The sequence below is a fragment of the Euphorbia lathyris genome, chromosome 4 (genome assembly GCF_963576675.1).
Source record: "Euphorbia lathyris chromosome 4, ddEupLath1.1, whole genome shotgun sequence".
In the NCBI taxonomy this organism is placed as follows: domain Eukaryota; kingdom Viridiplantae; phylum Streptophyta; class Magnoliopsida; order Malpighiales; family Euphorbiaceae; genus Euphorbia; species Euphorbia lathyris.
Window position 1 is genome coordinate 96396494 of NC_088913.1, and position 72089 is coordinate 96468582.

General features: G+C 31.1%; 2 non-coding genes across 2 annotated transcripts; both read right to left on the reverse strand.

The window, feature by feature from the left end:
* Positions 1-33729: 33729 nt before the first annotated feature.
* Positions 33730-33801, reverse strand: TRNAN-GUU (transfer RNA asparagine (anticodon GUU)). The gene has a single exon. It is a non-coding gene; the product is annotated as a tRNA-Asn (tRNA).
* Positions 33802-36298: 2497 nt separating this feature from the next.
* Positions 36299-36370, reverse strand: TRNAN-GUU (transfer RNA asparagine (anticodon GUU)). Its single transcript has one exon. It is a non-coding gene; the product is annotated as a tRNA-Asn (tRNA).
* Positions 36371-72089: the final 35719 nt, after the last annotated feature.

Here is a 72089-nt window from a genome sequence, read left to right on the forward strand (position 1 = left end):
ATACTCTTGTTGATAATTCCCTCCCTCTATATATATACTTGTGCATATTGTTGTTGGTGTTTTGAAGAGAAACACAATATGGTGTTTGTTATAGAAAATGAACATGGTTCATATATGCATCCGGAAACAGTATTTGGGTGAGTCTTGTTTTACTAGCTAGCATTTTATAAAAGTTTTATACTATAATTTTCTTCTAAAAAGAAACATTCTTCTTCACTTTGAGTAGATATGTATAAATTATTATGTTCATTGAAACCACATAGGTTATATTTAAAATTAACCCAAAAAAGTAATATAGGTGGAGATTTATTTAATGTTTATTGATTAATGGATGTAGACAGCCCCAAACAAAATTGTTTCTGTTTTGTTTTGGTGGAAATAAATACTATGGAGACTAGGGTTGTATCTTCTTCTCTAGAGACAGCGGATAAAAGAAAAAAGAAAAAAGAAAGTACAAAATGTCAGACTAGCCCTTATTCTTTTTTTTTTTTTGAAAAGTCGGACTAGTCCTTATTATATATACTTGTGCATACTCTTGTTGATAATTCCCTTCGTCTATATATATATATATACTTGTGCATATTGTTGTTGGTGTTTTGAAGAGAAACACAATATGGTATTTGTTATACAAAATGAACATGGTTCATATATTCATCCGGAAACAATATTCAGGTGAGTCTTGTTTTACTAGCTAGCATTTTATAGAAGTTTTATACTATAATTTTCTTTTAAAAAGAAACATTCTTCTTCACTTTGAGTAGATATGTATAAATTATTCTGTTCATTAAAACCACATAGGTTATATTTAAAACTAACCCAAAAAAGTAATATAGGTGGAGATTTATTTAATGTTTATTGATTAATGGATATAGACAGCCCCAAACAAAATTGTTTCTATTTTGTTTTGGTGGAAATAAATACTAGGGAGAGATTAGGGTTGTATGTTCTTCTCTAGTTACAGCGGATAAAAGAAAAAAAAAAGTACAAAATGTCAGACTAGACCTTATTCTTTTTTTTTTTTTTGAAAAGTCAGACTAGTCCTTATTAAAGTAGGCATAAATGGTCATAAATTTTTAACTTAAAAACAAAACCAACACACAATTTCAAAATATCCTTCTCAACAAGATATTCCCTCCCTCTATATATATATACTTGTGCATACTCTTGTTGATAATTCTCTCCCTCTATATATATACTTCTGCATATTGTTGTTGGTGTTTTGAAGAGAAACACAATATGGTGTTTGTTATAGAAAATGAACATGGTTCATATATGCATCCGGAAACAATATTCAGGTGAGTCTTGTTTTACTAGCTAGTATTTTATAGAAGTTTTATACTATAATTTTCTTCTAAAAAGAAACATTGTTCTTCACTTTGAGTAGATATGTATAAATTATACTGTTCATTGAAACCACATAGGTTATATTTAAAATTAACCCAAAAAAGTAATATAGGTGGAGATTTATTTAATGTTTATTGATTAATGGATGTAGACAGTCCCAAACAAAATTGTTTCTGTTTTGTTTTGGTGGAAATAAATACTATGGAGAGATTAGGGTTGTATCTTCTTCTCTAGTTACAGCGGATAAAAGAAAAAAAAAGTACAAAATGTCAGACTAGCCCTTATTCTTTTTTTTTTTTTTTTTGAAAAGTGAGACTAGTCCTTATTAAAGTAGGCATAAAGGGTCATAAATTTTTAACTTAAAAACAAAACTAACACACAGTTTCGAGATATCCTTCTCAACAAGATATTCCCTCCCTCTATATATATATATACTTGTGCATACTCTTGTTGATAATTCCCTCCCTCTATATATATACTTGTACATATTGTTGTTGGTGTTTTGAAAAGAAACACAATATGGTGTTTGTTATAGAAAATGAACATGGTTCATATATGCATCCGGAAATAATATTCAGGTGAGTCTTGTTTTACTAGCTAATATTTTATAGAAGTTTTATACTATAATTTTCTTTTAAAAAGAAACATTCTTCTTCACTTTGAGTAGATATGTATAAATTATTCTGTTCATTAAAACCACATAGGTTATATTTAAAACTAACCCAAAAAAGTAATATAGGTGGAGATTTATTTAATGTTTATTGATTAATAGATATAGACAGCCCCAAACAAAATTGTTTCTGTTTTGTTTTGGTGGAAATAAATACTAGGGAGAGATTAGGGTTGTATCTTCTTCTCTAGTTACAGCGGATAAAAGAAAAAAAAAAGTACAAAATGTCAGACTAGCCCTTATTCTTTTTTTTTTTTTTGAAAAGTCAGACTAGTCCTTATTAAAGTAGGCATAAATGGTCATAAATTTTTAACTTAAAAACAAAACCAACACACAGTTTCGAGATATCCTTCTCAACAAGATATTCCCTCCCTCTATATATATATACTTGTGCATACACTTGTTGATAATTCTCTCCCTCTATATATATACTTCTGCATATTGTTGTTGTTGTTTTGAAGAGAAACACAATATGGTGTTTGTTATAGAAAATGAACATGGTTCATATATGCATCCCGAAACAATATTCAGGTGAGTCTTGTTTTACTAGCTAGTATTTTATAGAAGTTTTATACTATAATTTTCTTCTAAAAAGAAACATTCTTCTTCACTTTGAGTAGATATGTATAAATTATACTGTTCATTGAAACCACATAGGTTATATTTAAAATTAATCCAAAAAAGTAATATAGGTGGAGATTTATTTAATGTTTATTGATTAATGGATGTAGACAGCCCCAAACAAAATTGTTTCTGTTTTGTTTTGGTGGAAATAAATACTAGGGAGAGATTAGGGTTGTATCTTCTTCTCTAGTTACAGCGGATAAAAGAAAAAAAAAAGTACAAAATGTCAGACTAGCCCTTATTCTTTTTTTTTTTTGAAAAGTGAGACTAGTCCTTATTAAAGTAGGCATAAAGGGTCATAAATTTTTAACTTAAAAACAAAACTAACACACAGTTTCGAGATATCCTTCTCAACAAGATATTCCCTCCCTCTATATATATATATATATATACTTGTGCATACTCTTGTTGATAATTCTCTCCCTCTATATATATACTTGTACATATTGTTGTTGGTGTTTTGAAGAGAAACACAATATGGTGTTTGTTATAGAAAATGAACATGGTTCATATATGCATCCGGAAACAATATTCAGGTGAGTCTTGTTTTACTAGCTAGTATTTTATAGAAGTTTTATACTATAATTTTCTTTTAAAAAGAAACATTCTTCTTCACTTTGAGTAGATATGTATAAATTATTCTGTTCATTAAAACCACATAGGTTATATTTAAAATTAACCCAAAAAAGTAATATAGGTGGAGATTTATTTAATGTTTATTGATTAATGGATGTAGACAGCCCCAAACAAAATTGTTTCTGTTTTGTTTTGGTGGAAATAAATACTAGGGAGAGATTAGGGTTGTATCTTCTTCTCTAGTTACAGCGGATAAAAGAAAAAAAAAGTACAAAATGTCAGACTAGCCCTTATTCTTTTTTTTTTTTGAAAAGTGAGACTAGTCCTTATTAAAGTAGGCATAAAGGGTCATAAATTTTTAACTTAAAAATAAAACTAACACACAGTTTCGAGATATCCTTCTCAACAAGATATTCCCTCCCTCTATATATATATATATATATACTTGTGCATACTCTTGTTGATAATTCCCTCCCTCTATATATATACTTGTGCATATTGTTGTTGGTGTTTTGAAGAGAAACACAATATGGTGTTTGTTATAGAAAATGAACATGGTTCATATATGCATCCGGAAACAATATTCAGGTGAGTCTTGTTTTACTAGCTAGTATTTTATAGAAGTTTTATACTATAATTTTCTTCTAAAAAGAAACATTTATCTTCACTTTGAGTAGATATGTATAAATTATACTGTTCATTGAAACCAAATAGGTTATATTTAAAATTAACCCAAAAAAGTAATATAGGTGGAGATTTATTTAATGTTTATTGATTAATGGATGTAGACAGTCCCAAACAAAATTGTTTCTGTTTTGTTTTGGTGGAAATAAATACTATGGAGAGATTAGGGTTGTATCTTCTTCTCTAGTTACAGCGGATAAAAGAAAAAAAAAGTACAAAATGTCAGACTAGCCCTTATTTTATTATTTTTTTTTTTTTGAAAAGTGAGACTAGTCCTTATTAAAGTAGGCATAAAGGGTCATAAATTTTTAACTTAAAAACAAAACTAACACACAGTTTCGAGATATCCTTCTCAACAAGATATTCCCTCCCTCTATATATATATATACTTGTGCATACTCTTGTTGATAATTCCCTCCCTCTATATATATACTTGTACATATTGTTGTTGGTGTTTTGAAGAGAAACACAATATGGTGTTTGTTATAGAAAATGAACATGGTTCATATATGCATCCGGAAATAATATTCAGGTGAGTCTTGTTTTACTAGCTAATATTTTATAGAAGTTTTATACTATAATTTTCTTTTAAAAAGAAACATTCTTCTTCACTTTGAGTAGATATGTATAAATTATTCTGTTCATTAAAACCACATAGGTTATATTTAAAACTAACCCAAAAAAGTAATATAGGTGGAGATTTATTTAATGTTTATTGATTAATGGATATAGACAGCCCCAAACAAAATTGTTTCTGTTTTGTTTTGGTGGAAATAAATCCTAAGGAGAGATTAGGGTTGTATCTTCTTCTCTAGTTACAGCGGATAAAAGAAAAAAAAAGTACTAAATGTCAGACTAGCCCTTATTCTTTTTTTTTTTTTTTTAAAGTGAGACTAGTCCTTATTAAAGTAGGCATAAAGGGTCATAAATTTTTAACTTAAAAACAAAACTAACACACAGTTTCGAGATATCCTTCTCAACAAGATATTCCCTCCCTCTATATATATATATATACTTGTGCATACTCTTGTTGATAATTCCCTCCCTCTATATATATACTTGTACATATTGTTGTTGGTGTTTTGAAGAGAAACACAATATGGTGTTTGTTATAGAAAATGAACATGGTTCATATATGCATCCGGAAACAATATTCAGGTGAGTCTTGTTTTACTAGCTAGCATTTTATAGAAGTTTTATACTATAATTTTCTTTTAAAAAGAAAGATTCTTCTTCACTTTGAGTAGATATGTATAAATTATTCTGTTCATTAAAACCACATAGGTTATATTTAAAACTAACCCAAAAAAGTAATATATGTGGAGATTTATTTAATGTTTATTGATTAATGGATATAGACAGCCCCAAACAAAATTGTTTCTGTTTTGTTTTGGTGGAAATAAATACTAGGGAGAGATTAGGGTTGTATCTTCTTCTCTAGTTACAGCGGATAAAAGAAAAAAAAGTACAAAATGTCAGACTAGCCCTTATTCTTTTTTTTTTTGTTGAAAAGTCAGACTAGTCCTTATTAAAGTAGGCATAAATGGTCATAAATTTTTAACTTAAAAACAAAACCAACACACAGTTTCGAGATATCCTTCTCAACAAGATATTCCCTCCCTCTATATATATATACTTGTGCATACTCTTGTTGATAATTCTCTCCCTCTATATATATACTTCTGCATATTGTTGTTGGTGTTTTGAAGAGAAACACAATATGGTGTTTGTTATAGAAAATGAACATGGTTCATATATGCATCAGGAAACAATATTCAGGTGAGTCTTGTTTTACTAGCTAGTATTTTATAGAAGTTTTATACTATAATTTTCTTCTAAAAAGAAACATTCTTCTTCACTTTGAGTAGATATGTATAAATTATACTGTTCATTGAAACCACATAGGTTATATTTAAAATTAACCCAAAAAAGTAATATAGGTGGAGATTTATTTAATGTTTATTGATTAATGGATGTAGACAGCCCCAAACAAAATTGTTTCTGTTTTGTTTTGGTTGAAATAAATACTAGGGAGAGATTAGGGTTGTATCTTCTTCTCTAGTTACAGCGGATAAAAGAAAAAAAAAGTACAAAATGTCAGACTAGCCCTTATTCTTTTTTTTTTTTTGAAAAGTGAGACTAGTCCTTATTAAAGTAGGCATAAAGGGTCATAAATTTTTAACTTAAAAACAAAACTAACACACAGTTTCGAGATATCCTTCTCAACAAGATATTCCCTCTCTCCATATATATATATATACTTGTGCATACTCTTGTTGATAATTCCCGCCCTCTATATATATACTTGTACATATTGTTGTTGGTGTTTTGAAGAGAAACACAATATGGTGTTTGTTATAGAAAATGAACATGGTTCATATATGCATCCGCAAACAATATTCAGGTGAGTCTTGTTTTACTAGCTAATATTTTATAGAAGTTTTATACTATAATTTTCTTTTAAAAAGAAACATTCTTCTTCACTTTGAGTAGATATGTATAAATTATTCTGTTCATTAAAACCACACAGGTTATATTTAAAATTAACCCAAAAAAGTAATATAGGTGGAGATTTATTTAATGTTTATTGATTAATGGATGTAGACAGCCCCAAACAAAATTGTTTCTGTTTTGTTTTGGTGGAAATAAATACTAGGGAGAGATTAGGGTTGTATCTTCTTCTCTAGTTACAGCGGATAAAAGAAAAAAAAAGTAAAAAATGTCAGACTAGCCCTTATTCTTTTTTTTTTTTTTTGAAAAGTCAGACTAGTCCTTATTAAAGTAGGCATAAATGGTCATAAATTTTTAACTTAAAAACAAAACCAACACACAATTTCAAGATATCCTTCTCAACAAGATATTCCCTCCCTCTATATATATATACTTGTGCATACTCTTGTTGATAATTCTCTCCCTCTATATATATACTTCTGCATATTGTTGTTGGTGTTTTGAAGAGAAACACAATATGGTGTTTGTTATAGAAAATGAACATGGTTCATATATGCATCCGGAAACAATATTCAGGTGAGTCTTGTTTTACTAGCTAGTATTTTATAGAAGTTTTATACTATAATTTTCTTCTAAAAAGAAACATTCTTCTTCACTTTGAGTAGATATGTATAAATTATACTGTTCATTGAAACCACATAGGTTATATTTAAAATTAACCCAAAAAAGTAATATAGGTGGAGATTTATTTAATGTTTATTGATTAATGGATGTAGACAGCCCCAAACAAAATTGTTTCTGTTTTGTTTTGGTGGAAATAAATACTATGGAGAGATTAGGGTTGTATCTTCTTCTCTAGTTACAGCGGATAAAAGAAAAAAAAAGTACAAAATGTCAGACTAGCCCTTATTCTTTTTTTTTTTTTTTTGAAAAGTGAGACTAGTCCTTATTAAAGTAGGCATAAAGGGTCATAAATTTTTAACTTAAAAACAAAACTAACACTCAGTTTCGAGATATCCTTCTCAACAAGATATTCCATCCCTCTATATATATATATACTTGTGCATACTCTTGTTAATAACTCCCTCCCTCTAGGTATATACTTGTACATATTGTTGTTGGTGTTTTGAAGAGAAACACAATATAGTGTTTGTTATAGAAAATGAACATGGTTCATATATGCATCCGGAAACAATATTCAGGTGAGTCTTGTTTTACTAGCTAATATTTTATACAAGTTTTATACTATAATTTTCTTTTAAAAAGAAACATTCTTCTTCACTTTGAGTAGATATGTATAAATTATTCTGTTCATTAAAACCACATAGGTTATATTTAAAATTAACCCAAAAAAGTAATATAGGTGGAGATTTATTTAATGTTTATTGATTAATGGATGTAGACAGCCCCAAACAAAATTGTTTCTGTTTTGTTTTGGTGGAAATAAATACTAGGGAGAGATTAGGGTTGTATCTTCTTCTCTAGTTACAGCGGATAAAAGAAAAAAAAAGTACAAAATGTCAGACTAGCCCTTATTCTTTTTTTTTTTTTTTTGAAAAGTCAGACTAGTCCTTATTAAAGTAGGCATAAATGGTCATAAATTTTTAACTGAAAAACAAAACCAACACACAATTTCGAGATATCCTTCTCAACAAGATATTCACTCCCTCTATATATATATATACTTGTGCATACTCTTGTTGATAATTCTCTCCCTCTATATATATACTTCTGCATATTGTTGTTGGTGTTTTGAAGAGAAACACAATATGGTGTTTATTATAGAAAATGAACATGGTTCATATATGCATCCGGAAACAATATTCAGGTGAGTTTTGTTTTACTAGCTAGTATTTTTATAGAAGTTTTATACTATAATTTTCTTCTAAAAAGAAACATTGTTCTTCACTTTGAGTAGATATGTATAAATTATACTGTTCATTGAAACCACATAGGTTATATTTAAAATTAACCCAAAAAAGTAATATAGGTGGAGATTTATTTAATGTTTATTGATTAATGGATGTAGACAGCCCCAAACAAAATTGTTTCTGTTTTGTTTTGGTGGAAATAAATACTAGGGAGAGATTAGGGTTGTATCTTCTTCTCTAGTTACAGCGGATAAAAGAAAAAAAAAGTACAAAATGTCAGACTAGCCCTTATTCTTTTATTTTTTTTTTGAAAAGTGAGACTAGTCCTTATTAAAGTAGGCATAAAGGGTCATAAATTTTTAACTTAAAAACAAAACTAACACACAGTTTCGAGATATCATTCTCAACAAGATATTCCCTCCTTCTATATATATATATATACTTGTGCATACTCTTGTTGATAATTCTCTCCCTCTATATATATACTTCTGCATATTGTTGTTGGTGTTTTGAAGAGAAACACAATATGGTGTTTGTTATAGAAAATGAACATGGTTCATATATGCATCAGGAAACAATATTCAGGTGAGTCTTGTTTTACTAGCTAGTATTTTATAGAAGTTTTATACTATAATTTTCTTCTAAAAAGAAACATTCTTCTTCACTTTGAGTAGATATGTATAAATTATACTGTTCATTGAAACCACATAGGTTATATTTAAAAGTAACCCAAAAAAGTAATATAGGTGGAGATTTATTTAATGTTTATTGATTAATGGATGTAGACAGCCCCAAACAAAATTGTTTCTGTTTTGTTTTGGTGGAAATAAATACTACGGAGAGATTAGGGTTGTATCTTCTTCTCTAGTTACAGCGGATAAAAGAAAAAAAAAGTACAAAATGTCAGACTAGCCCTTATTCTTTTTTTTTTTTTTTGAAAAGTGAAACTAGTCCTTATTAAAGTAGGCATAAAGGGTCATAAATTTTTAACTTAAAAACAAAACTAACACACAGTTTCGAGATATCCTTCTCAACAAGATATTCCCTCCCTCCATATATATATATATACTTGTGCATACTCTTGTTGATAATTCCCTCCCTCTATATATATACTTGTACATATTGTTGTTGGTGTTTTGAAGAGAAACACAATATAGTGTTTGTTATAGAAAATGAAAATGGTTCATATATGCATTCGGAAACAATATTCAGGTGAGTCTTGTTTTACTAGCTAAAATTTTATAGAAGTTTTATACTATAATTTTCTTTTAAAAAGAAAGATTCTTCTTCACTTTGAGTAGATATGTATAAATTATTCTGTTCATTAAAACCACACAGGTTATATTTAAAATTAACCCAAAAAAGTAATATAGGTGGAGATTTATTTAATGTTTATTGATTAATGGATGTAGACAGCCCCAAACAAAATTGTTTCTGTTTTGTTTTGGTGGAAATAAATACTAGGGAGAGATTAGGGTTGTATCTTCTTCTCTAGTTACAGCGGATAAAAGAAAAAAAAAGTACAAAATGTCAGACTAGCCCTTATTCTTTTTTTTTTTTTTTGAAAAGTCAGACTAGTCCTTATTAAAGTAGGCATAAATGGTCATAAATTTTTAACTTAAAAACAAAACGAACACACAATTTCAAGATATCCTTCTCAACAAGATATTCCCTCCCTCTATATATATATACTTGTGCATACTCTTGTTGATAATTCTCTCCCTCTATATATATACTTCTGCATATTGTTGTTGGTGTTTTGAAGAGAAACACAATATGGTGTTTGTTATAGAAAATGAACATGGTTCATATATGCATCCGGAAACAATATTCAGATGAGTCTTGTTTTACTAGCTAGTATTTTATAGAAGTTTTATACTATAATTTTCTTCTAAAAAGAAACATTCTTCTTCACTTTGAGTAGATATGTATAAATTATACTGTTCATTGAAACCACATAGGTTATATTTAAAATTAACCCAAAAAAGTAATATAGGTGGAGATTTATTTAATGTTTATTGATTAATGGATGTAGACAGCCCCAAACAAAATTGTTTCTGTTTTGTTTTGGTGGAAATAAATACTATGGAGAGATTAGGGTTGTATCTTCTTCTCTAGTTACAGCGGATAAAAGAAAAAAAAAGTACAAAATGTCAGACTAGCCCTTATTCTTTTTTTTTTTGAAAAGTGAGACTAGTCCTTATTAAAGTAGGCATAAAGGGTCATAAATTTTTAACTTAAAAACAAAACTAACACACAGTTTCGAGATATCCTTCTCAACAAGATATTCCCTCCCTCTATATATATATATATACTTGTGCATACTCTTGTTGATAATTCCCTCCCTCTATATATATACTTGTACATATTGTTGTTGGTGTTTTGAAGAGAAACACGATATGGTGTTTGTTATAGAAAATGAACATGGTTCATATATGCATCCGGAAACAATATTCAGGTGAGTCTTGTTTTACTAGCTAATATTTTATAGAAGTTTTATACTATAATTTTCTTTTAAAAAGAAACATTCTTCTTCACTTTGAGTAGATATGTATAAATTATTCTGTTCATTAAAACCACATAGGTTATATTTAAAATTAACCCAAAAAAGTAATATAGGTGGAGATTTATTTAATGTTTATTGATTAATAGATGTAGACAGCCCCAAACAAAATTGTTTCTGTTTTGTTTTGGTGGAAATAAATACTAGGGAGAGATTAGTGTTGTATCTTCTTCTCTAGTTACAGCGGATAAAAGAAAAAAAAAGTACAAAATGTCAGACTAGCCCTTATTCTTTTATTTTTTTTTTTTGAAAAGTTAGACTAGTCCTTATTAAAGTAGGCATAAAGGGTCATAAATTTTTAACTTAAAAACAAAACTAACACACAGTTTCGAGATATCCTTCTCAACAAGATATTCCCTCCTTCTATATATATATATATACTTGTGCATACTCTTGTTGATAATTCTCTCCCTCTATATATATACTTCTGCATATTGTTGTTGGTGTTTTGAAGAGAAACACAATATGGTATTTGTTATACAAAATGAACATGGTTCATATATTCATCCGGAAACAATATTCAGGTGAGTCTTGTTTTACTAGCTAGCATTTTATAGAAGTTTTATACTATAATTTTCTTTTAAAAAGAAACATTCTTCTTCACTTTAAGTAGATATGTATAAATTATTCTGTTCATTAAAACCACATAGGTTATATTTAAAACTAACCCAAAAAAGTAATATACGTGGAGATTTATTTAATGTTTATTGATTAATGGATATAGACAGCCCCAAACAAAATTGTTTCTGTTTTGTTTTGGTGGAAATAAATACGAGGGAGAGATTAGGGTTGTATCTTCTTCTCTAGTTACAGCAGATAAAAGAAAAAAAAAGTACAAAATGTCAGACTAGCCCTTATTCTTTTTTTTTTTTTTTGAAAAGTGAGACTAGTCCTTATTAAAGTAGGCATAAAGGGTCATAAATTTTTAACTTAAAAACAAAACTAACACACAGTTTCGAGATATCCTTCTCAACAAGATATTCCCTCCTTCTATATATATATATATACTTGTGCATACTCTTGTTGATAATTCTCTCCCTCTATATATATACTTCTGCATATTGTTGTTGGTGTTTTGAAGAGAAACACAATATGGTGTTTGTTATAGAAAATGAACATGGTTCATATATGCATCAGGAAACAATATTCAGGTGAGTCTTGTTTTACTAGCTAGTATTTTATAGAAGTTTTATACTATAATTTTCTTCTAAAAAGAAACATTCTTCTTCACTTTGAGTAGATATGTATAAATTATACTGTTCATTGAAACCACATAGGTTATATTTAAAATTAACCCAAAAAAGTAATATAGGTGGAGATTTATTTAATGTTTATTGATTAATGGATGTAGACAGCCCCAAACAAAATTGTTTCTGTTTTGTTTTGGTGGAAATAAATACTAGGGAGAGATTAGGGTTGTATCTTCTTCTCTAGTTACAGCGGATAAAAGAAAAAAAAAGTACAAAATGTCAGACTAGCCCTTATTCTTTTTTTTTTTTTTGAAAAGTGAGACTAGTCCTTATTAAAGTAGGCATGAAGGGTCATAAATTTTTAACTTAAAAACAAAACTAACACACAGTTTCGAGATATCCTTCTCAACAAGATATTCCCTCCCTCCATATATATATATATACTTGTGCATACTCTTGTTGATAATTCCCTCCCTCTATATATATACTTGTACATATTGTTGTTGGTGTTTTGAAGAGAAACACAATATGGTGTTTGTTATAGAAAATGAACATGGTTCATATATGCATCCTGAAACAATATTCAGGTGAGTCTTGTTTTACTAGCTAATATTTTATAGAAGTTTTATACTATAATTTTCTTTTAGAAAGAAACATTCTTCTTCACTTTGAGTAGATATGTATAAATTATTCTGTTCATTAAAACCACACAGGTTATATTTAAAATTAATCCAAAAAAGTAATATAGGTGGAGATTTATTTAATGTTTATTGATTAATGGATGTAGACAGCCCCAAACAAAATTGTTTCTGTTTTGTTTTGGTGGAAATAAATACTAGGGAGAGATTAGGGTTGTATCTTCTTCTCTAGTTACAGCGGATAAAAGAAAAAAAAGTACAAAATGTCAGACTAGCCCTTATTCTTTTTTTTTTGAAAAGTCAAACTAGTCCTTATTAAAGTAGGCATAAAGGGTCATAAATTTTTAACTTAAAAACAAAACTAACACACAGTTTCGAGATATCCTTCTCAACAAGATATTCCCTCCCTATATATATATATATATATATATATATATATATATATACTTGTGCATACTCTTGTTGATAATTCCCTCCCTCTATATATATACTTGTGTATATTGTTGTTGGTGTTTTGAAGAGAAACACAATATGGTGTTTGTTATAGAAAATGAACATGGTTCATATATGCATCCGGAAACAGTATTTGGGTGAGTCTTGTTTTACTAGCTAGCATTTTATAAAAGTTTTATACTATAATTTTCTTCTAAAAATAAACATTCTTCTTCACTTTGAGTAGATATGTATAAATTATTATGTTCATTGAAACCACATAGGTTATATTTAAAATTAACCCAAAAAAGTAATATAGGTGGAGATTTATTTAATGTTTATTGATTAATGGATGTAGACAGCCCCAAACAAAATTGTTTCTGATTTGTTTTGGTGGAAATAAATACTATGGAGACTAGGGTTGTATCTTCTTCTCTAGAGACAGCGGATAAAAGAAAAAAGAAAAAAGAAAGTACAAAATGTCAGACTAGCCCTTATTATATATACTTGTGCATACTCTTGTTGATAATTCCCTTCGTCTATATATATATATATACTTGTGCATATTGTTGTTGGTGTTTTGAAGAGAAACACAATATGGTATTTGTTATACAAAATGAACATGGTTCATATATTCATCCAGAAACAATATTCAGGTGAGTCTTGTTTTACTAGCTAGCATTTTATAGAAGTTTTATACTATAATTTTCTTTTAAAAAGAAACATTATTCTTCACTTTGAGTAGATATGTATAAATTATTCTGTTCATTAAAACCACATAGGTTATATTTAAAACTAACCCAAAAAAGTAATATAGGTGGAGATTTATTTAATGTTTATTGATTAATGGATATAGACAGCCCCAAACAAAATTGTTTCTGTTTTTTTTTGGTGGAAATAAATACTAGGGAGAGATTAGGGTTGTATCTTCTTCTCTAGTTACAGCGGATAAAAGAAAAAAAAAGTACAAAATGTCAGACTAGCCCTTATTCTTTTTTTTTTTTTTTGAAAAGTCAGACTAGTCCTTATTAAAGTAGGCATAAATGGTCATAAATTTTTAACTTAAAAACAAAACCAACACACAATTTCAAGATATCCTTCTCAACAAGATATTCCCTCCCTCTATATATATATACTTGTGCATACTCTTGTTGATAATTCTCTCCCTCTATATATATACTTCTGCATATTGTTGTTGGTGTTTTGAAGAGAAACACAATATGGTGTTTGTTATAGAAAATGAACATGGTTCATATATGCATCCGGAAACAATATTCAGGTGAGTCTTGTTTTACTAGCTAGTATTTTATAGAAGTTTTATACTATAATTTTCTTCTAAAAAGAAACATTCTTTTTCACTTTGAGTAGATATGTATAAATTATACTGTTCATTGAAACCACATAGGTTATATTTAAAATTAACCCAAAAAAGTAATATAGGTGGAGATTTATTTAATGTTTATTGATTAATGGATGTAGACAGCCCCAAACAAAATTGTTTCTGTTTTGTTTTGGTGGAAATAAATACTATGGAGAGATTAGGGTTGTATCTTCTTCTCTAGTTACAGCGGATAAAAGAAAAAAAAAGTACAAAATGTCAGACTAGCCCTTATTCTTTTTTTTTTTTTTAAAAAGTGAGACTAGTCCTTATTAAAGTAGGCATAAAGGGTCATAAATTTTTAACTTAAAAACAAAACTAACACACAGTTTCGAGATATCCTTCTCAACAAGATATTCCCTCCCTCTATATATATATATATACTTGTGCATACTCTTGTTGATAATTCCCTCCCTCTATATATATACTTGTACATATTGTTGTTGGTGTTTTGAAGAGAAACACGATATGGTGTTTGTTATAGAAAATGAACATGGTTCATATATGCATCCAGAAACAATATTCAGGTGAGTCTTGTTTTACTAGCTAATATTTTATAGAAGTTTTATACTATCATTTTCTTTTAAAAAGAAACATTCTTCTTCACTTTGAGTAGATATGTATAAATTATTCTGTTCATTAAAACCACATAGGTTATATTTAAAATTAACCCAAAAAAGTAATATAGGTGGAGATTTATTTAATGTTTATTGATTAATGGATGTAGACAGCCCCAAACAAAATTGTTTCTGTTTTGTTTTGGTGGAAATAAATACTAGGGAGAGATTAGGGTTGTATCTTCTTCTCTAGTTACAGCGGATAAAAGAAAAAAAAAGTACAAAATGTCAGACTAGCCCTTATTCTTTTATTTTTTTTTTTGAAAAGTGAGACTAGTCCTTATTAAAGTAGGCATAAAGGGTCATAAATTTTTAACTTAAAAACAAAACTAACACACAGTTTCGAGTTATCCTTCTCAACAAGATATTCCCTCCCTCTATATATATATATATACTTGTGCATACTCTTGTTGATAATTCCCTCCCTCTATATATATACTTGTACATATTGTTGTTGGTGTTTTGAAGAGAAACACGATATGGTGTTTGTTATAGAAAATGAACATGGTTCATATATGCATCCAGAAACAATATTCAGGTGAGTCTTGTTTTACTAGCTAATATTTTATAGAAGTTTTATACTATAATTTTCTTTTAAAAAGAAACATTCTTCTTCACTTTGAGTAGATATGTATAAATTATTCTGTTCATTAAAACCACATAGGTTATATTTAAAATTAACCCAAAAAAGTAATATAGGTGGAGATTTATTTAATGTTTATTGATTAATGGATGTAGACAGCCCCAAACAAAATTGTTTCTGTTTTGTTTTGGTGGAAATAAATACTAGGGAGAGATTAGGGTTGTATCTTCTTCTCTAGTTACAGCGGATAAAAGAAAAAAAAAGTACAAAATGTCAGACTAGCCCTTATTCTTTTATTTTTTTTTTTGAAAAGTGAGACTAGTCCTTATTAAAGTAGGCATAAAGGGTCATAAATTTTTAACTTAAAAACAAAACTAACACACAGTTTCGAGTTATCCTTCTCAACAAGATATTCCCTCCCTCTATATATATATATATACTTGTGCATACTCTTGTTGATAATTCCCTCCCTCTATATATATACTTGTACATATTGTTGTTGGTGTTTTGAAGAGAAACACGATATGGTGTTTGTTATAGAAAATGAACATGGTTCATATATGCATCCGGAAACAATATTCAGGTGAGTCTTGTTTTACTAGCTAGTATTTTATAGAAGTTTTATACTATAATTTTCTTCTAAAAAGAAACATTCTTCTTCACTTTGAGTAGATATGTATAAATTATACTGTTCATTGAAACCACATATGTTATATTTAAAATTAACCCAAAAAAGTAATATAGGTGGAGATTTATTTAATGTTTATTGATTAATGGATGTAGACAGCCCCAAACAAAATTGTTTCTGTTTTGTTTTGGTGGAAATAAATACTAGGGAGAGATTAGGGTTGTATCTTCTTCTCTAGTTACAGCGGATAAAAGAAAAAAAAAGTACAAAATGTCAGACTAGCCCTTATTCTTTTTTTTTTTTGAAAAGTCAAACTAGTCCTTATTAAAGTACGCATAAACGGTCATAAATTTTTAACTTAAAAACAAAACTAACACACAGTTTCGAGATATCCTTCTCAACAAGATATTCCCTCCCTATATATATATATATATATATATATATATATATATATATATATATATATATACTTGTGCATACTCTTGTTGATCATTCCCTCCCTCTATATATATACTTGTGTATATTGTTGTTGGTGTTTTGAAGAGAAACACAATATGGTGTTTGTTATAGAAAATGAACATGGTTCATATATGCATCCGGAAACAGTATTTGGGTGAGTCTTGTTTTACTAGCTAGCATTTTATAAAAGTTTTATACTATAATTTTCTTCTAAAAAGAAACATTCTTCTTCACTTTGAGTAGATATGTATAAATTATACTGTTCATTGAAACCACATAGGTTATATTTAAAATTAACCCAAAAAAGTAATATAGGTGGAGATTTATTTAATGTTTATTGATTAATGGATGTAGACAGCCCCAAACAAAATTGTTTCTGTTTTGTTTTGGTGGAAATAAATACTAGGGAGAGATTAGGGTTGTATCTTCTTCTCTAGTTACAGCGGATAAAAGAAAAAAAAAGTACAAAATGTCAGACTAGCCCTTATTCTTTTTTTTTTTTGAAAAGTCAAACTAGTCCTTATTAAAGCACGCATAAAGGGTCATAAATTTTTAACTTAAAAACAAAACTAACACACAGTTTCGAGATATCCTTCTCAACAAGATATTGCCTCCCTATATATATATATATATATATATATATATATATATACTTGTGCATACTCTTGTTGATAATTCCCTCCCTCTATATATATACTTGTGTATATTGTTGTTGGTGTTTTGAAGAGAAACACAATATGGTGTTTGTTATAGAAAATGAACATGGTTCATATATGCATCCGGAAACAGTATTTGGGTGAGTCTTGTTTTACTAGCTAGCATTTTATAAAAGTTTTATACTATAATTTTCTTCTAAAAAGAAACATTCTTCTTCACTTTGAGTAGATATGTATAAATTATACTGTTCATTGAAACCACATAGGTTATATTTAAAATTAACCCAAAAAAGTAATATAGGTGGAGATTTATTTAATGTTTATTGATTAATGGATGTAGACAGCCCCAAACAAAATTGTTTCTGTTTTGTTTTGGTGGAAATAAATACTAGGGAGACTAGGGTTGTATCTTCTTCTCTAGAGACAGCGGATAAAAGAAAAAAGAAAAAAGAAAGTACAAAATGTCAGACTAGCCCTTATTCTTTTTTTTTTTTTGAAAAGTCGGACTAGTCCTTATTATATATACTTGTGCATACTCTTGTTGATAATTCCCTTCGTCTATATATATATATATACTTGTGCATATTGTTGTTGGTGTTTTGAAGAGAAACACAATATGGTATTTGTTATACAAAATGAACATGGTTCATATATTCATCCGGAAACAATATTCAGGTGAGTCTTGTTTTACTAGCTAGCATTTTATAGAAGTTTTATACTATAATTTTCTTTTAAAAAGAAACATTCTTCTTCACTTTGAGTAGATATGTATAAATTATTCTGTTCATTAAAACCACATAGGTTATATTTAAAACTAACCCAAAAAAGTAATATAGGTGGAGATTTATTTAATGTTTATTGATTAATGGATATAGACAGCCCCAAACAAAATTGTTTCTGTTTTGTGTTGGTGGAAATAAATACTAAGGAGAGATTAGGGTTGTATCTTCTTCTCTAGTTACAGCGGATAAAAGAAAAAAAAAGTACAAAATGTCAGACTAGCCCTTATTCTTTTTTTTTTTTTTGAAAAGTCAGACTAGTCCTTATTAAAGTAGGCATAAATGGTCATAAATTTTTAACGTAAAAACAAAACCAACACACAATTTCAAGATATCCTTCTCAACAAGATATTCCCTCCCTCTATATATATATACTTGTGCATACTCTTGTTGATAATTCTCTCCCTCTATATATATACTTCTGCATATTGTTGTTGGTGTTTTGAAGAGAAACACAATATGGTGTTTGTTATAGAAAATGAACATGGTTCATATATGCATCCGGAAACAATATTCAGGTGAGTCTTGTTTTACTAGCTAGTATTTTATAGAAGTTTTATAGTATAATTTTCTTCTAAAAAGAAACATTCTTCTTCACTTTGAGTAGATATGTATAAATTATACTGTTCATTGAAACCACATAGGTTATATTTAAAATTAACCCAAAAAAGTAATATAGGTGGAGATTTATTTAATGTTTTTTGATTAATGGATGTAGACAGCCCCAAACAAAATTGTTTCTGTTTTGTTTTGGTGGAAATAAATACTATGGAGAGATTAGGGTTGTATCTTCTTCTCTAGTTACAGCGGATAAAAGAAAAAAAAAGTACAAAATGTCAGACTAGCCCTTATTCTTTTTTTTTTTTTGAAAAGTGAGACTAGTCCTTATTAAAGTAGACATAAAGGGTCATAAATTTTTAACTTAAAAACAAAACTAACACACAGTTTCGAGATATCCTTCTCAACAAGATATTCCCTCCCTCTATATATATATATATACTTGTGCATACTCTTGTTGATAATTCCCTCCCTCTATATATATACTTGTACATATTGTTGTTGGTGTTTTGAAGAGAAACACGATATGGTGTTTGTTATAGAAAATGAACATGGTTCATATATGCATCCGGAAACAATATTCAGGTGAGTCTTGTTTTACTAGCTAATATTTTATAGAAGTTTTATACTATAATTTTCTTTTAAAAAGAAACATTCTTCTTCACTTTAAGTAGATATGTATAAATTATTCTGTTCATTAAAACCACATAGGTTATATTTAAAACTAACCCAAAAAAGTAATATACGTGGAGATTTATTTAATGTTTATTGATTAATAGATGTAGACAGCCCCAAACAAAATTGTTTCTGTTTTGTTTTGGTGGAAATAAATACTAGGGAGAGATTAGGGTTGTATCTTCTTCTCTAGTTACAGCAGATAAAAGAAAAAAAAAGTACAAAATGTCAGACTAGCCCTTATTTTTTTTTTTTTTTTTGAAAAGTGAGACTAGTCCTTATTAAAGTAGGCATGAAGGGTCATAAATTTTTAACTTAAAAACAAAACTAACACACAGTTTCGAGATATCCTTCTCAACAAGATATTCCCTCCCTCCATATATATATATATACTTGTGCATACTCTTGTTGATAATTCCCTCCCTCTATATATATACTTGTACATATTGTTGTTGGTGTTTTGAAGAGAAACACAATATGGTGTTTGTTATAGAAAATGAACATGGTTCATATATGCATCCGGAAACAATATTCAGGTGAGTCTTGTTTTACTAGCTAATATTTTATAGAAGTTTTATACTATAATTTTCTTATAAAAAGAAACATTCTTCTTCACTTTAAGTAGATATGTATAAATTATTCTGTTCATTAAAACCACATAGGTTATATTTAAAACTAACCCAAAAAAGTAATATACGTGGAGATTTATTTAATGTTTATTGATTAATAGATGTAGACAGCCCCAAACAAAATTGTTTCTATTTTGTTTTGGTGGAAATAAATACTAGGGAGAGATTAGGGTTGTATCTTCTTCTCTAGTTACAGCAGATAAAAGAAAAAAAAAGTACAAAATGTCAGACTAGCCCTTATTCTTTTTTTTTTTTTTGAAAAGTGAGACTAGTCCTTATTAAAGTAGGCATGAAGGGTCATAAATTTTTAACTTAAAAACAAAACTAACACACAGTTTCGAGATATCCTTCTCAACAAGATATTCCCTCCCTCTATATATATATACTTGTGCATACTCTTGTTGATAATTCTCTCCCTCTATATATATACTTCTGCATATTGTTGTTGGTGTTTTGAAGAGAAACACAATATGGTGTTTGTTATAGAAAATGAACATGGTTCATATATGCATCCGGAAACAATATTCAGGTGAGTCTTGTTTTACTAGCTAGTATTTTATAGAAGTTTTATACTATAATTTTCTTCTAAAAAGAAACATTCTTCTTCACTTTGAGTAGATATGTATAAATTATACTGTTCATTGAAACCACATAGGTTATATTTAAAATTAACCCAAAAAAGTAATATAGGTGGAGATTTATTTAATGTTTATTGATTAATGGATGTAGACAGCCCCAAACAAAATTGTTTCTGTTTTGTTTTGGTGGAAATAAATACTATGGAGAGATTAGGGTTGTATCTTCTTCTCTAGTTACAGCGGATAAAAGAAAAAAAAAGTACAAAATGTCAGACTAGCCCTTATTCTTTTTTTTTTTTGAAAAGTGAGACTAGTCCTTATTAAAGTAGACATAAAGGGTCATAAATTTTTAACTTAAAAACAAAACTAACACACAGTTTCGAGATATCCTTCTCAACAAGATATTCCCTCCCTCTATATATATATATATACTTGTGCATACTCTTGTTGATAATTCCCTCCCTCTATATATATACTTGTACATATTGTTGTTGGTGTTTTGAAGAGAAACACGATATGGTGTTTGTTATAGAAAATGAACATGGTTCATATATGCATCCGGAAACAATATTCAGGTGAGTCTTGTTTTACTAGCTAATATTTTATAGAAGTTTTATACTATAATTTTCTTTTAAAAAGAAACATTCTTCTTCACTTTAAGTAGATATGTATAAATTATTCTGTTCATTAAAACCACATAGGTTATATTTAAAACTAACCCAAAAAAGTAATATACGTGGAGATTTATTTAATGTTTATTGATTAATAGATGTAGACAGCCCCAAACAAAATTGTTTCTGTTTTGTTTTGGTGGAAATAAATACTAGGGAGAGATTAGGGTTGTATCTTCTTCTCTAGTTACAGCAGATAAAAGAAAAAAAAAGTACAAAATGTCAGACTAGCCCTTATTCTTTTTTTTTTTTTTGAAAAGTGAGACTAGTCCTTATTAAAGTAGGCATGAAGGGTCATAAATTTTTAACTTAAAAACAAAACTAACACACAGTTTCGAGATATCCTTCTCAACAAGATATTCCCTCCCTCCATATATATATATATACTTGTGCATACTCTTGTTGATAATTCCCTCCCTCTATATATATACTTGTACATATTGTTGTTGGTGTTTTGAAGAGAAACACAATATGGTGTTTGTTATAGAAAATGAACATGGTTCATATATGCATCCGGAAACAATATTCAGGTGAGTCTTGTTTTACTAGCTAATATTTTATAGAAGTTTTATACTATAATTTTCTTATAAAAAGAAACATTCTTCTTCACTTTAAGTAGATATGTATAAATTATTCTGTTCATTAAAACCACATAGGTTATATTTAAAACTAACCCAAAAAAGTAATATACGTGGAGATTTATTTAATGTTTATTGATTAATAGATGTAGACAGCCCCAAACAAAATTGTTTCTATTTTGTTTTGGTGGAAATAAATACTAGGGAGAGATTAGGGTTGTATCTTCTTCTCTAGTTACAGCAGATAAAAGAAAAAAAAAGTACAAAATGTCAGACTAGCCCTTATTCTTTTTTTTTTTTTTGAAAAGTGAGACTAGTCCTTATTAAAGTAGGCATGAAGGGTCATAAATTTTTAACTTAAAAACAAAACTAATACACAGTTTCGAGATATCCTTCTCAACAAGATATTCCCTCCCTCTATATATATATACTTGTGCATACTCTTGTTGATAATTCTCTCCCTCTATATATATACTTCTGCATATTGTTGTTGGTGTTTTGAAGAGAAACACAATATGGTGTTTGTTATAGAAAATGAACATGGTTCATATATGCATCCGGAAACAATATTCAGGTGAGTCTTGTTTTACTAGCTAGTATTTTATAGAAGTTTTATACTATAATTTTCTTCTAAAAAGAAACATTCTTCTTCACTTTGAGTAGATATGTATAAATTATACTGTTCATTGAAACCACATAGGTTATATTTAAAATTAACCCAAAAAAGTAATATAGGTGGAGATTTATTTAATGTTTATTGATTAATGGATGTAGACAGCCCCAAACAAAATTGTTTCTGTTTTGTTTTGGTGGAAATAAATACTATGGAGAGATTAGGGTTGTATCTTCTTCTCTAGTTACAGCGGATAAAAGAAAAAAAAAGTACAAAATGTGAGACTAGCCCTTATTCTTTTTTTTTTTTTGAAAAGTGAGACTAGTCCTTATTAAAGTAGGCATAAAGGGTCATAAATTTTTAACTTAAAAACAAAACTAACACACAGTTTCGAGATATCCTTCTCAACAAGATATTCCCTCCCTCTATATATATATATATACTTGTGCATACTCTTGTTGATAATTCCCTCCCTCTATATATATACTTGTACATATTGTTGTTGGTGTTTTGAAGAGAAACACGATATGGTGTTTGTTATAGAAAATGAACATGGTTCATATATGCATCCGGAAACAATATTCAGGTGAGTCTTGTTTTACTAGCTAATATTTTATAGAAGTTTTATACTATAATTTTCTTTTAAAAAGAAACATTCTTCTTCACTTTGAGTAGATATGTATAAATTATTCTGTTCATTAAAACCACATAGGTTATATTTAAAATTAACCCAAAAAAGTAATATAGGTGGAGATTTATTTAATGTTTATTGATTAATGGATGTAGACAGCCCCAAACAAAATTGTTTCTGTTTTGTTTTGGTGGAAATAAATACTAGGGAGAGATTAGGGTTGTATCTTCTTCTCTAGTTACAGCGGATAAAAGAAAAAAAAAGTACAAAATGTCAGACTAGCCCTTATTCTTTTATTTTTTTTTTTTGAAAAGTGAGACTAGTCCTTATTAAAGTAGGCATAAAGGGTCATAAATTTTTAACTTAAAAACAAAACTAACACACAGTTTCGAGATATCCTTCTCAACAAGATATTCCCTTCTTCTATATATATATATATACTTGTGCATACTCTTGTTGATAATTCTCTCCCTCTATATATATACTTCTGCATATTGTTGTTGGTGTTTTGAAGAGAAACACAATATGGTGTTTGTTATAGAAAATGAACATGGTTCATATATGCATCAGGAAACAATATTCAGGTGAGTCTTGTTTTACTAGCTAGTATTTTATAGAAGTTTTATACTATAATTTTCTTCTAAAAAGAAACATTCTTCTTCACTTTGAGTAGATATGTATAAATTATACTGTTCATTGAAACCACATATGTTATATTTAAAATTAACCCAAAAAAGTAATATAGGTGGAGATTTATTTAATGTTTATTGATTAATGGATGTAGACAGCCCCAAACAAAATTGTTTCTGTTTTGTTTTGGTGGAAATAAATACTAGGGAGAGATTAGGGTTGTATCTTCTTCTCTAGTTACAGCGGATAAAAGAAAAAAAAAGTACAAAATGTCAGACTAGCCCTTATACTTTTATTTTTTTTTTTGAAAAGTGAGACTAGTCCTTATTAAAGTAGGCATAAAGGGTCATAAATTTTTAACTTAAAAACAAAACTAACACACAGTTTCGAGATATCCTTCTCAACAAGATATTCCCTTCTTCTATATATATATATATACTTGTGCATACTCTTGTTGATAATTCTCTCCCTCTATATATATACTTCTGCATATTGTTGTTGGTGTTTTGAAGAGAAACACAATATGGTGTTTGTTATAGAAAATGAACATGGTTCATATATGCATCAGGAAACAATATTCAGGTGAGTCTTGTTTTACTAGCTAGTATTTTATAGAAGTTTTATACTATAATTTTCTTCTAAAAAGAAACATTCTTCTTCACTTTGAGTAGATATGTATAAATTATACTGTTCATTGAAACCACATATGTTATATTTAAAATTAACCCAAAAAAGTAATATAGGTGGAGATTTATTTAATGTTTATTGATTAATGGATGTAGACAGCCCCAAACAAAATTGTTTCTGTTTTGTTTTGGTGGAAATAAATACTAGGGAGAGATTAGGGTTGTATCTTCTTCTCTAGTTACAGCGGATAAAAGAAAAAAAAAGTACAAAATGTCAGACTAGCCCTTATTCTTTTTTTTTTGAAAAGTCAAACTAGTCCTTATTAAAGTACGCATAAAGGGTCATAAATTTTTAACTTAAAAACAAAACTAACACACAGTTTCGAGATATCCTTCTCAACAAGATATTCCCTCCCTATATATATATACTTGTTCATACTCTTGTTGATAATTCCCTCCCTCTATATATATACTTGTGTATATTGTTGTTGGTGTTTTGAAGAGAAACACAATATGGTGTTTGTTATAGAAAATGAACATGGTTCATATATGCATCCGGAAACAGTATTTGGGTGAGTCTTGTTTTACTAGCTAGCATTTTATAAAAGTTTTATACTATAATTTTCTTCTAAAAAGAAACATTCTTCTTCACTTTGAGTAGATATGTATAAATTATACTGTTCATTGAAACCACATAGGTTATATTTAAAATTAACCCAAAAAAGTAATATAGGTGGAGATTTATTTAATGTTTATTGATTAATGGATGTAGACAGCCCCAAACAAAATTGTTTCTGTTTTGTTTTGGTGGAAATAAATACTAGGGAGAGATTAGGGTTGTATCTTCTTCTCTAGTTACAGCGGATAAAAGAAAAAAAAAGTACAAAATGTCAGACTAGCCCTTATTCTTTTATTTTTTTTTTTTGAAAAGTGAGACTAGTCCTTATTAAAGTAGGCATAAAGGGTCATAAATTTTTAACTTAAAAACAAAACTAACACACAGTTTCGAGATATCCTTCTCAACAAGATATTCCCTTCTTCTATATATATATATATACTTGTGCATACTCTTGTTGATAATTCTCTCCCTCTATATATATACTTCTGCATATTGTTGTTGGTGTTTTGAAGAGAAACACAATATGGTGTTTGTTATAGAAAATGAACATGGTTCATATATGCATCAGGAAACAATATTCAGGTGAGTCTTGTTTTACTAGCTAGTATTTTATAGAAGTTTTATACTATAATTTTCTTCTAAAAAGAAACATTCTTCTTCACTTTGAGTAGATATGTATAAATTATACTGTTCATTGAAACCACATATGTTATATTTAAAATTAACCCAAAAAAGTAATATAGGTGGAGATTTATTTAATGTTTATTGATTAATGGATGTAGACAGCCCCAAACAAAATTGTTTCTGTTTTGTTTTGGTGGAAATAAATACTAGGGAGAGATTAGGGTTGTATCTTCTTCTCTAGTTACAGCGGATAAAAGAAAAAAAAAGTACAAAATGTCAGACTAGCCCTTATACTTTTATTTTTTTTTTTGAAAAGTGAGACTAGTCCTTATTAAAGTAGGCATAAAGGGTCATAAATTTTTAACTTAAAAACAAAACTAACACACAGTTTCGAGATATCCTTCTCAACAAGATATTCCCTTCTTCTATATATATATATATACTTGTGCATACTCTTGTTGATAATTCTCTCCCTCTATATATATACTTCTGCATATTGTTGTTGGTGTTTTGAAGAGAAACACAATATGGTGTTTGTTATAGAAAATGAACATGGTTCATATATGCATCAGGAAACAATATTCAGGTGAGTCTTGTTTTACTAGCTAGTATTTTATAGAAGTTTTATACTATAATTTTCTTCTAAAAAGAAACATTCTTCTTCACTTTGAGTAGATATGTATAAATTATACTGTTCATTGAAACCACATATGTTATATTTAAAATTAACCCAAAAAAGTAATATAGGTGGAGATTTATTTAATGTTTATTGATTAATGGATGTAGACAGCCCCAAACAAAATTGTTTCTGTTTTGTTTTGGTGGAAATAAATACTAGGGAGAGATTAGGGTTGTATCTTCTTCTCTAGTTACAGCGGATAAAAGAAAAAAAAAGTACAAAATGTCAGACTAGCCCTTATTCTTTTTTTTTTGAAAAGTCAAACTAGTCCTTATTAAAGTACGCATAAAGGGTCATAAATTTTTAACTTAAAAACAAAACTAACACACAGTTTCGAGATATCCTTCTCAACAAGATATTCCCTCCCTATATATATATACTTGTTCATACTCTTGTTGATAATTCCCTCCCTCTATATATATACTTGTGTATATTGTTGTTGGTGTTTTGAAGAGAAACACAATATGGTGTTTGTTATAGAAAATGAACATGGTTCATATATGCATCCGGAAACAGTATTTGGGTGAGTCTTGTTTTACTAGCTAGCATTTTATAAAAGTTTTATACTATAATTTTCTTCTAAAAAGAAACATTCTTCTTCACTTTGAGTAGATATGTATAAATTATACTGTTCATTGAAACCACATAGGTTATATTTAAAATTAACCCAAAAAAGTAATATAGGTGGAGATTTATTTAATGTTTATTGATTAATGGATGTAGACAGCCCCAAACAAAATTGTTTCTGTTTTGTTTTGGTGGAAATAAATACTAGGGAGAGATTAGGGTTGTATCTTCTTCTCTAGTTACAGCGGATAAAAGAAAAAAAAAGTACAAAATGTCAGACTAGCCCTTATTCTTTTTTTTTTTTGAAAAGTCAAACTAGTCCTTATTTAAGTACGCATAAAGGGTCATAAATTTTTAACTTAAAAACAAAACTAACACACAGTTTCGAGATATCCTTCTCAACAAGATATTCCCTCCCTATATATATATATATATATATATGTATATATATATATATATATATACTTGTGCATACTCTTGTTGATAATTCCCTCCCTCTATATATATACTTGTGTATATTGTTGTTGGTGTTTTGAAGAGAAACACAATATGGTGTTTGTTATAGAAAATGAACATGGTTCATATATGCATCCGGAAACAGTATTTGGGTGAGTCTTGTTTTACTAGCTAGCATTTTATAAAAGTTTTATACTATAATTTTCTTCTAAAAAGAAACATTCTTCTTCACTTTGAGTAGATATGTATAAATTATACTGTTCATTGAAACCACATAGGTTATATTTAAAATTAACCCAAAAAAGTAATATAGGTGGAGATTTATTTAATGTTTATTGATTAATGGATGTAGACAGCCCTAAACAAAATTGTTTCTGTTTTGTTTTGGTGGAAATAAATACTAGGGAGACTAGGGTTGTATCTTCTTCTCTAGAGACAGCGGATAAAAGAAAAAAGAAAAAAGAAAGTACAAAATGTCAGACTAGCCCTTATTCTTTTTTTTTTTTTGAAAAGTCGGACTAGTCCTTATTATATATACTTGTGCATACTCTTGTTGATAATTCCCTTCGTCTATATATATATATATATACTTGTGCATATTGTTGTTGGTGTTTTGAAGAGAAACACAATATGGTATTTGTTATACAAAATGAACATGGTTCATATATTCATCCGGAAACAATATTCAGGTGAGTCTTGTTTTACTAGCTAGCATTTTATAGAAGATTTATACTATAATTTTCTTTTAAAAAGAAACATTCTTCTTCACTTTGAGTAGATATGTATAAATTATTCTGTTCATTAAAACCACATAGGTTATATTTAAAACTAACCCAAAAAAGTAATATAGGTGGAGATTTATTTAATGTTTATTGATTAATGGATATAGACAGCCCCAAACAAAATTGTTTCTGTTTTGTTTTGGTGGAAATAAATACTAGGGAGAGATTAGGGTTGTATCTTCTTCTCTAGTTACAGCGGATAAAAGAAAAAAAAAGTACAAAATGTCAGACTAGCCCTTATTCTTTTTATTTTTTTTGAAAAGTCAGACTAGTCCTTATTAAAGTAGGCATAAATGGTCATAAATTTTTAACTTAAAAAAAAACCAACACACAATTTCAAGATATCCTTCTCAACAAGATATTCCCTCCCTCTATATATATATACTTGTGCATACTCTTGTTGATAATTCTCTCCCTCTATATATATACTTCTGCATATTGTTGTTGGTGTTTTGAAGAGAAACACAATATGGTGTTTGTTATAGAAAATGAACATGGTTCATATATGCATCCGGAAACAATATTCATGTGAGTCTTGTTTTACTAGCTAGTATTTTATAGAAGTTTTATACTATAATTTTCTTCTAAAAAGAAACATTCTTCTTCACTTTGAGTAGATATGTATAAATTATACTGTTCATTGAAACCACATAGGTTATATTTAAAATTAACCCAAAAAAGTAATATAGGTGGAGATTTATTTAATGTTTATTGATTAATGGATGTAGACAGCCCCAAACAAAATTGTTTCTGTTTTGTTTTGGTGGAAATAAATACTATGGAGAGATTAGGGTTGTATCTTCTTCTCTAGTTACAGCGGATAAAAGAAAAAAAAAGTACAAAATGTCAGACTAGCCCTTATTCTTTTTTTTTTTGAAAAGTGAGACTAGTCCTTATTAAAGTAGGCATAAAGGGTCATAAATTTTTAACTTAAAAACAAAACTAACACACAGTTTCGAAATATCCTTCTCAACAAGATATTCCCTCCCTCTATATATATATATACTTGTGCATACTCTTGTTGATAATTCCCTCCCTCTATATATATACTTGTACATATTGTTGTTGGTGTTTTGAAGAGAAACACGATATGGTGTTTGTTATAGAAAATGAACATGGTTCATATATGCATCCGGAAACAATATTCAGGTGAGTCTTGTTTTACTAGCTTGCATTTTATAAAAGTTTTATACTATAATTTTCTTCTAATAAGAAACATTCTTCTTCACTTTGAGTAGATATGTATAAATTATTATGTTCATTGAAACCACATAGGTTATATTTAAAATTAACCCAAAAAAGTAATATAGGTGGAGATTTATTTAATGTTTATTGATTAATGGATGTAAACAGCCCCAAACAAAATTGTTTCTGATTTGTTTTGGTGGAAATAAATACTATGGAGACTAGGGTTGTATCTTCTTCTCTAGAGACAGCGGATAAAAGAAAAAAGAAAGTACAAAATGTCAGACTAGCCCTTATTCTTTTTTTTTTTTTGAAAAGTCGGACTAGTCCTTATTATATATACTTGTGCATACTCTTGTTGATAATTCCCTTCGTCTATATATATATATATACTTGTGCATATTGTTGTTGGTGTTTTGAAGAGAAACACAATATGGTATTTGTTATACAAAATGAACATGGTTCATATATTCATCCGGAAACAATATTCAGGTGAGTCTTGTTTTACTAGCTAGCATTTTATAGAAGTTTTATACTATAATTTTCTTTTAAAAAGAAACATTCTTCTTCACTTTAAGTAGATATGTATAAATTATTCTGTTCATTAAAACCACATAGGTTATATTTAAAACTAACCCAAAAAAGTAATATAGGTGGAGATTTATTTAATGTTTATTGATTAATGGATATAGACAGCCCCAAACAAAATTGTTTCTGTTTTGTTTTGGTGGAAATAAATACTAGGGAGAGATTAGGGTTGTATCTTCTTCTCTAGTTACAGCAGATAAAAGAAAAAAAAAGTACAAAATGTCAGACTAGCCCTTATTCTTTTTTTTTTTTTGAAAAGTCAGACTAGTCCTTATTAAAGTAGGCATAAATGGTCATAAATTTTTAACTTAAAAACAAAACCAACACACAATTTCAAGATATCCTTCTCAACAAGATATTCCCTCCCTCTATATATATATAATTGTGCATACTCTTGTTGATAATTCTCTCCCTCTATATATATACTTCTGCATATTGTTGTTGGTGTTTTGAAGAGAAACACAATATGGTGTTTGTTATAGAAAATGAACATGGTTCATATATGCATCCGGAAACAATATTCAGGTGAGTCTTGTTTTACTAGCTAGTATTTTATAGAAGTTTTATACTATAATTTTCTTCTAAAAAGAAACATTCTTCTTCACTTTGAGTAGATATGTATAAATTATACTGTTCATTGAAACCACATAGGTTATATTTAAAATTAACCCAAAAAAGTAATATAGGTGGAGATTTATTTAATGTTTATTGATTAATGGATGTAGACAGCCCCAAACAAAATTGTTTCTGTTTTGTTTTGGTGGAAATAAATACTATGGAGAGATTAGGGTTGTATCTTCTTCTCTAGTTACAGCGGATAAAAGAAAAAAAAAGTACAAAATGTCAGACTAGCCCTTATTCTTTTTTTTTTTGAAAAGTGAGACTAGTCCTTATTAAAGTAGGCATAAAGGGTCATAAATTTTTAACTTAAAAACAAAACTAACACACAGTTTCGAGATATCCTTCTCAACAAGATATTCCCTCCCTCTATATATATATATATATACTTGTGCATACTCTTGTTGATAATTCCCTCCCTCTATATATATACTTGTACATATTGTTGTTGGTGTTTTGAAGAGAAACACGATATGGTGTTTGTTATAGAAAATGAACATGGTTCATATATGCATCCGGAAACAATATTCAGGTGAGTCTTGTTTTACTAGCTAATATTTTATAGAAGTTTTATACTATAATTTTCTTTTAAAAAGAAACATTCTTCTTCACTTTGAGTAGATATGTATAAATTATTCTGTTCATTAAAACCACATAGGTTATATTTAAAATTAACCCAAAAAAGTAATATAGGTGGAGATTTATTTAATGTTTATTGATTAATGGATGTAGACAGCCCCAAACAAAATTGTTTCTGTTTTGTTTTGGTGGAAATAAATACTATGGAGACTAGGGTTGTATCTTCTTCTCTAGAGACAGCGGATAAAAGAAAAAAGAAAAAAGAAAGTACAAAATGTCAGACTAGCCCTTATTCTTTTTTTTTTTTTTTGAAAAGTCGGACTAGTCCTTATTATATATACTTGTGCATACTCTTGTTGATAATTCCCTTCGTTTATATATATATATATACTTGTGCATATTGTTGTTGGTGTTTTGAAGAGAAACACAATATGGTATTTGTTATACAAAATGAACATGGTTCATATATTCATCCGGAAACAATATTCAGGTGAGTCTTGTTTTACTAGCTAGCATTTTATAGAAGTTTTATACTATAATTTTCTTTTAAAAAGAAACATTCTTCTTCACTTTGAGTAGATATGTATAAATTATTCTGTTCATTAAAACCACATAGGTTATATTTAAAACTAACCCAAAAAAGTAATATAGGTGGAGATTTATTTAATGTTTATTGATTAATGGATATAGACAGCCCCAAACAAAATTGTTTCTGTTTTGTTTTGGTGGAAATAAATACTAGGGAGAGATTAGGGTTGTATCTTCTTCTCTAGTTACAGCGGATAAAAGAAAAAAAAAAGTACAAAATGTCAGACTAGCCCTTATTCTTTTTTTTTTTTTGAAAAGTCAGACTAGTCCTTATTAAAGTAGGCATAAATGGTCATAAATTTTTAACTTAAAAACAAAACCAACACACAATTTCGAGATATCCTTCTCAACAAGATATTCCCTCCCTCTATATATATATACTTGTGCATACTCTTGTTAATAATTCTCTCCCTCTATATATATATACTTCTGCATATTGTTGTTGGTGTTTTGAAGAGAAACACAATATGGTGTTTGTTATAGAAAATGAACATGGTTCATATATGCATCCGGAAACAATATTCAGGTGAGTCTTGTTTTATTAGCTAGTATTTTATAGAAGTTTTATACTATAATTTTCTTCTAAAAAGAAACATTCTTCTTCACTTTGAGTAGATATGTATAAATTATACTGTTCATTGAAACCACATAGGTTATATTTAAAATTAACCCAAAAAAGTAATATAGGTGGAGATTTATTTAATTTTATTGATTAATGGATGTAGACAGCCTCAAACAAAATTGTTTCTGTTATGTTTTGGTGGAAATAAATACTAGGGAGAGATTAGGGTTGTATCTTCTTCTCTAGTTACAGCAGATAAAAGAAAAAAAAAGTACAAAATGTCAGACTAGCCCTTATTCTTTTTTTTTTTTTTGAAAAGTCAGACTAGTCCTTATTAAAGTAGGCATAAATGGTCATAAATTTTTCACTTAAAAACAAAACCAACACACAATTTCAAGATATCCTTCTCAACAAGATATTCCCTCCCTCTATATATATATAATTGTGCATACTCTTGTTGATAATTCTCTCCCTCTATATATATACTTCTGCATATTGTTGTTGGTGTTTTGAAGAGAAACACAATATGGTGTTTGTTATAGAAAATGAACATGGTTCATATATGCATCCGGAAACAATATTCAGGTGAGTCTTGTTTTACTAGCTAGTATTTTATAGAAGTTTTATACTATAATTTTCTTCTAAAAAGAAACATTCTTCTTCACTTTGAGTAGATATGTATAAATTATACTGTTCATTGAAACCACATAGGTTATATTTAAAATTAACCCAAAAACGTAATATAGGTGGAGATTTATTTAATGTTTATTGATTAATGGATGTAGACAGCCCCAAACAAAATTGTTTCTGTTTTGTTTTGGTGGAAATAAATACTATGGAGAGATTAGGGTTGTATCTTCTTCTCTAGTTACAGCGGATAAAAGAAAAAAAAAGTACAAAATGTCAGACTAGCCCTTATTCTTTTTTTTTTTTTTTGAAAAGTGAGACTAGTCCTTATTAAAGTAGGCATAAAGGGTCATAAATTTTTAACTTAAAAACAAAACTAACACACAGTTTCGAGATATCCTTCTCAACAAGATATTCCCTCCCTATATATATATATATATACTTGTGCATACTCTTGTTGATAATTCCCTCCCTCTATATATATACTTGTACATATTGTTGTTGGTGTTTTGAAGAGAAACACGATATGGTGTTTGTTATAGAAAATGAACATGGTTCATATATGCATCCGGAAACAATATTCAGGTGAGTCTTGTTTTACTAGCTAATATTTTATAGAAGTTTTATACTATAATTTTCTTTTAAAAAGAAACATTCTTCTTCACTTTGAGTAGATATGTATAAATTATTCTGTTCATTAAAACCACATAGGTTATATTTAAAATTAACCCAAAAAAGTAATATAGGTGGAGATTTATTTAATGTTTATTGATTAATGGATGTAGACAGCCCCAAACAAAATTGTTGTGAGGAATAAAAACCAACAATCAACTTCCCACTTTTGATGTCCCACGATTCTGCGAGTTTAGAAACTAAAGAGAAAAACAGGGGTCGCTAGGTCAGAAAAGCGATAACTAGAAATTCTCCCCAAGTAGGATTTGAACCTACGACCAGTCAGTTAACAGCCGACCGCTCTACCACTGAGCTACTGAGGAAGAACTCCCTTCAGGAAGCCGACTCTCGTTCTTTGGACCAACCTATGTATGAATGGTCATAAATTTTTAACTTAAAAACAAAACTAACGCACAATTTCAAGATATCCTTCTCAACAAGATATTCCCTCCCTCTATATATATATACTTGTGCATACTCTTGTTGATAATTCTCTCCCTCTATATATATACTTGTACATATTGTTGTTGGTGTTTTGAAGAGAAACACAATATAGTGTTTGTTATAGAAAATGAACATGGTTCATATATGCATCCGGAAACAATATTCAGGTGAGTCTTGTTTTACTAGCTAATATTTTATAGAAGTTTTATACTATAATTTTCTTCTAAAAAGAAACATTCTTCTTCACTTTGAGTAGATATGTATAAATTATACTGTTCATTGAAACCACATAGGTTATATTTAAAATTAACCCAACAAAGTAATATAGGTGGAGATTTATTTAATGTTTATTGATTAATGGATGTAGACAGCACCAAACAAAATTGTTTCTGTTTTGTTTTGGTGGAAATAAATACTATGGAGACATTAGGGTTGTATCTTCTTCTCTAGTTACAGCGGATAAAAGAAAAAAAAAGTACAAAATGTCAGACTGGCCCTTATTGTTTTTTTTTTTTTGAAAAGTGAGACTAGTCCTTATTAAAGTAGGCATAAAGGGTCATAAATTTTTAACTTAAAAACAAAACTAACACACAGTTTCGAGTATCATTCTCAACAAGATATTCCCTCCCTCTATATATATATATACTTGTGCATACTCTTGTTGATAATTCTCTCCCTCTATATATATACTTGTACATATTGTTGTTGGTGTTTTGAAGAGAAACACAATATAGTGTTTGTTATAGAAAATGAACATGGTTCATATATGCATCCGGAAACAATATTCAGGTGAGTCTTGTTTTACTAGCTAATATTTTATAGAAGTTTTATACTATAATTTTCTTTTAAAAAGAAACATTCTTCTTCACTTTGAGTAGATATGTATAAATTATTCTGTTCATTAAAACCACATAGGTTATATTTAAAATTAACCCAAAAAAGTAATATAGGTGGAGATTTATTTAATGTTTATTGATTAATGGATGTAGACAGCCCCAAACAAAATTGTTTCTGTTTTGTTTTGGTGGAAATAAATACTAGGGAGAGATTAGGGTTGTATCTTCTTCTCTAGTTACAGCGGATAAAAGAAAAAAAAAAGTACAAAATGTCAGACTAGCCCTTATTCTTTTTTTTTTTTTTTGAAAAGTCAGACTAGTCCTTATTAAAGTAGGCATAAATGGTCATAAATTTTTAACTTAAAAACAAAACCAACACACAATTTCGAGATATCCTTCTCAACAAGATATTCCCTCCCTCTATATATATATACTTGTGCATACTCTTGTTGATAATTCTCTCCCTCTATATATATACTTCTGCATATTGTTGTTGGTGTTTTGAAGAGAAACACAATATGGTGTTTGTTATAGAAAATGAACATGGTTCATATATGCATCCGGAAACAATATTCAGGTGAGTCTTGTTTTACTAGCTAGTATTTTATAGAAGTTTTATACTATAATTTTCTTCTAAAAAGAAACATTCTTCTTCACTTTGAGTAGATATGTATAAATTATACTGTTCATTGAAACCACATAGGTTATATTTAAAATTAACCCAAAAACGTAATATAGGTGGAGATTTATTTAATGTTTATTGATTAATGGATGTAGACAGCCCCAAACAAAATTGTTTCTGTTTTGTTTTGGTGGAAATAAATACTATGGAGAGATTAGGGTTGTATCTTCTTCTCTAGTTACAGCGGCTAAAAGAAAAAAAAAGTACAAAATGTCAGACTAGCCCTTATTCTTTTTTTTTTTTTGAAAAGTGAGACTAGTCCTTATTAAAGTAGGCATAAAGGGTCATAAATTTTTAACTTAAAAACAAAACTAACACACAGTTTCGAGATATCCTTCTCAACAAGATATTCCCTCCCTATATATATATATATATACTTGTGCATACTCTTGTTGATAATTCCCTCCCTCTATATATATACTTGTACATATTGTTGTTGGTGTTTTGAAGAGAAACACGATATGGTGTTTGTTATAGAAAATGAACATGGTTCATATATGCATCCGGAAACAATATTCAGGTGAGTCTTGTTTTACTAGCTAATATTTTATAGAAGTTTTATACTATAATTTTCTTTTAAAAAGAAACATTCTTCTTCACTTTGAGTAGATATGTATAAATTATTCTGTTCATTAAAACCACATAGGTTATATTTAAAATTAACCCAAAAAAGTAATATAGGTGGAGATTTATTTAATGTTTATTGATTAATGGATGTAGACAGCCCCAAACAAAATTGTTGTGAGGAATAAAAACCAACAATCAACTTCCCACTTTTGATGTCCCACGATTCTGCGAGTTTAGAAACTAAAGAGAAAAACAGGGGTCGCTAGGTCAGAAAAGCGATAACTAGAAATTCTCCCCAAGTAGGATTTGAACCTACGACCAGTCAGTTAACAGCCGACCGCTCTACCACTGAGCTACTGAGGAAGAACTCCCTTCAGGAAGCCGACTCTCGTTCTTTGGACCAACCTATGTATGAATGGTCATAAATTTTTAACTTAAAAACAAAACTAACGCACAATTTCAAGATATCCTTCTCAACAAGATATTCCCTCCCTCTATATATATATACTTGTGCATACTCTTGTTGATAATTCTCTCCCTCTATATATATACTTGTACATATTGTTGTTGGTGTTTTGAAGAGAAACACAATATAGTGTTTGTTATAGAAAATGAACATGGTTCATATATGCATCCGGAAACAATATTCAGGTGAGTCTTGTTTTACTAGCTAATATTTTATAGAAGTTTTATACTATAATTTTCTTCTAAAAAGAAACATTCTTCTTCACTTTGAGTAGATATGTATAAATTATACTGTTCATTGAAACCACATAGGTTATATTTAAAATTAACCCAACAAAGTAATATAGGTGGAGATTTATTTAATGTTTATTGATTAATGGATGTAGACAGCCCCAAACAAAATTGTTTCTGTTTTGTTTTGGTGGAAATAAATACTATGGAGACATTAGGGTTGTATCTTCTTCTCTAGTTACAGCGGATAAAAGAAAAAAAAAGTACAAAATGTCAGACTGGCCCTTATTGTTTTTTTTTTTTGAAAAGTGAGACTAGTCCTTATTAAAGTAGGCATAAAGGGTCATAAATTTTTAACTTAAAAACAAAACTAACACACAGTTTCGAGATATCCTTCTCAACAAGATATTCCCTCCTTCTATATATATATATATATATATATATATACTTGTGCATACTCTTGTTGATAATTCCCTCCCTCTATATATATACTTGTACATATTGTTGTTGGTGTTTTGAAGAGAAACACAATATGGTGTTTGTTATAGAAAATGAATATGGTTCATATATGCATCCGAAAACAATATTCAGGTGAGTCTTGTTTTACTAGCTAATATTTTATAGAAGTTTTATACTATAATTTTCTTTTAAAAAGAAACATTCTTCTTCACTTTGAGTAGATATGTATAAATTATTCTGTTCATTAAAACCACATAGGTTATATTTAAAATTAACCCAAAAAAGTAATATAGGTGGAGATTTATTTAATGTTTATTGATTAATGGATGTAGACAGCCCCAAACAAAATTGTTTCTGTTTTGTTTTGGTGGAAATAAATACTAGGGAGAGATTAGGGTTGTATCTTCTTCTCTAGTTACAGCGGATAAAAGAAAAAAAAAGTACAAAATGTCAGACTAACCCTTATTCTTTTTTTTTTTTTTTTTGAAAAGTCAAACTAGTCCTTATTAAAGTAGGCATAAAGGGTCATAAATTTTTAACTTAAAAACAAAACTAACACACAGTTTCGAGATATCCTTCTCAACAAGATATTCCCTCCCTCTATATATATATATATATATATATATATATATATATATATATATATATATATATATACTTGTGCATACTCTTGTTGATAATTCCCCCCCTCTATATATATACTTGTGCATATTGTTGTTGGTGTTTTGAAGAGAAACACAATATGGTGTTTGTTATAGAAAATGAACATGGTTCATATATACATCCGGAAACAGTATTTGGGTGAGTCTTGTTTTACTAGCTAGCATTTTATAGAAGTTTTATACTATAATTTTCTTCTAAAAAGAAACCTTCTTCTTCACTATAAGTAGATATGTATAAATTATTCTGTTTATGAAACTAATTGCAAATTGTTCAGTACAGGTACATCAAAAACTTGATAGGATTTTCTGTTAGAGAAGATGCTTGTTGTTCTGAATATATTCTCCTTCCTCCGTCTTTCCAAACTTTCGATAATATGGTGTATTATCTCTGGAAGAGTCAAATTTAACTCATTTCATAAAATTGGGAGTCTTGGAAAATGTTATGTAAGTTTTTTATTTCCAGATTTTATACTAAATTTATGCATATTAGTTTCAATAATAAATTAGTAAATTATATTGTTTTTGTCATTGTTCAAACGACACATCCCTTTAAAGCAGGTGGATAATATTTATTAATATCTTTTTGTTAAAAAAATAGTCATTTTTAAATATTCATTTTTACAATAACTGCTTTTTTTATCAAATCCATGTTTTTTTTGTTGTGTTTTTGTTTTTTTATTCAACTTCTTAAATCTTCAATATTACATAATCAAGATGGTGACATGTTGTGATTCATATATTTTCTGACAAGAAATATTTTATGCAAAGAGCAACAAAATCAAACATAGAACATGTAAGATTTCAAGGAACAATGATAGAAAAACATTAAAATTAACTGTAAAAAAAAGTGGAAATGTGAATTTAGAATTTTAAATATTAAGTTTAACTGTATCTGTAAAAAAAATTAACTGTTTTCTTGACAAAGTAAAATAAATTGTTAGTTTTTGAGAAAAAATTAGAAGAAATTCATTTATTGATAAAACAAAAAAAAAATCACATGCATTAAATGTAAAATTAGATTGAGACATGATTTCTAGTGCAATTTTCTCTAGTTTATATTATGTTATGATTTTGTGCTTACAATAAGGACTACATGTTGTTGCAGGTGTTTGAAGTAAAGCTAGAGGTTTGTAGAAATAGCACCACAGTGGCTCAAAATTCCTATGTGTAATTTTTTTGTTGAGATGCTCTACACAAAAGCATCAGCAACTGATTATCTAGATGCAGCAATTGTACAAGTGGTAGATATTTTAGCAAGACAAAGTCGTATGATCCAAACACAGGGATGGAGTCTTTGCTTGTACATCTATTTCAAAAACTTCCGACATACAACGTGCTTCTCGGTCTGAACGAACATGTCCAGGAAAGGGTTTTCACTTGTACACTACCTATAACTACAATAATGACTTGGATGACAATCATGTATCAGAAATATTAAATATTATAAAATTTAGCTTTAACTTTTCCAAGAAATATTAGTTTTAGCTTTACGTTATCAAAAATTAGAAAAGACTGATTTAACTGTTATTTAACTAGCCGTTCGAGCATTTCAAACATTAATTATGTCTAAGAAATTTGTGCTACTAGAAGAAAATGCCACGAGGTGGAGGACGTGCATCATCATCGACACTAGTATAGTATAGTATAGTATAGTTAGTTTTTGTAAATCAAACACTTGGACAGAAGAAGAATGTATATACATACACATTTAACTTGGTTAGTTAGTTTTGTAAATCAATAGTTTGGGTATTTGTTTCTTTTTTATACGAAGGGCCCGTTTGTTTTACTTACTGTTTGTTGTTGTTGTTTGCTGTTACAGTTTGTTGTTTGCTGTTGTTGTTACGGTTTGTTGTTTGCTGTTGGAAAAAGCTGCTTTCCCAAAAAGCAGAGATTCTCTGCTTTTTTTTTGTAAAATGCTGCTTTTCGGATGTAAAAGGCAAACAAGAGATCACTAACCAAACACCTAATGCTACTTTTCATATGTAAAAGGCAAACAGGAGGTCACTAACCAAACACATAAAACTCTCCATTTTGAAATGAAAAGGCAAAAAGGAGCATGAAAATGAGCAACCAAACACCCCCGAAATACCCAACCAAAAGAGGTGTTTTTTTAACTAATCTTCCCAATATAAATTTTGGTTTTTTCTTCTCATTTTTTTTTGGTAGGATAGGAAAAGAAAAACAAACAAACAAAAACGCTCAACCCGGGATCAGCCTAGGAAAACTGACCCCCACCACATCCTCCAAGATCATAGAAGAGATGAAAACCGGAGGAGAAGGAAGGATAAACAGACCCAACATTCCAGAATGCCCTTCCACTGCAAGACGGTCCGCTACGCGATTTTGCTCCCTATAAATATGAGCAAAGCTAATAGAATCAAAGGATGAGCCAATCCTTGTGATGCCTTTGATTAAGTTAAGGCTGTTTAGGCAAGTAGCATTGCCTACAGAAATCATTTTAATCGCTTCTAGGTTATCTGACTCCACAAGAAGCTTTTTCACACTTAGATTCTTTGCTAACTTCAGGCCGGAGAAAATCCCCCAAAGCTCTGCAGAAAAGGACGAACCCATACCCAAATTGTGAGAGAAGCCAGAAATCCACCTGCCACCATCATCTCTAAGAACTCCTCCTGCGGCAATCATGTCGTCTCTAAGACAAGAACCATCAGTGTTGAGCTTAACCATACCTACACCAGCCTAAAAGATGGACCTCCTTCCTTTGAGACACCCTAGCCAATGGATCTTCAACAAAGCTCTCAACCGCAGTACTAATCTTTTTGGAAAAGAAATCTAAGACGTTTGGCTGGGAGACCACTTTTCCTCCAAAAATCTCCTCATTCCTCCATCTCCAAATTTGATGGCAAACCACCACAAATAAAAGAACACCATGATTCAGATCAGGCAGAAGAATCCCTTTAATCCCATCAACAAACCAATCATTCTCTGAGTGGGCTAAAAAAGAATAGAGCACCTCCCTAGGGAGAATACTCCTCCAAACCTCTTTACTATTCTCACAGTCCCTGAGAGCATGGCACAAAGTCTCTTCATACCCTCTGCATCTGCAACAAGCTCCCGACTCCACTAGATGCCTCCTTTTTCTATCCGAATTAGTAAGCAACCTATTCCTAGCCCCAAGCCAAAGAAAACTTCTAATACGGTACGGCACTTTTAAAGCCCAAATCGTGTTCCATACCCCAGGGTACGGAGAATCCAAATTCTGATAGAAAGCCTGAAAAGCAGATTTGCAAGAATAGGCCCCGTTGTTTGTCAAAGACCAACAGTAACTATCTTTATCCTCAATTTGACTACTAATCTGAACACCTCTAATAGTAAGGAGAGATTCCAGACTGAGGTAGGAATCAAATTTAGCCCAAATCCACTCACCCTCAGAATCCACCACATCTGAAATCCTCCAGTCCTGAATGTCCAACGGAGGCAAAGAAGTACAAACCTCCAATAAAGGCTTCTTACCTATCCAAATATCCTTCCAGAATCTGATGGACCTACCATTACTCACATTCCACCTAATCCCTAAACAGAAATTAGCAAAAACCGCACTAATGCCTTTCCGAAGAAAGGAACAATTAACCACTCTATCCTTAGGACCCCCAAACACCTTATCCTTCTTATACTTACCACATAAAAGCTAAACCCACAAAGCTGAAGGAAGCTGCCACATTCGCCATGGGAGCTTCATTAATAAGACTTTATTATTATCTTTGGATTTCCTGATGCCCAGACCTCCCTTGTCTTTAGGTTGACAAACCTCATTCCAAGGAACAAGGTGGATCTTCCTTCCCTCCTTAGCTTCCCCCACAGGAACCTACGATTAATTTTATCTAGATCCTTAAGCACAGGCTCAGGAAGATGACAAGCCTGCATAATGTGATTGGGAGTCGCACAATTGACAGATTGAATCAATGTAAGATGGCCAGCGAGAGAGAGAGTCTTTGCTTTCCACGTGGCACACTTCATATTAGCTTTATCCAAAGTATCTTTAAAAGACACTTTAGACACTCTCTCACTATGGAGGGGGATACCCAGATACTTCTCGAGAGAACAAGTCAAAGGAATTCCCGACAGATCACTCAACCTTTTGCAAACTCTCTGGTTCATATTCTTAGAGCACATCATCCTGGACTTCTGGACATTTAGCTTCTGACCAGAGGCCGAACAAAAACGATCAAGAATATCCATAATAATACTTAACTGCTCCTCATTACCTTCCAAAAAGATCAGAACATCATCTGCAAAGAACAAGTGAGTAACCTGGGGACAGAACTTATTGATAGACACCAGGTGGAATTTCCCACTCTCAACAGCATCATGGATCAGGTGAGACAGTCTTTCCATTGCAATAACAAATAAGAAAGGGCTCATTGAGTCCCCTTGACGGATACCCCAGCCAGGAGAGAACTCCTCCGACATATCCCCATTAATCAACACTTGAAAAACAGGAGACGAGATACAAACCTTTATTAACCTTCTCCAATTATCTGGGATCCTAGCTTTTTCCAGACTCTCCATCAGAAAGCTCCAGTTAATGTGATCATAGGCTTTCTCAAGATCCAACTTAAGAGCCACAATACCTTTCTTACCCTTCTTGATCCTCATAGTATGAACCGTCTCCTGGGCAATCACCACATTATCCATCATTTGTCTACCAGGCACAAAGCTTCCTGATTCTGACTAATGATCTCAGGCAAAATGCAACGGATTCTATTAGCCACAATCTTTGTAATAGTTTTATAGAGAACATTACAAAGACTGATAGGCCTCATATGTAAGAAAGAAGAAGGCTTCTCAACTTTAGGGATCAGCACCAGAAGGGTTCTGTTAACCAGCCCAATATCCTGAGACCCATTAAAAACACCTTTGATGAAGTTATAAATACCTTCCTTCACAATCTCCCAGTGCTTATGGTAAAAACCAGCAGGCAGACCATCAATCCCAGGAGCTTTAGTAGCCCCAATACTAAAAATGGCTTGGTCAATTTCTTTTAGGGAAATAAGGTGGAAGACTTCCAGACTTCTATCCTCTCCAACCATGGAAAAAGTAGCAACAGAATAAGCCCTCTCCAGATCAACAAGTTCCTCTTTAAACAGGTCCTTATAGAACTCCAGGGCCAACCTCCGAATGTCTTCGTCTTCATAAACCCAATCACCATTAGAATTCTTAATAGCATCAATCCTATTCCTCTGCCTTCTAATGATAGTAGAGAGATGAAAATACCTGGTATTTCGATCCCCATCTCTGATCTAGGCTTTCCTAGATTTTTGAAACCAAAGAAGCTCCTCCTGCCTTAGCACAGCTTCCAACTCCTTCTGAAGGGTTCTGAGAAAACCATCCAAACTATGATCGAATTTAACCTCCAACCTATGTTGAATGCCCTCAATTCTACTTAATAATTTATTTTTCCTCCTAATAATATGCCCAAAGACATTTGTATTCCACCCCAGCACATTCTTTCTGAAACCTTCAGCAGCTTGAAGGACATTCGAGTGAGGCTTCCAGTTATCTTGAACGAACTCCTTAAACTTAGGATGAGACTCCCAAGACACCTGATAACGGAAAGGTCTCTCCCCCCTAGGACGATTGCCTCTCATCAGCCTGAATAAGATAGGGCAGTGATCCGAATGACGGAACGGAAGATTTAACACAGAACCTTCAGGGAAAGTGGATTGAGCTGCAACATTAGCATAAACTTTATCCAAACGAACAAAGGTACTGTTGCGCTTCTAGGTGAACTTATGACCAGAGGCCCCTAGATCAGAAAGCCCACATAAATCCATACTCTTCTTATGGTTAAGGCAACGGTTAACATAATGATGCGAACCCCCTCTCTGATCACTCATAAAAGCAATATCATTAAAGTCACCAGCCACAAACCAAGACTCAGAAATGTTAACACTCATAGAGTAAAGAACCTCCCAAAGCCGTTTACGATTGGCCAGGATAGGGTCAGCATACACCAGGGTAAGAAGAAAGGAGTTATTACCAGAAACACTCACTTTACTATGAATAAACTGCTTATCCATGCTAATAATATCGAAATGAACACGATCTGGCTTCCAGAAAATCCAAATCCCACCAGCTCGGCCAGTAGCCTCCGATCTAACACAATTCCAGTTCCTAAACTTTTTAACCACCTCATCTGCTTTATCTCCACTAACCTTAGTTTCAATTAAAGCAAAACAAGAAGGATTAAATTGTTTAATTAAATCATTAACATGGATACGGGTAGCCTTGCTAGCCGCACCTCTAACATTCTAAATTAACAAATCCATAGATTGGAGGAAAACTGACCGCACCTACACACCTAAGCTAGGTATTTATTAGGGGGCCCTGAGAGCCTAGCCGAGGTACCCGCAGGCCCTCTCTTCTCTGGAAAACCCATAGTGTTCTGGACACTTTTTTGCTTTCCCTTTAACTTTTTCATATAGTTTTGTTAACTCCCATAGTTTTCCCAATACCAGGATCACCATAGTGACTAGGAATACTAACCTCATTACTCTTCTTATTCCTTTGTGAATCCAGAGCCAGGGACCTCACCTGGGCTTCACCTTTGGAGATAAAAAGAGGGTTAACAGTTTCAACCACCTTAATAGATGGTTCAGCAGATTCCAACCCTGGCATGCTTTGATCAATGTGCTCGTCAACCTGGTCAGAGTCTTGGGTTTCCTCAATAGTCAGGGCCCCAAATCTGGATCCTGAAGTGATACCTGGAGCAGCTCCAGAATCCTCCCGCAATCTGGGGATAGGCTTCTCTTTGACACTTGGATTAGCAATAGGATTTGGCAGGGTAGAAGTCATATTTCTGTTAATATCGGGAGGATGATTTTGAACAACTGACGGATTTTTCCTTCGTCTAGCAGACCTATTTTCCACCATCCAGGGTCCAAAATTCCCCCCATCACCTTGGATCCCTTCATTTCTCCCACTAACACCCTCAACTACCTCTTCTAATACATTTTCCCTCTTAGGGCACCCCTCCTGAGTATGACCATACATTCCACAATCATAGCATATATTATGTAAACCTTCATACTCAATAAAATACACCTTGTTATGAACACAGAACTTTGACAACAAGGGTTTTGCAAGATCAATATCAATACACACCCTTGCAAACTTGCCTCTAATGGCTCCAATTGTAGTCTTGTCCACATGGTGGACCTTCCCAACCAGACCTCCTATTTTATTGAGAAAACTCTCACTATAATATTCAATAGGAAGGCCCGGGAATCTAACCCAAGTCAAAATCCTGTTAACCGAGCAATCATGAGGATTAAAATTAGGAACCTAAGGCCGCAAGGCCAGAACATGGTTAGAGATAATATACGGACCCCCATTGATCACAGCATTATAATCCTCAACACGAGTAAATTTAATGACATAGTAGTCATTTTCCAGGTCAGTAATACTTACTTTTCCTTTCCTAGCCCACTGAGCTTTGATTCTTTGAGCAAAGTAGTTAAAGCTAATTCTCTTCCCAAGCACTGTTACTATTAAAGAAACCTTCCACTTCTCCCTTAGCTCTCGCTTATCTGCAGAGGAGAGCCTAATCACAGGACAAAGAGGATCGTCTTGATCACCATCCTCTTCATCAGAATCAGAGTACACTTCATCAGACTCCCCCTCCATCAACACTTCCTCCATACAAGGCTCCTCCTCAACCACACCCATTACCGTATCTCTCTAAGAACTTTTTCCTATCCCATTCATACCAACCCTAGATCTAGGGGAAACCGCGTTCCCTTGAACCTGAGTCCCACACTCCTCATCAAACCTACCCGACACCCCTTTATTATACTAGATCTGTCCTGAGGCATCCTGCACCACTGTCGCCGCCCCAATCTGCACAGCCCCAAACCTGCCCGGAGAATTGCTGCCCGCGCCGGCACTCAGCCCGCAGTGCCCAGCAGCTCCGTCGGCGCTCAATGCGCAGTACCCAGTAGCGCTGCTGGCGCACAACCCGGAATACCCAGCATCGCCGGCGCATGGCTCGGAAAGCCCAGCAACACCCCCCGACAGGGGAGGCGCCTTACCCCCAGCGCCGGCCATCATTCCAGATCCAGCCGCCCATGCATCCCCCTCCCCCCCAGCCGCACCTCCTTAGCACTCGGCACCACCCTAACCCCCATCACGCCCTCCCGCCCGTCAATCCCTAGCCTTCCTACCGCGCCGCCCAGCACCTCATCCGACACCTTCCCCTTCTCACCCCCCGCATCCTCCTTCAACCCCTCCCCCCTAGCGCCCCCATCCTCCAGCCTGCCCTTCCCATCCCCGCCGATCTCCTCTACCAGAACCGCCCAAGCCACTGCCGACACCACCCCCTCACCGCCAGCCGCCCCCCTTTCCCTAGATCTCTCCCTCACCCTTTTCACCATAAAACCCTAGCAGAGAGAGAGAGATGTACCGAATGATTTAGGTCTTCCAAACTTGTAAAGTCAATTTTTTAATTACTCTAAATCGTTCTCTTTACTTGTTTATTTACATTTAGCATTTAATTCCTTGCATACTAGTAAATTTTTTTAAAGAAAAAAAGAAAAGAAAAAAGTTGAAATAATTGAAATGGGAAAAGAGACCAAAAAGAAAGAAAAAAAGACCTAGGGTATTGAGGGGGACATTATTATTAAAAGGGTAATTAATTTATTATTCTATATATTTTGATAAAATACACTATTTAGTCCTGTATTTTCAAAAACACATGGTAAGGTCTCTAACCTTTTTCTCAGTGAACAGTTTAATCCTTCCGTCCGTTTGTTAGATTTTTTACCGTTTATGACTTCGGAAATGAATAAATTACCCTTTACTATTTACCTTCAAACTTCAAAAGAGGAAATCCAATTTAGAAGAAGAAGCTATTTGTATGGAGAACAAGAAAAAGAACAGACCCAATGCTTACGAATTTGAACGATTAAGAAGAAAATCAAGAAAAAGAACACTCAAAGTTGATTTCAGATGCATTAGAGTTTAAAGTAAAGGAAAATAAAGGAAAAGAAGAACGCAAATTCAAATTGACCAACAGAATCTTCATGAGAGTCTAACGGCAGGGACTAAACAGTTCACCGAGAAAAACGTTAGGGACTAAACAGTGCACCGAGAAAAACGTTAGAGATTTTACCGTATGTTTTTAAAATACAGGGACTAAACAGTGTGTTTTATCAAATATAGGGACTAATAAATTAATTACCCTTATTAAAATGGGGTGCTGACATTGGTTGAAAAAAAGATGGGGAGAAAAAACGTGAGAGAGAGTGTGAAAGAGAATTAAAGAGAAAAGATCTTGAATAGGTAAGGATTTAGGGAGTAGGAGAATGGTGTACAAGGTGCTCTCATGCACAGGGTCCCAAATTTAAGGGGGTCTAATTTTTTTATTATACAAATCTAAATAAATTATTGTTATTAATTACAGTATTATGTGAAAAATTAAGTGAATGTTAATTTATTCAGAAAATTAACGCTCTAAGAGTCTTAAGGGGCCCAATTTTTTTATTGTTATTATACAATATCTAATTTAATTATTTAATTACATTTATAATGCTAAATATAAACATTAACTATTAAATAACTCTAAATAAACCTAATAATTATCTGTTAGTAATAGACAAAGAGACAATTAACAATAATTATCTCCAACAAATACCATAGTGTTGCATCACTGTCATGTAGAGAACAATGGATCCAAGACATTATCATAGCTTTAAGAAATTATGGAAAATTGAAAGGAGAAATAGAACAGTGAGAATAAGATATTATCTCAATGATTTTTTGGTATATTGTTCCATCAATAGGTTAAATGTATCATTCCTCAGTGAACTTACATGGTTGTTTTAAAATAGGCACTCAACTTCAATTTGTCTCAATAAAATCACTCAATTTTGAGTTTTGTCTCAATTAGGCCACTCTGACGATTTTAATGATTAAAAAGCATCGAAATGATGACGTAGGTGCACTGTTCAAAACGAAAGCCGCCACGACCACCTAGGCGCTCAAAATCGAGAATCCGTCCCGATTTTCTGTGATTAGTCCCTCTAGGCGTTTTTTTGTTCCTAGGCGATTTTTAGCCGCTTGGGCTCTGTCTAGGCCGCCGCAACACCGCCCAGACCGCCTAATCGACGATGAAGAAAATCATTTTATATTATGAATTTATGTTTTCTTTATTATAATTCACTTTTGAGTTGTTTAAATGACATTGTTGTTAAAATGTTAATGTTTTCACATTTTTAAAGATATATGTTCCAAATATACGTGTTTTTCTATATTAAATAATTGTATACTATTGCTTTTCGATAGTATAATACATATTTTAATTGAATTTATATAATAATTTGTTGATTAATAAATAAAAAATACAAAAATACAAATCCGATTAATCCTCGAGGGCCCTGTCCGCCTGATTAGCGCCTAGCGTTTTTTACAACCTTGCGTAGGTGACATATCGGCATGAGTCAACTCAGATCCCTGACCGAAACGACACATGGCTATCACATATTGGTTATTTTTACGAAGAAAGAAAAAACAAAATTTAGTTTTTTATTCATAAAAATACCCGACACGTGGATGTCATGTGTCGTTTCGGTCAGAGATATGAGTTGTCTTATGCCGACATGTCACCTACGTCAATATTTCGGTGCTTTTTAATCATTGAAATCGTCAGAGTGACCTAATTGAGATAAAACTCAAAGTTGAGTGATTTTATTGAGGCAAATTAAAATTGAATGTCCAATTTAAGACAACCATGTAAGTTCAATTATCAATGATACATTTAACTCATCTATACATACAAAAATCTCTGCAGGAGATTGGCTAGTAATGACTAAATAGGAACGATGACTTGTCAACCGGCTTCCTTAAATTCGCGAATGAGGAAATCATTACAAATAGTGTGAGCTTCGATTTGTGATGTGTGAATTTATTGTGTTTGAGTATTTTACTTTCATGCTTTTGTTGTTGGGTTGCAGTACGCTGCGTTTTGGAGATTGCAATAAGTTAAATTAGTCTGTTAGGCTGCTGGACACGTGTCTGTCTTTCTCATTTTTCACTTGGCACCTGTTGCGATGCTCAACGGTCTTATAGTCCTGTAAACGATTTGGTAAATCATGAATGAAAATAGAGTTGTTATTCTCTTCTCCAAACCTCCCTTTTCTCTGAAATTATCTCAAGTATCATTTGGTATCAGAGCATCTATCCTCACCTGTGTTTCTTCCCCACCATATCCAAACCTTGATTTCGATGGCTGAAGGTACTCGAACTCGGGAGTATAAAAAAATTGAAGAAACTCTTAAATTCATGGTGAAATCTATATTCGTTGAGCACAGCAAGAAGCAAGAGGAACTTAATGCTGAGCACAGTAAGAAACAGGAGCTGTTGATTGAGGAGATAGTTTCTAAACAGCAGATCTCCATTGTTGCAGAGCTTAAGGAGTTCTTCACCAACTTACATCCTCGTTTCTCACCACCTCTTCAACCAGAAATCACTCGCACACTCAATCTCACCTCCAATGACGATCAACCATACCAGTTAGCCACTAGGTTCACTAAGGTGGACTTTCCCCGTTTCGACGGAACTGAGCTGGAGGGATGGTTATTCCGATGTGAAAGGTTCTTTCAGATTGATAATACTCCCTTATCTACCAAGGTGAAGCTAGCATCTCTTCATTTGAGTGGAAGAGCCTTGGAATGGCACCAATCATACCTGAAGAGTAGAGGACGCAATGATGAACCACCATGGGACGAGTACGTGAAGGCCATCAAAGGGCGTTTTGGTGAGCGAATCTATGAAGATCTGATGGCCGATCTCAAGAGGCTCACACAGACTGGAGAGCTCTTAGAATACATGGAAGCCTTTGATGTCTGCTCCCATAAGGTAACCTTGTCTGAGGAAAATATTCTAAGTTGTTTTATAAGTGGTTTAAAGGATGAAATTGGGTACCCTCTACAAATGCAAGGTCCCAAAACTCTACAGCAAGCATATGCACTTGCAAGGATGCAAGATAACTATCTTAATGCTGTTAAAAATGGGAAAAATGCTATTAATCGAACCCAGTCTTCCATCATCACTCCTTACAAGCCTCAAGCTCCATTGCTGCCAACACCACCTATCTCAAAACCAATCATCCATAATACTTACCTATCAAACAAACCAGCCAATATACCCAATCCTAAACCACCTTTCACACAACCAAAGGCACGCAGGTTGACTGAAGCAGAGATAAGTGAGAAACGAGCTAAAAATCTCTGTTTCTGGTGTGATGAACGTTTCACGCCAGGGCACCAATGCAAAAAAAAAAGTACATGCACATGATAATGGTGCAGGAATGCCCAGAAGAAATAGAAGAAACAATTGCTGTAGAGGAAGATTCAGCACAGGAAGGAGCACCCTTGATCTCCTTGTGTGCTATGGGGGGAATCTCACCAGGAATTCTTCAGACAATAAGAATTGTGGGACAGTTCAAGAAGAAGAGTATACACATACTAGTTGATTCAGGGAGTACTCTCAATTTCCTAGATTTCACAATTGCTAAAGGGTTGGGATGTAAACTTAAACTGGTGGAACCTGTAAAAATTACTATCGCCAATGGTCAGGAGATGTTGTGTTCATTTATGTGTGAATCTTTTAAATGGGAAATGCAGGGCCAAAGTTTTGAAGCAGATTTTTTAGTAATGAGTCTGGGAGGTTGTGAAATGGTATTGGGAGTGCAGTGGTTAGCTACCTTGGGGGATATTACCTGGAATTTCAACTCACTGAGTATGACTTTTCAGAAGGGGAATGATCAGCTTTGTCTGCAAGGTATTACTTCCTCTAAGGTGAAGGTGATATCAGAGAGCAATATGCTGAGAATGCTTAACCATGGTTACCCAGCTTACTTTGCTCAAATCCAACAGCTAAGTCACAGCCATGAAAGCCACACCACTCCTTGTGAACTACAGCCATTACTACAAGAATTCCATTTTTTATTTAACAAAATCCATCCTTCTTGAGCAAGTCTGTCAAAGGTTTACTTATGATTCCATATTGCCTGATGAAACGTCTGTAGTACCCAGACAAGCCAAGGAATCCCCTCAATTGTCTCAAATCATTACCCTTCCACCCCAGAGAGCTCATGATCATCAAATTCCCTTAGTAGAAGGGGCATCTCCAGTGAACATCCGTCCATATAGGCATTCAGCAATGCAAAAAGATGTAATTGAAACCATGGTTCAAGAATTGTTAGACAATGGTACAATACGGCACAGTGTGAGCCCCTTTTCATCTCCGGTGGTATTAGTTAAGAAGAAGGACAATACATGGAGAATGTGCATTGATTATAGGGAATTGAATGACAAGACAGTGAAGGACAGGTTCCCAATTCCAATTATTGAAGAATTGCTTGATGAACTGCATGAAGCCACTGTGTTTTCTAAAATTGATCTCACTTCAGGGTACTACCAAATCCGTATGCACCCATCTGACATTCACAAGACTGCCTTCAGAACTCATGAGGGCCATTATGAGTTTGTGGTTATGCCCTTTGGCTTAACCAATGCTCCTTCAACTTTTCAGAGTCTCATGAATCACATATTTAAACCGTATTTGCGCAAATTTGTTCTTGTGTTTTTTTATGACATTTTGGTGTATAGCAGGGACATGGACTCACACATTCAACATCTTCGTTGGGTGTTTCTTAAGTTACAGGAACATCATTTGCTTGCTAAGAAGTCCAAGTGCACCTTTGGCAGTGATTCTGTGGAATATCTTGGCCATGTGATCCATGGTGGAGGAGTCTCAACTGATCCAAAGAAGATAGAGGCAGTTGCTAGTTGGCCAATCCCTACTAATTTGAGACAATTGAGGGGATTCCTTGGCTTGTCTGGGTACTACAGACGTTTCATCAGGCAATATGGAATCATAAGTAAACCTTTGACAGACTTGCTCAAGAAGGATGGATTTTGTTGGGATGACAAGGCCACAGTCGCTTTTCAAAATTTGAAAACATCACTTACGAATGCACCTGTCTTAGCTTTACCCTCACCAGACAAAATGTTTGTCATTGAAACAGATGCTTGCAATGTGGGAATAGGAGCTGTGCTAATGCAAGATCACCATCCAATTGCTTATATAAGCAAGGCCTTGGCACCTAGGCATCAATCCCTATCTGTTTATGAAAAAGAATTGTTGGCAGTTGTTTATGTAGTGAAGCGTTAGGACCATTTTGTTGCACATAGGAAGTTCTTAATCAAAACTGATCACAAAAGTCTCAAGTTTCTCCTGGAGCAGAGAATCACCACAAGCCACCAACAGAAGTACATAGCTAAGTTATTTGGGTATGACTTTGAAATTTCTTATAAACAGGGCAAAGATAATGTTGCTGCAGACGCACTGTTAAGGCTACCAGTAGCAGAGTTAGCAATGTTAACTGTTTCCACCCCAGTCCATAGTCTGCTACCTGAAGTTGAACTCAGTTGGACCCAAGATCCTAAGTTACAGGCTCTCATTGAAGAAATGGCTGCCAACAACAACTACACCAAAGGGCCCTATACATGGAGGGATTCCATCCTTAGGAGGAAAGGAAGGTTGATGGTGGGAGATTCCCCTGCTCTCAAACTCAAATTACTACAACTTGTCCATGCTTCTGCTTTGGGGGGTCATTCAGGAATGCAAGCTACCTACAAACGATTACAGCAATTATTTTACTGGAAGGGAATGGAAAAAGATGTGAGGAATTTCATCAGAGAATGCAATGTTTGCCAAACCTGCAAATATGAAACTAATAGGCCCCCAGGTCTTCTCCAACCATTGCCAATTCCAGAAACCATTTGGACAGACATCAGTATGGACTTCATTGAGGGTCTGCCAAGAGCTCAAGGAAAAGAGGCAATTATGGTAGTAGTTGACAGGCTGAGCAAATATGCTCATTTTCTTAGCCTGAGCCATCCCTACACAGCTGCAACAGTAGCTCAGTTGTTCCTTGATCATGTTTTTAAGCTCCATGGTGTCCCTGCCACCATTGTGTCAGACAGAGATCCCATCTTCATTAGTGCCTTCTGGAATGAATTCTTTGCTCTCCAAGGTGTTGCACTGCATAAGTCAACTGCTTACCATCCTCAGACCGATGGTCAGACAGAGGTGGTCAACCGCTGCTTGGAAACTTATCTGCGTTGCATGACACATGAGAATCCCAAAGTTTGGACCAATTGGTTATCTCTAGCTGAGTGGTGGTATAACACCAACTTTCAAACCGCCATTCAAATGACCCCGTTTGAAGCAGTATATGGTGTACCACCCCCAATTCACATCCCATACTTTCCGGGTGATTCTACAATTGAATCAGTGGATCAGCTTCTACGAGATAGAGAAGTGGCACTACAGGTCATGAAGTTTCAGCTACAGAGAGCACAGAACCGAATGAAACAATAGGCAGACTCCCATCGCATAGACAGGCAATTCCAAATTGCAACTTCCAGCTAATGCCTCAGTCCACCCTATTTTCCATGTCTCTCAACTCAAGAAAAAGGTGACTGATCAAGTTGTAACCTCCACTGAGCTTCCAGGCATCATCAATTCCCCTCCAACTCCAGTGGCAGTGCTCGAAAGAAAGATGGTCAAACGTGGAAATCGAGCTGCAACTAAGCTGTTGATTCAATGGTCTAACGAAGGTCCAGAGGCGGCCACCTGGGAATTTGCCTTTGATATTGAGCAAAGGTTTCCTGGTTTCAACCTTGAGGACAAGGTTTCTTAAGGGCAATGGATTGATGTGTGAATTTATTGTGTTTGAGTATTTTACTTTCATGCTTTTGTTGTTGGGTTGCAGTACGCTGCGTTTTGGAGATTGCAATAAGTTAAATTAGTCTGTTAGGCCGCTGGACACGTGTCTGTCTTTCTCATTTTTCACTTGGCACCTGTTGCGATGCTCAACGGTCTTATAGTCCTGTAAACGATTTGGTAAATCATGAATGAAAATAGAGTTGTTATTCTCTTCTCCAAACCTCCCTTTTCTCTGAAATTATCTCAGGTATCAATTTGTTAGTTACCGTTGTTGTTGTTTGGTTAGGTGAGGTGATTCACCGTGATGTGGTGTGTTTAAGAAAGGTAAGGTTGTGTAGTTTATTATTAGTAATTTAAGATATTTTATGTTTCTATTATTGGTTCAGTTGATTTCAATTATAACTTTAGTCTAATTAGTATTTTATAATATTTTTAGTTTTATTATCATTTTAGTTTTAGTAAAAAAAAATTAAACCTAACCAAAATAAATATTATATATACACATAAAACAATAATATGAATAATTGCAAATAAAACAATGTGGTTTCACATTTTTACAGATCGATATCTTTGATTATATTTTTTTTGTTACAAACCAAACCATGTGGTTTGCGTCGTTAGAGGAATCAAACTATGTTAAAATGCTAACGTGGCAGAGAGATTTTTGAGAGAAAAAAATTGAACACCTGAGAACTGCAAACATTATGGGACTTTCCGGTTTCCAACTGACAGATTTTAGCATACGTTAGAAAATAGCATAGCAATGAAAACATACAAAGTAATCATAGTCTCTATCTTATAATAATTGCATAAAAGAAGATAATAGGTAAAAGAAAGAAAATGAGTACTTTTATTTTATTCACTTGAGGAATACATTAATTAAATTGGTACATTTTAATCCCTTTAAAATTTTCAGGACCGGTAAAAAAATTTGAAATAAACAGTAAATTTTATGGAGTTAAGGTAAATAAGGAGCGAAAACAACCACAGAATTATGGCCACCAAACCCGAATGAATTTGAGATTCCTGAATTAAAATCAAATCAAATCTGTCAACATTTATGGAGAATATAAACAATTAATCAATACATCAATTCTTCAATAGTTTTAATTAATAATTCGCCTAATACATCTGTTATTAGAGATGGTAGGATATCTATACGTAGTGTCAAATTTTTATCCGTTTATTTTTTAATTATTTGTATCCGTCTCATTATTCTAACGGGTTAAATGCATTATTGGTTACTGAACTTACATAGTTATCTCAAAATGGTCACTCAACTTCAATTTGTCTCAATAAAATCACTCAACTTTGAGTTTTGTCTCAATTAGATCACTCCGACGATTTTAGTGGTTAAAACGCATCGAAATAATGATATGAATGACACGTCAACATGAGTTAACTCAAATCTCTGACAGAAACGAAATGTGACAGCCACATATCGGGTATTTTTTTATGAAAAAACTAAATTTTATTTGTTTTTTCATAAAAATAATTGACACGTGATAGCCAGGTGACGCATATGTGGATGTCATGTGTCATTTCGGTTAGAAATCTAAGTTGTCTCATATTGACGTGTCACTTATGTCATCATTCCGATGTTTTTTAATCACTGAAATCGTTAGAGTGACCTAATTGATACAAAACTCAAAGTTGAGTGATTTTATTGAGACAAATTGAAGTTGAGTGGCGATATGAGACAACCATGTAAATTCAGTGACCAATGATGCATTTAACCCTTATTCTAACGGATATATTTCATATTCGTCTCATTTAAATTGCGGATACCTTTACTCGGTTAAGGATCCGTACAAAAAAACAAAGATAAATTTAATAAAGGCATAATATCTATTTAGCTCCTCAAACTAAAATTTCAAAGTCAATTAACACTTTAAACTATCAAAATCATCAATCAAGTCCATTAATAAGCAAAAATTATCAATTAAATCCACATTATAAACAAAAATCATCAATTGAGTCTTCGTCGAAAATTATCCCGTTGAACAGTTTAAGACCATCTTCTCCAAATCCATTTTGAGCCAACACAGAGATTACCAAATAGTCACAGTTTCTGATTTTATGATAGGGATGAGTACTCGGTTAATGATTTTTGCGTAGCTTAGGGACTTAACTGATGATTTTGATATTTTAAGGTTCTAATTGACTTTGAAGTTTTAGTTTAAGGATCCAAAGGAGTGTTATGCCTTTAATAACCTGTCCATAAATAATTCATCTACAAATTTAACAAATATTTTAAATTCTAAAATTCTAAATCAACCTTAATAAATAAAAATAAATTGGTTTAGTGGTTAAAATCAATGGATGAAAATGAAATATATGACGGACAACGGGTACCTGGGGTTTATTCCCATACCCGTCATGGGATTTTTTTTCTTTTTTTTGACTCTATACCCTTTTATACCGGGTACAGATAATCTCATTATGATCTTATAGTGTTGGGTACTCGCGGGTATAATATACATTCCCATCCCTACATGTTATCCAGAGGCCCAAAACTTCAACTCCTCACTAAACTTTTAAAAAACTTTCAAAAATTCCAAATTATTGTTTATTCGTATCCAATTGCATTTAATAACCCCCTATTTTTCAATAGAATTTATTGAATGCAGAAAGTGGAAGACACTCCACCACGTGTCAAAGTGTTTACCACGTGTCAAAAAGAAAATGCCCATTGATAAATAATTAGGAACATTTTGAATATTCAGGGTTCAGGATTTGGAGTTATTAAATGTAATTAAACAAAAAATATTATGAACATTTCAAAGTTCAAGGAGTTATAGAATGTAATTGGATAAGAATATGGGTTATTGGATGGAATTCAAAATGTACGGGGTTGTTGAATACAATTGGATAAAAATATGATGTTATTGGATGGAATTCAAAAAGAACGGGTTCTTGAATGCAATTGGATAAGAATATAAACTTATTGGATGGAATTCAAAAAGAATAGAACGTTATCAATTTTGGATAAGAATAAGAGGTCATTTGGAACTTAAAAAGTTAAAAGCGACAGTTGAAGTTTTTGGCCAAATAGAAGAGTAACAAATATATTAAGCCTTTTTATTTATATATAAGGCCTAATATATCCCAAACCCTCGGACTGCAACTGACCCTCAACTTCAAAACGTTATATAACTAACCCTTCAACTTGCTTATTTGGAACAAATAAGCCCTCAAAATAAGCATTTTTAAAACCGACCCCAAACTTCAAGGATCATCAGTGCAATTTACCCATTTCACAAGACAATTTACTATTTATTTCTGTAAAAGCAAAAATGACATACCAACGTTAACTTGATGTTGTTTCTTCACATTGGGAACAGTATCAATTGTCACAGCAGGCTCCAAGTTCTACAAAGATTAGAAAAAAATAAAATCATCATCTCAATTCTATTATTAAGGCTTAAAGTACTATTCGGTCCTTAGATTTATCTAAAATGTTGTTTTTGACCCATAATCTATTATTTGATAACGTTATCCTTTTGATCCTATTCAAAATGCTTATTTTTTCCCTCTGGCCTATTATTTGGTAACATTTGCCCCCATGAACTATTCAGAATTGATGAAATCTCAACCCTTGTGAATGGTTCAGATTTCACAATTTTTATATAAATCACAAGACAAATGTAACCAAATAATAGGTAGGGGCAAAGACTGACAATTTGAATTAGTCTGGTCAGCGAGCAAATGTTATCAAATAATAGATTAGGGGCAAAACATTGCCAACTAGTGCTTTAATCATATTTTTAAGGATAAATAGTTTATTAATCATCTCCTTTTTTAAGTAAAGCATGTCTCTATTCTTTGTCACTGTTAACATTCTGTCTATTTTCTTTAGACAGATAGAAAATGATAGAGTAACAGGTTCCTAAAAGCTAATATACGATTGCTTAAAAATCTAAAAGAAGTAGACAAAAAGACCAGAGTCAACGGTGACAAAAGATAGGGACCTTATAATATGTTTTCCAAAATAGGATGACTTACGTAAACAGTGTGTTACGTAAAAATGTAGGGACTAATAACTTATTTACCTTATTTTTAAATGATTTGGGTGTTAATTGATAAAAAAAAAAAAACAAAAAAAAATAATAAAAAAAAAACTTACATCTTGATTAATAGTTGGATGAACCCATCCTGTAGTAATAGCTTTTATGGTTGCTATGGCTTCTAGTCCACCAGCTGCTCCAAGCCCATGTCCAGTCATTGACTAAAATAAACCACATAACATGTGAGACCATATAATTTAGGAACATTAGTTACAAGATTAGATTGCTCAATAAAATTAGAAGAAAAAAAATTAATTTAACCTTCAATTCATCAATTTATTGTGGGATAAGGTACGAAAATACCCCTAACATCGACTACGGTTAAGAACAATTTTACCACTAACGTCTAAAATGATACAACTTTACCCCTACATTAGGGGTCAAGAGCAAGTTTACCCCTAACTATGGCAAATTGAATCAAATTCAAACATCATTAAAAAAAACACAGATATATCAGTTGCATATTAGTTAGTTCTAAAATCTGGTTGAAGGAAGTACAGAAATAAATAATGTAGTTTGGCCGATTTGCAAAGACCATTCCCTTGGTTTAAAAGTTTAAAAACAAAGGTTCTGTCCTTTGTAAAATTTGTAGTTAGAAGGATTTGTGAGTCAATTTTTCGGTCAAATAATACTTGTATTTTAGTTAATTTGCAAAGTTAGACATTGTATTTTGAATAATTTGCAAAGTTAGACATTGTATTTTGAGTAATTTGCAAAGTTAGACAATTGTATTTTGAGTAATTTTATTTTTGTACTTTTTATGTTAGTAAAATTTTATAGTAGAATTAGAGTAATATTTTTAAATTCGACGAAATATGCAGTGGGATGACAAGATTCATTAGACGTTAGGGGTAAAATTACTCTTTAACTGTTAGAGTTAGGAGTACTTTTTTACACCTTATCCCATTTATTGTCAATTTCTTCTAACTTCACAATATAATTAGCCTATGCTTCCACTTCTAGGGATTAAATTGGTCAAGTATTTCCATTTCAAAGGTAAACATATGTTTCACGGACAAGGACACACACGGAAATCGAGAAACATTATTTCTAAAACATGACCTTCATAAAATAGCCTTCAAACAAAAACAGACACTAAACGAACACGAAACTTAAAATCGCTATTAAAGAGAAGTGTTTGTGCAACATAAAGGTGAACCGGTCTCGCATTTCTATGCAAAGAGTTAAGTTACCTTAGTTCCATTCATCTTAATCTCTGAAGTGTCTTTAAAGACTCCCTTGATTGCATTAACCTCAGCCAAATCTCCAGCTAATGTTGAAGTTGCATGAGCATTAATATAGTTAACCTGAAACATCATTATTCACACAAGATTTAATATCACGATAAAGCTCAAGTTTGCCGCCAAAAGTTATTCGGAAAGGTCAATTTTATCTTTACGGTAGAAACTCCAATTTAATTTTATCCCTACAATGTAAATCCTAACTCAAGTACAAAATGTCAGACTAGCCCTTATTCTTTTTTTTTTTTTTTTGAAAAGTGAAACTAGTCCTTATTAAAGTAGGCATAAAGGGTCATAAATTTTTAACTTAAAAACAAAACTAACACACAGTTTCGAGATATCCTTCTCAACAAGATATTCCCTACCTCTATATATATATATACTTGTGCATACTCTTGTTGATAATTCCCTCCCTCTATATATATACTTGTACATATTGTTGTTGGTGTTTTGAAGAGAAACACAATATGGTGTTTGTTATAGAAAATGAACATGGTTCATATATGCATCCGGAAACAATATTCAGGTGAGTTTTGCTTTACTAGCTAATATTTTATAGAAGTTTTATACTATAATTTTCTTTTAAAAAGAAACATTCTTCTTCACTTTGAGTAGATATGTATAAATTATTCTGTTCATTAAAACCACATATGTTATATTTAAAATTAACCCAAAAAAGTAATATATGTGGAGATTTATTTAATGTTTATTGATTAATGGATGTAGACAGCTCCAAACAAAATTTTTTCTGTTTTGCTTTGGTGGAAATAAATACTAGGGAGAGATTAGGGTTGTATCTTCTTCTCTAGTTACAGCGGATAAAAGAAAAAAAAATACAAAATGTCAGACTAGCTCTTATTCTTTTTTTTTTTAAAAGTCAAACTAGTCCTTATTAAAGTAGGCATAAAGGGTCATAAATTTTTAACTTAAAAACAAAACTAACACACAGTTTCGAGATATCCTTCTCAACAAGATATTCCCTCCCTCTATATATATATATATATACTTGTGCATACTCTTGTTGATAATTCCCTCCCTCTATATATATACTTGTGCATATTGTTGTTGGTGTTTTGAAGAGAAACACAATATGGTGTTTGTTATAGAAAATGAACATGGTTCATATATGCATCCGGAAACAGTATTTGGGTGAGTCTTGTTTTACTAGCTAGCATTTTATAAAAGTTTTATACTATAATTTTCTTCTAAAAAGAAAATTCTTCTTCACTTTGAGTAGATATGTATAAATTATTATGTTCATTGAAACCACATAGGTTATATTTAAAATTAACCCAAAAAAGTAATATAGGTGGAGATTTATTTAATGTTTATTGATTAATGGATGTAGACAGCCCCAAACAAAATTGTTTCTGTTTTGTTTTGGTGGAAATAAATACTATGGAGACTAGGGTTGTATCTTCTTCTCTAGAGACAGCGGATAAAAGAAAAAAGAAAAAAGAAAATACAAAATGTCAGACTAGCCCTTATTCTTTTTTTTTTTTTTTGAAAAGTCAGACTAGTCCTTATTATATATACTTTTGCATACTCTTGTTGATAATTCCCTTCGTCTATATATATATATATATACTTGTGCATATTGTTGTTGGTGTTTTGAAGAGAAACACAATATGGTATTTGTTATACAAAATGAACATGGTTCATATATTCATCCGGAAATAATATTCAGGTGAGTCTTGTTTTACTAGCTAGCATTTTATAGAAGTTTTATACTATAATTTTCTTTTAAAAAGAAACATTCTTCTTCACTTTGAGTAGATATGTATAAATTATTCTGTTCATTAAAACCACATAGGTTATATTTAAAACTAACCCAAAAAAGTAATATAGGTGGAGATTTATTTAATGTTTATTGATTAATGGATATAGACAGCCCCAAACAAAATTGTTTCTGTTTTGTTTTGGTGGAAATGAATCCTAAGGAGAGATTAGGGTTGTATCTCCTTCTCTATTTACAGCGGATAAAAGAAAAAAAAAGTACAAAATGTCAGACTAGCCCTTATTCTTTTTTTTTTTTTTTGAAAAGTGAGACTAGTCCTTATTAAAGTAGGCATAAATGGTCATAAATTTTTAACTTAAAATCAAAACCAACACACAATTTCGAGATATCCTTCTCAACAAGATATTCCCTCCCTCTATATATATATACTTGTGCATACTCTTGTTGATAATTCTCTCCCTCTGTATATATACTTCTGCATATTGTTGTTGGTGTTTTGAAGAGAAACACAATATGGTGTTTGTTATAGAAAATGAACATGGTTCATATATGCATCCGGAAACAATATTCAGGTGAGTCTTGTTTTACTAGCTAGTATTTTATAGAAGTTTTATACTATAATTTTCTTCTAAAAAGAAACATTCTTCTTCACTTTGAGTAGATATGTATAAATTATACTGTTCATTGAAACCACATAGGTTATATTTAAAATTAACCAAAAAAAGTAATATAGGTGGAGATTTATTTAATGTTTATTGATTAATGGATGTAGACAGCCCCAAACAAAATTGTTTCTATTTTGTTTTGGTGGAAATAAATACTAGGGAGAGATTAGGGTTGTATCTTCTTCTCTAGTTACAGCGGATAAAAGAAAAAAAAAAGTACAAAATGTCAGACTAGCCCTTATTCTTTTTTTTTTTGAAAAGTGAGACTAGTCCTTATTAAAGTAGGCATAAAGGGTCATAAATTTTTAACTTAAAAACAAAACTAACACACAGTTTCGAGATATCCTTCTCAACAAGATATTCCCTCCCTCTATATATATATATATACTTGTGCATACTCTTGTTGATAATTCCCTCCCTCTATATATATACTTGTACATATTGTTGTTGGTGTTTTGAAGAGAAACACAATATGGTGTTTGTTATAGAAAATGAACATGGTTCATATATGCATCCGGAAACAATATTCAGGTGAGTCTTGTTTTACTAGCTAATATTTTATAGAAGTTTTATACTATAATTTTCTTTTAAAAAGAAACATTCTTCTTCACTTTGAGTAGATATGTATAAATTATTCTGTTCATTAAAACCACACAGGTTATATTTAAAATTAACCCAAAAAAGTAATATAGGTGGAGATTTATTTAATGTTTATTGATTAATGGATGTAGACAGCCCCAAACAAAATTGTTTCTGTTTTGTTTTGGTGGAAATAAATACTAGGGAGAGATTAGGGTTGTATCTTCTTCTCTAGTTACAGCGGATAAAAGAAAAAAAAAGTACAAAATGTCAGACTAGCCCCTATTCTTTTTTTTTTTTTTTGAAAAGTCAAACTAGTCCTTATTAAAGTAGGCATAAAGGGTCATAAATTTTTAACTTAAAAACAAAACTAACACACAGTTTCGAGATATCATTCTCAACAAGATATTCCCTCCCTCTATATATATATATATATATATATATACTTGTGCATACTCTTGTTGATAATTCCCTCCCTCTATATATATACTTGTGCATATTGTTGTTGGTGTTTTGAAGAGAAACACAATATGGTGTTTGTTATAGAAAATGAACATGGTTCATATATGCATCCGGAAACAGTATTTGGGTGAGTCTTGTTTTACTAGCTAGCATTTTATAAAAGTTTTATACTATAATTTTTTTCTAAAAAGAAACATTCTTCTTCACTTTGAGTAGATATGTATAAATTATTATGTTCATTGAAACCACATAGGTTATATTTAAAATTAACCCAAAAAAGTAATATAGGTGGAGATTTATTTAATGTTTATTGATTAATGGATGTAGACAGCCCCAAACAAAATTGTTTCTGTTTTGTTTTGGTGGAAATAAATACTATGGAGACTAGGGTTGTATCTTCTTCTCTAGAGACAGCGGATAAAAGAAAAAAGAAAAAACAAAGTACAAAATGTCAGACTAGCCCTTATTCTTTTTTTTTTTTTGAAAAGTCGGACTAGTCCTTATTATATATACTTGTGCATACTCTTGTTGATAATTCCCTTCCTCTATATATATATATATACTTGTGCATATTGTTGTTGGTGTTTTGAAAAGAAACACAATATGGTATTTGTTATACAAAATGAACATGGTTCATATATTCATCCGGAAACAATATTCAGGTGAGTCTTGTTTTACTAGCTAGCATTTTATAGAAGTTTTATACTATAATTTTCTTCTAAAAAGAAACATTCTTCTTCACTTTGAGTAGATATGTATAAATTATTCTGTTCATTAAAACCACATAGGTAATATTTAAAACTAACCCAAAAAAGTAATATAGGTGGAGATTTATTTAATGTTTATTGATTAATGGATATAGACAGCCCCAAACAAAATTGTTTCTGTTTTGTTTTGGTGGAAATAAATACTAGGGAGAGATTAGTGTTGTATGTTCTTCTCTAGTTACAACGGATAAAAGAAAAAAAAAAGTATAAAATGTCAGACTAGACCTTATTCTTTTTTTTTTTTTGAAAAGTCAGACTAGTCCTTATTAAAGTAGGCATAAATGGTCATAAATTTTTAACTTAAAAACAAAACCAACACACAGTTTCAAGATATCCTTCTCAACAAGATATTCCCTCCCTCTATATATATATACTTGTGCATACTCTTGTTGATAATTCTCTCCCTCTATATATATACTTCTGCATATTGTTGTTGGTGTTTTGAAGAGAAACACAATATGGTGTTTGTTATAGAAAATGAACATGGTTCATATATGCATCCGGAAACAATATTCAGGTGAGTCTTGTTTTACTAGCTAGTATTTTATAGAAGTTTTATACTATAATTTTCTTCTAAAAAGAAACATTCTTCTTCACTTTGAGTAGATATGTATAAATTATACTGTTCATTGAAACCACATAGGTTATATTTAAAATTAACCCAAAAAAGTAATATAGGTGGAGATTTATTTAATGTTTATTGATTAATGGATGTAGACAGTCCCAAACAAAATTGTTTCTGTTTTGTTTTGGTGGAAATAAATACTATGGAGAGATTAGGGTTGTATCTTCTTCTCTAGTTACAGCGGATAAAAGAAAAAAAAAGTACAAAATGTCAGACTAGCCCTTATTCTTTTTTTTTTTTTTTTTTTTTGAAAAGTGAGACTAGTCCTTATTAAAGTAGGCATAAAAGGTCATAAATTTTTAACTTAAAAACAAAACTAACACACAGTTTCGAGATATCTTTCTCAACAAGATATTCCCTCCCTCTATATATATATATACTTGTGCATACTCTTGTTGATAATTCCCTCCCTCTATATATATACTTGTACATATTGTCCTTGGTGTTTTGAAGAGAAACATAATATGGTATTTGTTATAGAAAATGAACATGGTTCATATATGCATCCGGAAATAATATTCAGGTGAGTCTTGTTTTACTAGCTAATATTTTATAGAAGTTTTATACTATAATTTTCTTTTAAAAAGAAACATTCTTCTTCACTTTGAGTAGATATGTATAAATTATTCTGTTCATTAAAACCACATAGGTTATATTTAAAACTAACCCAAAAAAGTAATATAGGTGGAGATTTATTTAATGTTTATTGATTAATGGATATAGACAGCCCCAAACAAAATTGTTTCTGTTTTGTTTTGGTGGAAATAAATCCTAAGGAGAGATTAGGGTTGTATCTTCTTCTCTAGTTACAGCGGATAAAAGAAAAAAAAAGTACAAAATGTCAGACTAGCCCTTATTCTTTTTTTTTTTTGAAAAGTGAGACTAGTCCTTATTAAAGTAGGCATAAAGGGTCATAAATTTTTAACTTAAAAACAAAACTAACACACAGTTTCGAGATATCCTTCTCAACAAGATATTCCCTCCTTCTATATATATATATATACTTGTGCATACTCTTGTTGATAATTCCCTCCCTCTATATATATACTTGTACATATTGTTGTTGGTGTTTTGAAGAGAAACACAATATGGTGTTTGTTATAGAAAATGAACATGGTTCATATATGTATCCGGAAACAATATTCAGGTGAGTCTTGTTTTACTAGCTAGCATTTTATAGAAGTTTTATACTATAATTTTCTTTTAAAAAGAAACATTCTTCTTCACTTTGAGTAGATATGTATAAATTATTCTGTTCATTAAAACCACATAGGTTATATTTAAAACTAACCCAAAAAAGTAATATAGGTGGAGATTTATTTAATGTTTATTGATTAATGGATATAGACAGCCCCAAACAAAATTGTTTCTGTTTTGTTTTGGTGGAAATAAATACTAGGGAGAGATTAGGGTTGTATCTTCTTCTCTAGTTACAGCGGATAAAAGAAAAAAAAGTACAAAATGTCAGACTAGCCCTTATTCTTTTTTTTTTTTTTTTGAAAAGTCAGACTAGTCCTTATTAAAGTAGGCATAAATGGTCATAAATTTTTAACTTAAAAACAAAACCAACACACAATTTCGAGATATCCTTCTCAACAAGATATTCCCTCCCTCTATATATATATATACTTGTGCATACTCTTGTTGATAATTCTCTCCCTCTATATATATACTTCTGCATATTGTTGTTGGTGTTTTGAAGAGAAACACAATATGGTGTTTGTTATAGAAAATGAACATGGTTCATATATGCATCCGGAAACAATATTCAGGTGAGTCTTGTTTTACTAGCTAGTATTTTATAGAAGTTTTATACTATAATTTTCTTCTAAAAAGAAACATTCTTCTTCACTTTGAGTAGATATGTATAAATTATACTGTTCATTGAAACCACATAGGTTATATTTAAAATTAACCCAAAAAAGTAATATAGGTGGAGATTTATTTAATGTTTATTGATTAATGGATGTAGACAGCCCCAAATAAAATTGTTTCTGTTTTGTTTTGGTGGAAATAAATACTATGGAGAGATTAGGGTTGTATCTTCTTCTCTAGTTACAGCGGATAAAAGAAAAAAAAAGTACAAAATGTCAGACTAGCCCTTATTCTTTTTTTTTTTTTGAAAAGTGAGACTAGTCCTTATTAAAGTAGGCATAAAGGGTCATAAATTTTTAACTTAAAAACAAAACTAACACACAGTTTCGAGATATCCTTCTCAACAAGATATTCCCTCCCTCTATATATATATATATATACTTGTGCATACTCTTGTTGATAATTCTCTCCCTCTATATATATACTTGTACATATTGTTGTTGGTGTTTTGAAGAGAAACACAATATGGTGTTTGTTATAGAAAATGAACATGGTTCATATATGCATCCGGAAACAATATTCAGGTGAGTCTTGTTTTACTAGCTAATATTTTATAGAAGTTTTATACTATAATTTTCTTTTAAAAAGAAACATTCTTCTTCACTTTGAGTAGATATGTATAAATTATTCTGTTCATTAAAACCACATAGGTTATATTTAAAATTAACCCAAAAAAGTAATATAGGTGGAGATTTATTTAATGTTTATTGATTAATGGATGTAGACAGCCCCAAACAAAATTGTTTCTGTTTTGTTTTGGTGGAAATAAATACTAGGGAGAGATTAGGGTTGTATCTTCTTCTCTAGTTACAGCGGATAAAAGAAAAAAAAAGTACAAAATGTCAGACTAGCCCTTATTCTTTTTTTTTTTTTTGAAAAGTGAGACTAGTCCTTATTAAAGTAGGCATAAAGGGTCATAAATTTTTAACTTAAAAACAAAACTAACACACAGTTTCGAGATATCCTTCTCAACAAGATATTCCCTCCCTCTATATATATATATACTTGTGCATACTCTTGTTGATAATTCCCTCCCTCTATATATATACTTGTGCATATTGTTGTTGGTGTTTTGAAGAGAAACACAATATGGTGTTTGTTATAGAAAATGAACATGGTTCATATATGCATCCGGAAACAGTATTTGGGTGAGTCTTGTTTTACTAGCTAGCATTTTATAAAAGTTTTATACTATAATTTTCTTCTAAAAAGAAAATTCTTCTTCACTTTGAGTAGATATGTATAAATTATTATGTTCATTGAAACCACATAGGTTATATTTAAAATTAACCCAAAAAAGTAATATAGGTGGAGATTTATTTAATGTTTATTGATTAATGGATGTAGACAGCCCCAAACAAAATTGTTTCTGTTTTGTTTTGGTGGAAATAAATACTATGGAGACTAGGGTTGTATCTTCTTCTCTAGAGACAGCGGATAAAAGAAAAAAGAAAAAAGAAAATACAAAATGTCAGACTAGCCCTTATTCTTTTTTTTTTTTTTTGAAAAGTCAGACTAGTCCTTATTATATATACTTTTGCATACTCTTGTTGATAATTCCCTTCGTCTATATATATATATATATACTTGTGCATATTGTTGTTGGTGTTTTGAAGAGAAACACAATATGGTATTTGTTATACAAAATGAACATGGTTCATATATTCATCCGGAAATAATATTCAGGTGAGTCTTGTTTTACTAGCTAGCATTTTATAGAAGTTTTATACTATAATTTTCTTTTAAAAAGAAACATTCTTCTTCACTTTGAGTAGATATGTATAAATTATTCTGTTCATTAAAACCACATAGGTTATATTTAAAACTAACCCAAAAAAGTAATATAGGTGGAGATTTATTTAATGTTTATTGATTAATGGATATAGACAGCCCCAAACAAAATTGTTTCTGTTTTGTTTTGGTGGAAATGAATCCTAAGGAGAGATTAGGGTTGTATCTCCTTCTCTATTTACAGCGGATAAAAGAAAAAAAAAGTACAAAATGTCAGACTAGCCCTTATTCTTTTTTTTTTTTTTTGAAAAGTGAGACTAGTCCTTATTAAAGTAGGCATAAATGGTCATAAATTTTTAACTTAAAATCAAAACCAACACACAATTTCGAGATATCCTTCTCAACAAGATATTCCCTCCCTCTATATATATATACTTGTGCATACTCTTGTTGATAATTCTCTCCCTCTGTATATATACTTCTGCATATTGTTGTTGGTGTTTTGAAGAGAAACACAATAAGGTGTTTGTTATAGAAAATGAACATGGTTCATATATGCATCCGGAAACAATATTCAGGTGAGTCTTGTTTTACTAGCTAGTATTTTATAGAAGTTTTATACTATAATTTTCTTCTAAAAAGAAACATTCTTCTTCACTTTGAGTAGATATGTATAAATTATACTGTTCATTGAAACCACATAGGTTATATTTAAAATTAACCAAAAAAAGTAATATAGGTGGAGATTTATTTAATGTTTATTGATTAATGGATGTAGACAGCCCCAAACAAAATTGTTTCTATTTTGTTTTGGTGGAAATAAATACTAGGGAGAGATTAGGGTTGTATCTTCTTCTCTAGTTACAGCGGATAAAAGAAAAAAAAAAGTACAAAATGTCAGACTAGCCCTTATTCTTTTTTTTTTTGAAAAGTGAGACTAGTCCTTATTAAAGTAGGCATAAAGGGTCATAAATTTTTAACTTAAAAACAAAACTAACACACAGTTTCGAGATATCCTTCTCAACAAGATATTCCCTCCCTCTATATATATATATATACTTGTGCATACTCTTGTTGATAATTCCCTCCCTCTATATATATACTTGTACATATTGTTGTTGGTGTTTTGAAGAGAAACACAATATGGTGTTTGTTATAGAAAATGAACATGGTTCATATATGCATCCGGAAACAATATTCAGGTGAGTCTTGTTTTACTAGCTAATATTTTATAGAAGTTTTATACTATAATTTTCTTTTAAAAAGAAACATTCTTCTTCACTTTGAGTAGATATGTATAAATTATTCTGTTCATTAAAACCACACAGGTTATATTTAAAATTAACCCAAAAAAGTAATATAGGTGGAGATTTATTTAATGTTTATTGATTAATGGATGTAGACAGCCCCAAACAAAATTGTTTCTGTTTTGTTTTGGTGGAAATAAATACTATGGAGACTAGGGTTGTATCTTCTTCTCTAGAGACAGCGGATAAAAGAAAAAAGAAAAAACAAAGTACAAAATGTCAGACTAGCCCTTATTCTTTTTTTTTTTTTGAAAAGTCGGACTAGTCCTTATTATATATACTTGTGCATACTCTTGTTGATAATTCCCTTCCTCTATATATATATATATACTTGTGCATATTGTTGTTGGTGTTTTGAAAAGAAACACAATATGGTATTTGTTATACAAAATGAACATGGTTCATATATTCATCCGGAAACAATATTCAGGTGAGTCTTGTTTTACTAGCTAGCATTTTATAGAAGTTTTATACTATAATTTTCTTCTAAAAAGAAACATTCTTCTTCACTTTGAGTAGATATGTATAAATTATTCTGTTCATTAAAACCACATAGGTAATATTTAAAACTAACCCAAAAAAGTAATATAGGTGGAGATTTATTTAATGTTTATTGATTAATGGATATAGACAGCCCCAAACAAAATTGTTTCTGTTTTGTTTTGGTGGAAATAAATACTAGGGAGAGATTAGTGTTGTATGTTCTTCTCTAGTTACAACGGATAAAAGAAAAAAAAAAGTATAAAATGTCAGACTAGACCTTATTCTTTTTTTTTTTTTGAAAAGTCAGACTAGTCCTTATTAAAGTAGGCATAAATGGTCATAAATTTTTAACTTAAAAACAAAACCAACACACAGTTTCAAGATATCCTTCTCAACAAGATATTCCCTCCCTCTATATATATATACTTGTGCATACTCTTGTTGATAATTCTCTCCCTCTATATATATACTTCTGCATATTGTTGTTGGTGTTTTGAAGAGAAACACAATATGGTGTTTGTTATAGAAAATGAACATGGTTCATATATGCATCCGGAAACAATATTCAGGTGAGTCTTGTTTTACTAGCTAGTATTTTATAGAAGTTTTATACTATAATTTTCTTCTAAAAAGAAACATTCTTCTTCACTTTGAGTAGATATGTATAAATTATACTGTTCATTGAAACCACATAGGTTATATTTAAAATTAACCCAAAAAAGTAATATAGGTGGAGATTTATTTAATGTTTATTGATTAATGGATGTAGACAGTCCCAAACAAAATTGTTTCTGTTTTGTTTTGGTGGAAATAAATACTATGGAGAGATTAGGGTTGTATCTTCTTCTCTAGTTACAGCGGATAAAAGAAAAAAAAAGTACAAAATGTCAGACTAGCCCTTATTCTTTTTTTTTTTTTTTTTTTTTGAAAAGTGAGACTAGTCCTTATTAAAGTAGGCATAAAAGGTCATAAATTTTTAACTTAAAAACAAAACTAACACACAGTTTCGAGATATCTTTCTCAACAAGATATTCCCTCCCTCTATATATATATATACTTGTGCATACTCTTGTTGATAATTCCCTCCCTCTATATATATACTTGTACATATTGTCCTTGGTGTTTTGAAGAGAAACATAATATGGTATTTGTTATAGAAAATGAACATGGTTCATATATGCATCCGGAAATAATATTCAGGTGAGTCTTGTTTTACTAGCTAATATTTTATAGAAGTTTTATACTATAATTTTCTTTTAAAAAGAAACATTCTTCTTCACTTTGAGTAGATATGTATAAATTATTCTGTTCATTAAAACCACATAGGTTATATTTAAAACTAACCCAAAAAAGTAATATAGGTGGAGATTTATTTAATGTTTATTGATTAATGGATATAGACAGCCCCAAACAAAATTGTTTCTGTTTTGTTTTGGTGGAAATAAATCCTAAGGAGAGATTAGGGTTGTATCTTCTTCTCTAGTTACAGCGGATAAAAGAAAAAAAAAGTACAAAATGTCAGACTAGCCCTTATTCTTTTTTTTTTTTGAAAAGTGAGACTAGTCCTTATTAAAGTAGGCATAAAGGGTCATAAATTTTTAACTTAAAAACAAAACTAACACACAGTTTCGAGATATCCTTCTCAACAAGATATTCCCTCCTTCTATATATATATATATACTTGTGCATACTCTTGTTGATAATTCCCTCCCTCTATATATATACTTGTACATATTGTTGTTGGTGTTTTGAAGAGAAACACAATATGGTGTTTGTTATAGAAAATGAACATGGTTCATATATGTATCCGGAAACAATATTCAGGTGAGTCTTGTTTTACTAGCTAGCATTTTATAGAAGTTTTATACTATAATTTTCTTTTAAAAAGAAACATTCTTCTTCACTTTGAGTAGATATGTATAAATTATTCTGTTCATTAAAACCACATAGGTTATATTTAAAACTAACCCAAAAAAGTAATATAGGTGGAGATTTATTTAATGTTTATTGATTAATGGATATAGACAGCCCCAAACAAAATTGTTTCTGTTTTGTTTTGGTGGAAATAAATACTAGGGAGAGATTAGGGTTGTATCTTCTTCTCTAGTTACAGCGGATAAAAGAAAAAAAAGTACAAAATGTCAGACTAGCCCTTATTCTTTTTTTTTTTTTTTTGAAAAGTCAGACTAGTCCTTATTAAAGTAGGCATAAATGGTCATAAATTTTTAACTTAAAAACAAAACCAACACACAATTTCGAGATATCCTTCTCAACAAGATATTCCCTCCCTCTATATATATATACTTGTGCATACTCTTGTTGATAATTCTCTCCCTCTATATATATACTTCTGCATATTGTTGTTGGTGTTTTGAAGAGAAACACAATATGGTGTTTGTTATAGAAAATGAACATGGTTCATATATGCATCCGGAAACAATATTCAGGTGAGTCTTGTTTTACTAGCTAGTATTTTATAGAAGTTTTATACTATAATTTTCTTCTAAAAAGAAACATTCTTCTTCACTTTGAGTAGATATGTATAAATTATACTGTTCATTGAAACCACATAGGTTATATTTAAAATTAACCCAAAAAAGTAATATAGGTGGAGATTTATTTAATGTTTATTGATTAATGGATGTAGACAGCCCCAAATAAAATTGTTTCTGTTTTGTTTTGGTGGAAATAAATACTATGGAGAGATTAGGGTTGTATCTTCTTCTCTAGTTACAGCGGATAAAAGAAAAAAAAAGTACAAAATGTCAGACTAGCCCTTATTCTTTTTTTTTTTTTGAAAAGTGAGACTAGTCCTTATTAAAGTAGGCATAAAGGGTCATAAATTTTTAACTTAAAAACAAAACTAACACACAGTTTCGAGATATCCTTCTCAACAAGATATTCCCTCCCTCTATATATATATATATATACTTGTGCATACTCTTGTTGATAATTCTCTCCCTCTATATATATAC